The sequence below is a fragment of the Barbus barbus genome (assembly GCF_936440315.1).
Source record: "Barbus barbus genome assembly, chromosome: 45".
Taxonomy (NCBI): domain Eukaryota; kingdom Metazoa; phylum Chordata; class Actinopteri; order Cypriniformes; family Cyprinidae; genus Barbus; species Barbus barbus.
Window position 1 is genome coordinate 23,843,038 of NC_136723.1, and position 72,089 is coordinate 23,915,126.

A 72,089-nucleotide genomic window follows, 5' to 3' on the forward strand; every position below is an offset into this window, starting at 1 on the left:
TATATTGAATATATTTATTTAATCTAATATATATATTTAATTATTGCAAAATAGTAATTGTTTTCTAACAGGTTTCCTAAATGTTCCCCCGTGTTTCATGTTTTATTGGGTATTTTAATGTATTTAATCTTTAATATTAATAGTATTAATTAGTTGTTTTTTTTTAATAAAGCAGTGTAAAAAATATCATGTCTCTGTTTTTTTTTTTTTGTCTATACAATCAGGGATATTATTGTTATTATTGCAAAAATAATAATTGTTTTCAAACAGGTTTCCTAAACATTCCCCTTTTTCTTATTGGAAGGTATTTTATTTTAAGTTTATTAATATTAATATTATTTAGTATCATTTTTAAATAAATGAGTGTGATTTCTGCCATAATGTTTATCATGTCTTGCTTTTTAGATTTTTATTTTTTTTTGGTCCATATAACCAGGTTTATAATATTGTTGACTAAAACTAAAAAAATTTGTTAATATAAATAAAGCTGAGATAAAATAAAATATAAACATTAGATAAAAAAATATATAAAATTATTTCAGTTAGTTGCCAAGGCAAGGCATTTCTAATTTTCATTTAGTTTAAGTTGAAACACTAAAATTACTAACTGCAAATAAATTAAGTTAACAAAAAAATCTAAAAAGTAATATTTAAAATAAACAAATAAAAATGACAAAAATTACATAATTGCAAAAAATGTTATAAAATTAAAATTGAAAGTATAAAATAAAAGCTAATTCAAAATATTAATCAAAACTATAATAGAAGTCTGTGCACTGAAAAATAATTTACAATTTTCTTTAAGGTAAGTGGTTGCAATCAATTTATTTAGCTACATTTAAATAAATTTAGTTGACTAACTTTCAACATTTTTATTTTTTTAATTGAAATAAATTGTTTGCAGCCACTTACCTTAAAACAAGTTTAATATAATTTTTTTTCAGTGTATGAATAAATGAATAATGAAAATAATGTCTTGTTTTGTGTTCCACAGAAAAAAAGAGAAGAAAATCATAAGGTTTGGAACAGTATGAGGTGAGTAAATGTCTAGGGGAACTATTCCTTTAATACACAATTATTTTACTGATAACTCAATTTTCACTGCTATTAGTACTGTTTTAGCCAAAATGTTGCTATCAAGACAAACACTCCTGTGGATGGCAGATTGAGAAATGTTCTGGACAGACTTTGTCACTGTTAGATTGCATCAGTCACACAGTTGGAAAATTCTGTCACCGTTCCCTTCGATGTGTGAGTCGTTTTCATGTGCTCGACTGTCACATGACGCTCATGATGGAGATAAATAAGGGAAAATGCAAACTGTAATCTAAGAATCTGTGAGAAAACCACAGTGCATTTGTCATAACCATCTAGATTGTGACCTGTCTGGAGCGCAGACGTCTAAATATGAAAGTAGGGCCGATTGTGATGCGGCGGGGGCCTCTCTGAGTGCTCTGTGGTGGGAGTCGTTCATTAGAGAGGCTCGGCTGCTGCAAATATCCACGTCGATGACTGTAGCTGTGTGGTTTCTTAGTTTCGGATGATTCCAGTCTCAGGTGACACAGATCAGACGCTATTAAAGGATTCTTCCGACCACAGTTTGCTTTGGCGGAGGCCCTGACGTGAAGCATGAGGCTGGACATGCGTCTTTTCCACACCGTGGCACGGCTCCATTCATTTGTGCGCTGCTTCTTTGGATTGCGGTGGAAAAAAATCCTTCCTCTTTTGAAACTGAGACTTATACACATGAGCGAAACAAACCATATGTACATTATGTGATGCGTTCCAGTATGATGTCGGTGAAATGTGGTTTTGTTTGTTCTCTACAGCAAATAAATCAACAGATGTTGTGGAGACGTTCCAAAGATGTAGTTTACTTGTGAAGCTTAAATATTCAGATCATTTGGGACAGGATTTGCAGCATTATTATTTTTAAAATGCAATTGTGGATGCATGCTGTATCAAAAATAAAGGTTCCAGAAGGAGATGCATAGAAGAACCATTTTTGGTTCCACAAGGAACCTTTTAGTGATAAATTCTTAAAAGAACAATTTTTTCCCTTAAACTTTTAAAAATAAAGGCTCCAAAAGGGAGTTTTTGCAAAAACACTCTTAAAGATAAAGGTTCCAAAAGGGGCTTTTCTGGTGATGCTATAGATAGAAGAATCATTTTGGGTTCTCCACAGAACCTTTCAGCAAACAGATCCATTTTGTTTTTCATATTGTGACATTTTAATAATCTGCAGAATGCTTTTCCATTATAAAGAACCTTTTGTGCAAAGAAGAACTTCCACAGACAATAAAGGTTTAATGGAACCATAGATGCCACTAAAGAACCTTTATTTTTAAAAGTGAACACCATAGAAGAACCACTTTGGGTTCAGCAAAGAACCTCTAGTGTGAAGAACATCTAAAGAACTTTATTCTACTGTAAAGAACCTTTCGGCCAATGGATAGCTTCCATGGATGTTGAAGGTTCTTCATGGAACCATCAATGCAAATAAAGTGTGTATATGTTTGTTAGAGGTTGGATGTTGTCTGGGAAATGCTGGCGAGCTGTGTTGAAGTCTCCAGGGCATCTTAGCGCAGCAGGTGAAGCCCCCCCTCACAGCAGATAAGGAATCTCAGAAACATGCGACGGACTCCAGGCATGCGCGGCAGCTCCACAGCAGGAGATTACTTTACACTCCATCATGGCTTTCACAGTAACTCAATCCACTGAACAGCAAAGACAAGCTCCTAAGTGCAGAGATATTAGTGCCTGCCAGTTCTCATCATGCACCGTTATCACAGATTCTGAACAGAGGCTGCTTGATGAAAATTAGCACTCGCTGTAATTGTCGTAGAGGAAGACTGAAAACAGGTTTTGATCAATTATAAAACTGCACGGTTTACACTTTAAAAACACTGTAAAAAGCAAAATACGGTGGTCCATCTCATGTTGGCAGTCATGTTTATCACCAAATATTATATGACAAATATGACTGTAATTATCATAATTATAACAATAAAAATAGTATTGTAATGTCAAAAACCTGTTAATTGGTTAAAAGTATCCTTACTCTAAAAACTGTAATAGATCTAATGGGACACTTTGTGTAATTTTACGATAAAATACTGTTTATTATAAAGTAAAAAAAAAAAAAAAGATTTTAGTAATTTGATGTAGCATTATTTCAGTTAATAAAATAATATCCTTTAATTTACTGTAAATTTCCTACCGTATTTTTTGTTAAACATCTGGCAACCACAGCTGCTGTGTTATTACCATAAAGTTGACTTTTACTTTTTATTTTATTTAATTAATACATTTTTACAGTGTTGGGTATTTCTACAGTGTGTCTTTTGTATTGGGTCCTTCTCATTTATTTGTTAATATATGTTCAGTAATTGTCCAAATATTTTCTGATTGAATAATTTAACTCATCTTCGTGATTACATTCCTCTTATGCATCAGATTTTTGAAGTAAACGTAAGAAGATTTATATTTTAAAGATGGTTTATAATGAAACACAAAATTAACTGTAACTGTATTTTTTCAGCGGAGCATCAATCCTGGCTGCTCGTATATGAACTTTTAGGATAATTTCATGTTATTTTAGAGGTAATTTATTTTTATAAGTCAGAATATTCATCAAAAATTCATGTTTTATGTTCCACTGTAGAATTAAATTCACACAGCTTTGGAAATGGTGACAGACTTTTCATTTTCCTTGGGGACTATTCCTTTTTTCTCTTTTGTCTGAGGCTCGTTTCTTCCCGTCAGATAATTGAACCATTAATCGGGGGCTGAAGATAAGGACTCTAATCAGAACCACATTAGCTAGTACTTCCTGCTGTCATGTGGCCTCATGGATGGAGTCCTGCCCATCATCCAAGGGTCATCAGGGGCCGCGACCCCTAGCTGTGATCCCTCAGGCCCTAATGGCTCCACTGCAGGATGGCCAGACGATTCATCCATGCAACGCCAGTGAAAAAAGGTGACTTGTGTGCTAATTAAGACTGATGGAAATCCATTTTCCCTGCAGTGTGTCTTAAAAACAATGTTTGAATTTGATTGAGGCTGATGCAAATTCTCCTTCATTTTAAGATTTTCCGAATGAAATGCACTGACATCCACGAGCCGGAAAAGATAAGGCACTGTTTGTTAACGAAAACATGTTCTATTTGTTTTGATTACCTGGTGGGATCTCAGCGGACTTACTTTAGGCCACAGTTTACTGAGCGCCGAAGAAAGAATTGTGTGTGTTTCATATGATGAACACTGTCCAGATGTTTAGGATCCTGTCAAAACCACTTGGAGGAAAAGTGACGGGAACGAGCGAATGTTTACTTTGCACTTTCTGGAGGATGCCATTAGAAAAATTTAATTCGAATCACATTACGATCTGGCATGTATATTCTTTCAGTACGGCTGTATTTAGCATATTAGTAGAGAGCCGCTTTTATAAATGACACATTAAATGTACCGTGAAAAGCCCGTGAAATCCAGGACATGTGATGCAATCGGAATACTCACAAAGTACCTGAGGAACGCACACATCCTGTTAGTGGCGCTTCCATAATTTGGGGCTGTGCAAACATGTAGAAAGGAAAGAAAAGCACAAGTTGTCTGGGCTCTGAAAATGATGGGCCGAACTGACAGTGCATCATTTTATGCCATGAATATGAGTATTCAGCTGATGTCTCCAATTGAACTGTGAACAAAAAGCTATTGAGAACCAGGAACGAGGCTCTTCTAGGTAATGGTAGACACTCAATGTTTGTGCATTTTATTTGTTGTAGTTTATTTGTTGACCACATGGGTTGCATGACAGCAACAAGAAATAGGTCATTCTATGAATCAGCTTTCTTGTCTAGAGTGATAGGAGCTTTTAAACATTGTTTCCGGTAAATAATGTGTCGAGTTGTTAAGTCTAAGGCTAAATTAAATTAGATGAAAGATATGAATACCTTTTTCAGCAAAGAGCACTGCTACAAAAAATAAAAATAAATAAATTTTCACAAAATTATAGGATGCAACACTAATAATAATTAATTTCTGAGTAGCAAATCAGCATATGTGACCCTGCAGCACAAAAGCAGTCTTAAGTCGCTGGGGTATATTTGTAGCAATAGCCAAAAATACATTGAATGGGGCAAAATTATTCATTTTTCTTTCATGCCAAAAATCATTACGATATTAAGTAGAGATCATGTTCCATGAAGATATTTGTAAATTTCCTACTGTAAATATATCAAAACTTAATTTTTGATTAGTAATATGCATTGTTAAGAACTTCATTTGGACAACTTTAAAGGTGATTTTCTCAATATTTTGATTTTTTTGTACCCTCAGATTCCAGATTTTCAAATAGTAGTATCTCGGCCAAATATTGTCCTTTCATAACAAACCATACACCAATGGAAAGATTATTTATTCAGCTTTCAGATGATGTAATCTATTCAAATTTCAGAAAATTGACCCTTGTGACTGGTTTTGTGGTCCAGGGTCACATACTAGAATGATTTCTGAAGGATCATGTGACACTGACTGATGATGAAAATTCAGCTTTGCATCACGGGAATGAATTATATTTTAAAACCTATTAAAATAGAAAACAGTTATTTAAAATTGTAATAATATTTTAGAATATTACTCTATTTTTCAAACAAATAAATGCAGCCTTAAAAATATATTAAAAATAATATAGAATTTTTGAATGGAAGTGTACATAAGTGGACAAAATATTTAATCCATTTAGTCTATTTTATGTATATACTTTTTATTATTGATTGATTGGGTACCTGTTTTATAGAACGACCCAAATGTCAAAACCAAGGGGTAGGCCGTTAATGCGAACTCTCTAGAGGCTAATATTTATGTTGAATCTGCAATGTAGTTTCTGCATTAATGTCTCATTGATCTGCCCTCAGATATCATCACTTCATCCTGCGGAGGAAAGAGCTGAGAGGCCCATCCTCAGAACACTTCCCAAGAGCCTGACTTGACTAAGTGGCGGGAACATTAGCATTTTCAGCCGGGCTGCTGGGATATGCTTGGAAGAGCCCCATAGGAGAGGTACAGGGCGAAGAAAAATAAGCTACAGCACTACCAATAAGTCGCCCTTGAAAAGAACCAGATGTGTGCGCAAGGATCTTTCGAAAATATTATCTTTGGAGGTCGCACTTCTCAGAACGCTGTTCTTCTCCCAACCCCCGCAAACCGACACTTGCTCGCCGTGCGCTTCTGCGTGCTTTTCGTTTCACAGTACACAGTATCTCCAATAGCATTTCACCTATTTTTCAGAGGTCAAAAATGTAAATATGGCCCACGGTGCTCATTGTTTCTCCATCGCTCCACTGCTTTTAAAACACACAGTGAGACTTTGTGTGGTGGCTCAAGGCCCTGACAGGCTGAAGTCAGCTCACACCACGGCGTGTCGGGGAAACGGCACGGTTGTTCTCCTACACAGAGGCACCTCTATGGAAAGCCAAAAGACCAAAAAAACCCACAAACCTCAAGGCTTTTTTGAATAAAACTAGCTGGAGTCTTTTATGCAGCCGTTTTTCTGTGGCGACTAGAGCAGAAACACACATGCAAATCTGTCAGCTAACTCGTTAGGATAATAACTCGAACATGCGTTTTTTTTTCACCATCCATCCTGCCGTAACAAAACACAAAGCCTTTGAGCGATAAGTCGGCGGATAGAAGTACAGGGGTGAAATATGGACGCTCGATTGCGCCGCCAACAACAAAAACAACAAAAGGTTTGTGTTGGGATCTGCTTCCCTATAAATGTGTCACCATGTTGGAGCCCCTCCTGGGTGTGCCGGACATGGTGTTCCCACAAGATCTCTCTGGCTCGGGTGCTCTGTCATTAGGCCTTGCCACCGGTGCCACACGCCACTCCTAGTGCTGAGCGCGAGGCCAACGAGACGCAGGTTTTGTTGCCAGAGCGCTTGAGCCTCCCCCATAACCGCTTCAGACGCGTTTTACTGGAACTTCTGCTGTGGAGACAGATAATTGAGTTTCTCTATATTCCATGCGAGTTTGTTTAAATTGTCTGTCTGTATACACAGGTTGTGACCAGTCCAAATCCAGTCCGTACAGCGTTGGGTGACTGCATGCCATTTGGTGTTTTCAGATCAGGACCGTTCCAGTACATCTCAGGTGAATTTGTTTTACCTGTCATTTCCCAAAAGCCCCACAACAAGGTTATAGGTTTTCACCCATCCATGTTAAGACGGCCTCTGCGTGGGCAAATGTTTGTTATCTTTGGTTTCAGCTGGAGGTTCGGTGTCTCTCTGGGACTGGTCGACATGCATACCAGGACAGACCAGCAGGGCCCTCCCATTACCACATGGTGACCGGGAGTATATTCCATAGGAGTCATGTGACCGCTAGTGTCCTCTTTCCAAGTGTATCCCATTGCGAAAGATGCATGTGAATGCAAACTTTAAATTCATGGTAATTATGACAGTATATGTTCAAAGCAATGCTACTCAAAAGAAAAAAATGCATGCTATTTTTAATCAGTCTACACAGTACTGAATGAGTCATGTTTGGATGAATCTCTGGAAACCTGTCATAATCCAGTCAAATTTCATCCCAAAATCAAAAGACAGTAAAATAAAATAAAAATTAGATTTTATTTTGTATTATATTTTTGTAAATGTAAAATCTTTTAACAACAGTACTCTGTTTTTATTGTGACATTATTTTTTATATTTTTGTCCCTCGATTTGCATTTATATATTGCAAAAAAAAAAAAAATCATTACTGTAATGCAAAAAATATTATTTAAAATACTTATAAAGTATTTAAATTGTTTATACATCATGATATCATTTGTTGTACTCTTTCATTTTGAATAATTTATATATTTTTAATAATTTGAGTAAATTATACAAATTAAAATTTACTGTGTTACAGTAATGAGAATTTAATCGATCATGACTGAGAATAATGGAAATTAGAATTCAAATATTAAAAGTATAATGTCAAGATACATTTCGATAATGAGAATTTGTCCTGAAAATAATGTCACAATTGAAAAAATATATATACCTAATTTTCTTTATGTAAAATATTAATAATTTTTACCTTCTTTTAAATTTGTGGATTAAATTTAACCTGAGCATGTTTCTGTGAGACAGAGTTATTAAATAAAATAAACATTAACTGAAATAAATACATTTTTAATATATATATATATACATAATTAATGTATAATAAATAAATAATTTATATTTAAATAATTTATTTCAGCTAGTTGCCAACATTTCTAATTTTCAAATGCTAAAATAACTAAAACTATAAAATTTTTAATTCATTAAACCAAAACTAAAATTTAAATAAATTTTTTTTAATAAAATTTAATTCAAAAACTAAAACACTGAGTATGTCAACGATACTAAAATAATCGTAAGATGCATAGAGATTTACCTATTTGGCTGCAGAGATGTCGCTTCCCCAAGAACAGTATGCTCTTGTCCTGTCAAATACAAAGTGAATTTCATCTAAATTAAATTAATCAGCATGAAAAGCTGCAATATCTTTCTGTAAGGGGCAATAATCCTGGGCACTTGCGCCAAGGCCAACAGAGGCCTGCATGTCAGTGATACTTTCATCTAAATATACACGAGACTGACGGCAGCAGGTGAGAGGGGCCCTGCCAGACGCTCGCCCTGAACATCACGCATACGCTGCAGGTCGTACCCAAGTGTCTATGTGCTCATGTGTGTGAGTGTGTATGTCCTTGTTGGGTGCGGTTGGGGCTGGGATGCCATTTCCCCTTCACTGTGGATCTAGATCTGCACTAAACGCAACCCAATTTTGGGTTTCTCTTCAAAGCCAGCTGGTCTGGCTTGATTTTCTGTAGCCTTTTTTGACATATTAACAAACTTTTTTTCTTTTTTACAAAGACTGGCCCACAGCAGGACCTGGAGGGTTGACCTTCCTGGAGAAGAAAGTTATCGGACTGGTAAGTGACCAAAAACGTCCAAATTAAACGATTGCTTGACATTGGCGAAAAAACGACGTGTCTGTGGTCGAACATAGGCTAAGTGTGTGTGCTAGCGTGACACGGTGTTTCAACACGTCTCGTTTGGGGAATGCAGACCTGAGAATAGAAATAGAAAGATACAAATTTAGAGAGGTGGGCTTTTTTTCGGGACATGGTTTGCCTTCGTAAATAGATATGTTTGTCTAGGAAATGAATGCGGAGTTGACTAATATTGTGTCAAGCTTGTTTACGGCTCCTTTTATGACAAAAAAAGCTTTGACGTGAATGTTGCGTTCTTTGTTGGATCGTTTGAGGATTTTATCAAGCCGCTATTTGTGGAGGATTTTCTTTTTCCCAAAAATGCTTCTTTTTTTTTTTTTTTACGTTTTTTTGTTACCTTGTTACACTCGTGCCGTTCCCTGTCAAAAATGACTGGCCTACCAAAAATTGCTTTTAAATCTTTCATTATGCTACCAAATATTGCTTTCATTTTTTTTGTCAACTTGTTTTCTTTCAATTAGCACAGGTTTTGTATTTCTTTTTTTGAACTGATTGATTGTCTGTGCTTATGCATCTAAATTTTTTAGTGAGTTTTTTAGTCATTGCCAAAATTTTCCACAAATAATGTTCCGAATAAAATGCAAACCCTGTGATAATTGTTAGAAAACAAGCATTCTATATATTATTGCCAAATCTTGGATTCTTGGATCTATTTGTCACCTTCTTTATTAAAACGTTTACAAGAAATTTTTAAAAGGTCAGTCATTTTTGACCAGGAGCACCAAATTAGGCAAAGCATTTTTAAGCTCAGCACAAAGGTTAAATGTACACTCTAAAAAATGCTGGGTTAAATACAACCCAGCGCAGGTTAAAATATGGACAAACCCAGCGATTGGGTTGTTTTCAACCAACAGTTGGGTTAAATGTTTAATCCAACCTTCTGGGCAGTAACCCAACCGCTGGGTTTGTCCATATTTTAACCTGCGCTGGGTTGTATTTAACCCAGCATTTTAGAGTGTAATTTCTAGTTCCTGTATTTGAAAAAATTTGAAAAACCATTTTCACACAGAAATTCCTAGTAAAGAAATGGCATGTAACATTATATTAAGCATAACATTTTAAAACTGAAATAGTATTTTCCTGTAAAATATACTAAAAAAATCTTACAATTTTTGAAGAGTACTTTATATGTAAAAGGGACTTCCAGTGAATTTGGTACAAGTCTATATAATATTGAAACAAAAAGATAACTATGTTTTAGAATTAAGATTAAATAAGTGTGCAGACTGTGCACTTCTCCCCAAGCAAATGTTCTTTACTGGTGCGAGATCCCCTGGTTTCTTTCTCTATAAAGGCCACAGCTGTAGGGCATCCATCAAGAGTGTTTGAGATAATGAAAGGCACATCAAGGGCATTTGAGGTGCCCACAAAACCACCGATTCCTGCCCACAACCACTGCAGCCTTCTCCTCTTACAGCCTCGGTTTCAAAACAAGACGCTGTGATAATGCTATCCTTATGTACTGAGTGTGAGTGTTTGCACCAGTGTTTATACAGTTTAGACTCTCTGGCTGTCCCGATGGTTGATGCTCTAAAAAAGCTGAATGTGTTTGAGGAGGAAGCGCAAACCGACCCACTTTGGATGCAGCAAGATTTGCATGTTCAGCTGCACCGAGCTCAGTTTTTACCGCATGAGTTTGTTTTTTGACTCTGTGTATTCAGCCTGGTTGTTATAATAGAATATTGTATTCTAATTACTTTACTTTACTTTCACTTTTGTCATTTAGCAGACGCTTTTGTCCAAAGCGACTTACAAATAAGAAAAAGTAACTAAAACTAAAAGTTACAACTCTATAAATACTATCTACCCACATATTTAAGAAAATAAAGAAATTAAATAAAATTGACTCATGCATATAACAACATTTCAATAATAAATATATAAATGAATAAACTCAAATAAAAAGCGATACTTCTATCCCTTGCCGGTGTCCCTGCCCGGTGGACATTACATTGCTATATTTGTAAAAAAAAAAAACTTTGGATAAAAGAGTCTGTTCATTTAATTTAATAAAGTAAAAAGGCTATATTCACTGCAACTGAGATATTAATTGCTTAAATTAAACACTTTTTTTTAACACAAAATTAACTAAAATATTTGAAAACAGTGTATTTTAATTTTGCCTATGTCATTATATACATATATGTGTGTGTGTGCATAAAATTTAAAAATATACATAATATACAAAATATATTAATTGTGTGTCTGTGTGTGTATGTATGTAAAATATATATAATATATAAATATGTAAAAACATGGATTTTCACACACACACACACATATATATATATATAATCTCGTCATATGTAGTAGGGTATATATAGGCTATATATACACTATGCACACACACACACACACATATATATGTGTGTGTGCGTATGTATACACATACACAAAATACATATTTATAATGATATTATTATACTACTATACTACTAACAAATGCATACATATATATAATTATAATTATATATGTATTTATAAATTATGTATAATTTATAAATACATAAATACTTTTCTGATTAATGTTATGAACACCAAAAATGTTCTCTTATAGTTAATATATAGATTATTTTGTTTTCTTGTTTAAATTTTTTTTTTATTATTTTGCTTTATTTTTATTCATATATTTTTTTGAGAAGGTGTATTGTCAATTTGCAATTTAATGATTAATTTTTATTTTTGTTTGATGCTGTATTTGTGCTTTTGCACATAGGTTTTATGCAACATAATAAATATAATGTAACATTTTGGGCATAATGTAGTGTAATATGAGATATATATTTTTAAAAGGCATACCTGTAAGCATAGATATCAGGTTATGTAACATACTCGGGGTTGATGTGCCTTTAGGGCAGGTTTAGAGACATCGATGCCTGAGAACTCGTCATGTGAGCAGTATAATGCAGCATGATTTGAAGTGAGTTTTGCACGCTAGGACTCCCTCAGTGAAACCAGAGTGTGAACTACAACAATAGAAAGCATGTTTTCTGTAAGTGTTGTGGTCTACAGGTGTCTAGCCATGAGCCGTGGCCTCAGCGACACATGCAAACAGCTAGCTATAATGTTTGAATGGCTTAGACATGAAAAGCCTGAGATTCCTACAAACAAGTCCTCTGGGATTGCATTAAATTTAGCAGCACACTTACAACAAAATAGGCTAGATTGAGAAAAATGACTGGTATTTAACAGGAAACTTGGTATTAAATAAATAATTGTAGTAAAAATAAAAATGTGGTCAATATTTACTCCCCCTCATGTTGTTCCGAACCTGCATGAGTTCTTCCTTCATTCTGCTATTCAATTAACACAGAAATATTCACTTTGTCCAAAAGGAGTTAAAGTTCAAATATTTGTCTTTCCAATGCAAACCTGTTATTTGCTATAAGATAGAACCTGCAGTGTGCTTCAAGACAGGCTGTTTATTTGATCTTTTGACTGGGTGTCTGTCTTTCTCTCTGTGATGCGTTTTTGATGACAGCAGGTAAAATGTGTGCTGCATCTCTGCTGAGTTACTCATTTTCATCTTGATATGAATTCTATCAAGCATTCATGGAAATGCGTGAACCTTAGGCTACATGCACAGTGTAGAGTTTCAGGAGTGACACCGCATTTAATACGGGAGCGAATCCCCTCAATTACAGTTTCTTGTGTGTACAGAACAGAACTCGATCTCAAAATTGCCATGACTGACATTGTGGTGGTAATAACAGCAACTTTTTGCGACTCACGCTTTTGGTAGCCGCTATTTTTTACTAAAGTAATGCATTATGTTAGGCGATTTTAAGTTAGCTAAATCCCTGTCGATATAGCCGTCTTATTTTATTTATATTTGGAAGGTTTGCAGAGGTCGCTCTTTAAGTGTTGCCATGTCCACTTATTATAAGTGACGCTTATTACTGGGCTCCATGTCTTTGAGCTTGTAGAATATGCGGTTGTCTCTGATTACTGAATTTAGCTGTAGTGTGGCCTTAGTAAACACAAACAATTGCAAAATCCTAATAATTAACCCCCAGAGCTTCACAGACACTTAAGATTACGCTCAAAGTATTGCAAAACTTCACATGGAGGTTTTACCCTTACCCGCACTTGGCAGCTCTAGGGGAAATTGTTCAATGAAAAACATGCCCCTCTCAGAGTGCCCATGCTCCTTTGTGAGTGTCAGCATTAGAGGCCTGCCAGGAAAAGTGTTGGAAAGGTAAAGGGGTTGTCAGTGTTCTGTGTCTATTAAAACACACACATAGCTTTTCTTGGACAAGAGTGGTTAAACTGTGTCCGCTCTCTCCCTAATGCGCAGTTATCGAGATAAACTTTAAAAAACGTTAACAGACCCGGTCTCAGCTGAATGAACAAATACATAAGCCCTCTGATCGAGCTGTTATGGTTATTGAAAGGATGTGTGGCAGGCCAAGTCTGGATCGAGGTGTAATACTCCAACCTGCCGCTAGTCAGCGCTGATGAGTCACAGAGACGCCCGTCACTAAACTTCACTGATGCCTTTTAATGTGTATTTCTACTCTCAGTGATTATTCCCCAGACTAATTACTAATTCATATAATTTGATGAATATTTCATTTTCTAGGTGCCAAACGAAGGACCTGAAAGCCTAAAAACCCATTTGATGGAGACACAAAAGCAGTGAGGATTCAGAGGGAGAAGACAGTGAAGTTGAAAGGTTTTGAGCAAGTGATTGGTAAGATTTTTTTTTTTTTTTAACAAATTAATAAATTAAATGTTCTTGTTTATTTTTATGCAATTTATTTTAAATATGTAAAATATGTTTATATATTTCAATTGTATACATAACAATCGTAATAATTAGACATTATATAAGGTTACCATTTATTTTTATTATTCAGTTTAATAATTATACCGTAAAATTAACCAATAAAGGAAATTATAATATAAATATTTTAATATAACAATTGGAATATTGATTGCAACAATATGATGATATAATATTTTATAATTTAACGAGTATTTATTTAACTGTAAATAGAGTCGGGTGAAGAAAAAATAAATATAAAAGACAGTCAAAGAAATTAGTAATTAAGTGCATTAAGTTTCCCTAAAAATAACTAGATATGAACTCTTGAGTGCAATTATTGAAGACGCGACGCGACTGACGCTTTAGTGATTAGTAGGACGCGTCGCGTCACGCGCGTGCGGGTGTGAGTTACAGTACGCGTTAGCCCCGCCCCCTTTACAAAGAGAGAGCGAGACAGAATGAGTCTCTCTCCCGTGTGATGAACAGACGCTCGTGAGGATCGTGTCAGTAAACTAGAGGAGATCTCAAACACTGCTGATCCACTCAGGATAACTCTGGACGTCTTCAGCTTTCGCTTCCATCGCTGCATGTGTCAAACCAATGAGAGACGCGGAGTTCAGCGATCATTCTCACATTGACGCGCACATGAAGCGCTTTGACGCGGGTCTGGATTTGGAGAGAGTGTGAGGAGTTCTGGACCAAGTGCGTGTCTGACCATTAACACCAGCGCATGCATGCTTTCTGGACCTGACACACTCATGCATTACAAAGTAAGTGGAACTGTCACAACTATTAGCTTTTTACTTAATAGAATAATAGCGTGATTAGTTAGTATCGAATACCATAGTTTAACAAGCATTAGAATACTATATACTGAAGTAAAATAGAACATTGTTAGTATACAAGAACAGTATAAGTAATATACACTAGAACAGTACACTTTAAGATGAAGTAGTATACACTAGTATAGAAAAGAATGGTTTTACAGGTAATATAGTATAGTTTAAGTAATTTAATATTATATACTAAAAGTAGTAGAAAACATAAATAGAATCATTTACAAGTAATATTAGTCAAGTATAATATAGTTTGTCAGAAAAAAGCTGTAGAATATAGAATAATACTGTATACTACTGTAGTATGGACTAGTGTAACAAGTAACTGTAATTTTAGAAATCCAGATATCTTATGCTTATGCATTGCTGTACTATTTAGTAATTTTTTATTATGTATTCTTATTTTTTTATAATTTAAATGTTGTCTGGGGTGCTTTAGGTAACACTAAACAAACTACTTTTCCAAAATGGTGTAATTATATGAGTAGCATCTCTATTTATACCCCGCTGTGGTAATTGGAGAACTGTAAACAAGTTATTTTATATGGCAGCTCTTACCGAAACGAATGGCTTTACTGTTAACCTGGAATATCCAGGATGGGTTTCCCAGCCGTTTAGATGAGAGAAGTGCTCTGCGCTGGTGCTTGTACAATAATAATGACCAAAGGGCAAAATGTGATCCAGGAAAGCCTAGTGCTCCTCCCTATACTTAATAGCATTCATTGTGGCCTTTTTGTGTGTTTTAAATGCACATTAGTATTGAAAGAGTGGCAAGAATGAACAAATCCGCATGATTTTTGATGCAGAGAAGCTTTCGATGAGTTGAATGCTTGTACACAAACAGGAAACGTGTGCCATGCGCTGAGACTCTGCAGTTTGCCTCTCAAAGTATGGCACACTTCGACTGTTTATTGCCATCAGGAAACTATAAACCTGACGTGTGATTGCATTAGTTAGCAGTGAATAATGACAACATAACAGCAATAAATTATGACTACAACAGCCACTGTTTTCATTCACACCAGCTGTGCACGGAGTCACTTGATGGTGAGACGTTAATGAATAAATGTTGTAAATAAAGCTAATGTTGATGTATTTGATCATTTGGAAAAGCTAATCATCAAAAAACCTCTCGATTTAGATGTTGTGAGAGGCCTTTCGAAGCTATTTTCAGGAGCTTCGTGGCTTTGCTGTCGTGTTAAGGAAAAACCATGAGTTTCATAAAGAGCTTGACGGGATGAAGTTGTAATTGTGGTGTTAACAGCTAGTAGAAGCATATAGGCTGTAGAGACGAGTGCAGTCAGTATATGAGTTGTGTAGGTTATCCTGCTGGGTGGTCTGAGTGCTGGTCAGACCTCCATGGCACTTTCCTTGGTTTTCTTCATTAGCCGCTGAGTGAAATGCAGCGAAACCTCAAAAGTATGTCACCATCATCGTTCTTAAAAAAACAGCTGTGCTGATTATCCTGAATGAAGACATTTGAAAAAAAACAAAAATCTGATGCAAATGTACAAATTTTATAATGACAAATTATACACTTATATATGTATTTATGCAACAATTATAAGCATTATGTGTTAGTTTTATGGATACATGTGTTAGTTTTATATATAGATTCCATAACATATTATTTATATATGTAAAATAAATGAAAACTATATAATACACTTTTTTTTGTTCAAAACAAAAGTAAAGTAAAATGAATTAATGCTATTAAAATGTAAAATATATATTTAACAAAAAATTATATGTTATACACATATTACTGCGTAAGATTTTTAAAAATATATATTTAAAATTATATATTATATAACACTAAAATGAGTTTTGAATCCAAAAGATTTAAATGTACTTATAAAATATAATATATTTATATAAATACACATTTTTTACATATCTAAAATTTTTTTTTTATAAAATATGGATTCTTATGGATTCATTGTAAATGAAGAATACCAGTGCGTGTGTTCTTTAATTTTGCACTCTGCATATTCAGCCTGGTTTTTAACCCTAGAAAAGCTAATAATGAAACCTAAGCTCTCCTGGTCTGTGGCTTTGCTGATCTTGCTCTCAAAGCAGTTTTTCGGCACAGCTTGATTTTGCCACAAAAAAAAAAAAAACCTTCATATTTTTTCCCTGTCATGTAATCTATCTTTGTCACTGGTGTAAAATGCTCAATTCACTGCGTTACATCCTCCAGAGAGGAGGTTTTGCACAGAGAACTCTTTGTACGGTGGGCCGTATATAGCGTTAATCAGCGAACACTAGCCCCCCTTGCTCGACGCGTGTGTCTGGGGATATTTTTAGTGGATCATGTGTTCATAGTTTAGTGTGAGGTTAGTTAAAGTATTTAAGATGTGACTTGTCGGCTCTGAGGTAACAGATACTGCGTCCACTGTAACACGGCGCTGGAAATCCTGTCCAGTTTTTCCCATTAACGGGATATTCTGCCGTTTCATTGGGCTCCTGGTTATGTCTGTCCATCTTTTGGACTGGGTTGTTATGACATCTGCACACTGACAGGTTTCAAACGGTGCAAGAATCCCAAGCCAGGTGTCTCTCAGAGGACAAATGCAAATTCTTGACCTCCTGAGGTCTTACAGAAGTCCAGCTGATGAAGGACGGTTAGCGACAAAGCTTGATGGCAGGAGTCGAAGCCATTCTTTGTGTGTCTATAAATTTGATAGTTTTGTTTCTGGATGCTAATTGGTTAATACAGCATTCTAGACAATACGTGTTTAACAGCTACTACAACATGCAATTTTTAACATTAGTTTACCTATCAGGGATTAGATCTTCTAAGGGAAGAGTTAATATATTACTATATTGGCTTAATAAAACAATATTTAAATTACAATTTGTAGTATCTCCTGAAAAGCAAGGGAAAGTTTACCCCAAATTAAAAATGTTCATCATTTATTCACTCTCATGTTGGTCCAAACCTTCCGTGGAACACAGCATTCAATGAAAGTCAATGGGGTCCAATGTTGTCCTTCAAAATATCTTCTTTTGGGTAAATAAGTAAATAATGAGTAAATAATGACTCTTATTTTTTGGTGAACTATCCCTTTAAGACTCTCCAGGCTGTGCTATATGGTGAATATCTCCTGCCACATTGCTTAAATATAGCCAAAAACCTCAACTTTTTTCCATCCTCAAAATTACAGAGGTGCAATCCACATTTGGTTGAAGCAAACTTGCATGTTTGTGGTCTTTTTTAGGCCTGACCATGTTGCTTGAATCATGTAAGTTTGTTCTTTGATTATGTGTCAGAATTTTTCTGCCAATTCCCACAATGAGGTTTACTTTCAAAATGAGTGTCTAGAGAAGACTAGCATCTCTATTCTGCATTTGAAGGCACAGAAAGCATTGAGAGCTGTAAATTAAATAAAGTATGTTGGTTTTTGAAGACGCATATCCCAAAACACCTCTGATTTGACGCTTGTGAACAATGTTTGTCTCAGTTTTGATGAGCCATCAATTTCAGCCACTGCTTCTGTTGTTCAGGGTAAAAAGTTCATCATTTTATTTTTGGATCTGCTACGTTTACACACGCAGTATATTTGGTAGAGGAAGTCTGTGAGGGGGAGTTTGAGGGGGCCGTCAAGCCAAGTACCTGCCGTCATCCTGGTTTGGTTTACAATGCTCCCGAGTTTCCACGTCACTTCCTCCCCATGAGATCGTTCCCATGCTGCTGTAAACACCCACACCCAGACCTCCAGACCGCCAGTGCCAGATCAAATCCAGTTCCTATGATGCAGATACTGGGTGAGATAAACAGCACATTTAGCCAGTAAAACTTCAGGGGCTGGATTCACAAAAATCTTAAGAAAAACGTTAAGATGTCTCTTAAGACAAATCCTAAAGAATGTGGAATTCTTGACAAATACTTAAAGGGATAGTTCACCAAAAAAATGAAAGTTACCCCATGATTTATTCATCCTCAAGTCATTGTGTATATGACTTTCTTCTTTCAGACGAATACAATCGGAGCTCTATTAAAAAACGTCCTGGCTCTTTCAAGCTTAATAATGGCAGTGAATAGTGGTCAAGATTTGGAAGCCCAAAAAAGTGCATCCATCATCAAAAGTACTCCACACAGCTCCAGGGGGTTAATAGGCCTTTCGCACCGCAGGAACCTTTTCATAGTACCCGAACTAATTGTGGAACTACCCACTTTTTGGTGTGTTTGCACCGCGGGAACTAGGAACGGTTTTAGTTCCGTTTGGAGGAACTAAATTAGCTCCTACTGGGTCTAAAACAGTTCTAGGAACTATCCGTGATGTAAGTGTACGCTGATTGGCTAAACGCGTACAAAAACGCCCTCACCCGCCATGATTTAAAACACTGTGTAAACATTGTATCATACTGAGAGCATTTATAAACGACTTCGTCCACGGCGTTTTGTGCTTCTATCAGCCTCAATGAAATGCAACACTGCAAATTGTCGTTGGAGATTCTTAGTCCTCCTTTCTGTTCTTTCAATCGCTTGACGTATACGTCGAAATTCCATGTCCATTACTGTGAAACCCGCGAGACACAACAAAAACAGCATCCTCAATCCTCCTGTTGTTAACGTCGTTATTCTTAGTTTACGTTGTTGAACACCGCGTACAAATGACGTCGCTGTCAACCGGCTTACGTCACTTCTTAGTACCCACTGTCGGTGCGAATGCAACCCTTTAAATGGTTCTGGGAAATAGTTCTCGCAAAATCGTCCCAGTACTTTAGTACTGTACTTATAGTTCTGGAAGTAAAGCAGTGCGAAAGGCCCTAATGAAGGCCTTCTGAAGTGATGCATTTGTGTAAAAATAATAACTTTAAGAGGTTATCTCTCAGCATTAAATTTTATTCTGAAATTTTTGTGATTATAAAATTAAAAACAAGGTCCCTATTAGAGTCGATTTTTGAATTTCAACTTGTTTCTGAATTTTGCAAAAAAGTCACTTAAAATAATAACAATCACTGTTTACATTACCATCCCTTGTAGTAGTAATATATATTGAGTTGTGCTATAATGCTAAATTTAAACAAAGCAATGAATTCCTTAAACGTCTTACATTTTGGAATTTAAGACAAGTTGTAGGTTATCTGAACTTTAAGAGGTTATTTACTGTGTGATGATTTCTAAGAACATGCTTTTCAGGAATTCTAATTATTCTGAAGTTTTAACTTTAGAACATTCTTAAATGTTTTTGGAAATACAAAGGTAAAAAAAATAATAGCAGTTACGAAGATTTTATTTTATTTTTTTAAATGCTGTTGTATGGTGTTAATGTACAAGATTAGACATAAAATCAAGAGACGTGATGTATAAATTCCAATGTTTATTTAACAAATGGTCAAAGTGGCAACTTTAAAGCATATACCAGATGTGTAGAGGTTAATTAGTCAGTCACATTCACTAAGTGTTGCACAGAAACATCAAATAGTTAATAAAACACATAAAATCAACAAATTTACCTAGACATGATCAAATATGCAATAAGATACTTGTCAACAGTTGTTCCTCGTTGTCCCATCAGCGAGCAGGTATGGCTGTGTGGTCTCTTCTAAGCAATCAAGGTGTTCTTCTTGTTAATGCCTGCACATTAAAGACAAAAATAGCACTCAAGGTCAGCTCTCCAATTGATTTTATGTATATTAGTCTTTCATATACAACCCACCTAGCAATATTTTGAAGCAGACAATGGGTAGTGACAGAAATGTCCAAATGTGCCTTTTTGAAGATGTTTTTCAGCTTGATTGGAGGACATTTCCCTTACAGCCTTGTAGTGATGGTGGAATCAAATGAAGTAGTCCCATTCTAAATAACAGATATGACAACTTCAGCAAAAAATGCATGAACACAGAATATAGATAATGCATGAACATACATAATCTTATTCTGAAATATAGTCTAACCTTAAACATTGGTTTCATCCTCCTTTACAGCTGATTCCGAGGTCAATCGGGTCCTTGAAGGTCTTGGGAGAAGCCAGGAACGTGGTGGCTTCTTGAAAAAAAAAAAAATAATAATAATAATAATTCATGACAACAATATCTCTCTGAGGAACCATTCTGCTAAGTTGATTGTGTGGCTCTGTTCACACCTGGCATTAGCATGCATCTTGGGTGATGCTCAAGTGAACCGACACTAGACGCATATGGCCACATTCTTTTATTACAGGGTTAGTTCAAAAATTACAATTTAATTGTTTACTCAGCCAAGACTTTTGTTATCTTTGATGTGGTTTAGTCCAAATTTTCTGTTTATGTTCTCTGATCAATGTTTAAATGTGAAAATCAGTAAATCAGCCTGTTCTTTGTATAAAGCGATCGATTCTCTTCAGAAAATTTGGACTAAACCGCTTGTTTCGTTTGGATTAGTTTTATGATCTCTTTATGAACTTCTTGAAGCATCAAAGTGGTAGTTGTGCAGACTGTCGATGGAAGGACAGACATCGCTCAGGTTTCGTTTAAAATATCTTCATTTGTGTTTTGAAAATGAATGAAAGTCTTGCAGGTTTGGAATGAAAGAGAGTGAGAAATGACAATCTTTCATTTTTGGGTCAACTAACCATTTATCTTAAATTAATAATTAGTAAATTCCAGGCGTGAACATAAGCAGATATTGTGTGGCTGCCCAGTTAAACTTTAATATTTAACATTCATTTGTGTGTTTTAAATTTGTACGGCACATAGAATAACATATAAATGACACAGACTCACAATTCTGGCTTCATCTTCAGCATTCTGCTCCTTTCACTCACACTCAGTGTCATCAGACTCCCAGTTTGCAATCTTATGAGAGGAGCTTCCTTCACTTGACACTGCAGAAGTCTGGGCCAGTTCTATTGAAAAAAGGATTTAAAAAAACACACACTTGTTTCAGTAATTTAGTTTACATTAGGACTGTAAATATGGTAAAATAATGTGATTACCTCTAATTTTGAGTATGCTGAGAGCTGTCTATAATACTGGTGTCAAATCGTAAAATTATTTACATACTTCATTCTAGGGTCAATTAAATGATAATAAACACAAAACCTGAAACATTAATCTGATTATTAAACACATTTATATAATTTTAATGACTAACATGAGTAATAAGGCATCTTAAAATGAACAGTGTACTACATTAGAATAAATGAACACATTTATAATTTACCTGACTATTCATTTATAATGTGAAAAGAAAATATTCATCGATTCAGACATATCTTACTCCATTAAAACTTAACTTTGTGTATCTGGAGATATTTAGGACATTATTTAACCCAAAATAGCATGCCATATGAATTGAAAAAGACTTGTTTGAAGCTAAATAGAAAAGCACGACACTTATGCGTCACAAAAACCAGACCGTTAGCGCGTTAATGTTCAACAGCGTAACAGCATGGAGAACAGCGTAATGCCACACTCAGTGCTTTCGAAAAACAAATATAAATTTATATTTGATGAATTCTCTCATCTGAGTAGTGGCTGCTTCAGACTCGTCGTAAAACCAGGCCTCGGCGGGAATGGAGGCGAGAGGATCTGTCAACGAACCAAAATGAAAGAAGCTGAAAGTATAACGTAATATAACATAAATTGTAAGCGCATTACAAAAACTTATTTTAAAAGTAAATCACCTTTTCTCAGGAAATCGAACCGGCATGAGAAACTTTCACACTCTTCTGTAGGCTAAAGTTACATCGCTACACCTCACGAACTTAACACCGTAAACCTGACAAAAACACTCGCAGTTAGTCATTTCTAAATGTATTCACCACCAATTATATCTTGAGTAAAATTGTCAACAAAAATTGTTTTTCCCGTGTAATTTTATAAAGAGAAAAGCAATCCAACTTGGTCTCGGTCGCATGAAGAAAAAATGGCGTCGTTGCTGAGGCAGCAGTCACTGAGGGCCGGAGTCTAGACTATTCGGCGGGTTTTTATTCCGTACTTTCAGTGTAAAAGTGAAATTACACCATATAACAACACTGAACATGAGTACTGTTTAACACTGTAGATTGTTAATTCAACTCTTTGGGAATTAATAACTTTTAACACTGCAAATATTACACTGCAAAATAAGGTGAATATGCTATTACTGGTGACTTTACTTAAGGTTAAGGATGTAAACAAACCACCAAAATGAAATATTAAACTTTAGGGTGTAATTCAAAGGATCAGAGGTAGAAACGGCCACCTCTTTCTTCAGGTCACTTACCTGCTGCGTGAGAGCGTGGTCCTATACACGCTGCCAGCGGCTCTGAGTGCCAAGAGCGGAGAGATCAGCCTACACCGTGAGACTCGCTCTGATGTCAGAGCCAACCAGCTGGCGAGATCTGTTCTCCACGTCGGGCAGTCTGACAAAAACACTTAAAGATATCGATCACAGGTCTGTGTCTAAGCCGTGAACTGCTAACTGCAGGGCAAGTATGCATTTACTCTTGGCAAATAATATACAGTCGGCTTTGATGAAAAAAATCACATTATACTTCATGTCATGGCCAAAAATATCGGCACCCTTGGTAAAGCTGTGAAAATTAATCTCCATTGTTTTCACAAAAATCTAACCTTTCATTGGAAAATAAGAATTTAAAATGGGGGGAAATATCATTATGAAATAAAGTTTTTTTTCTTAAATGCACTAGAATTTCTTATGAGTAAAATATTCCCATTCATATTCACAATTTTGAGCACTCCAGGGTGATTATGAACATGAAATTATCCAGCCATGGCTTCCTGTTTCACAGAAATATAAATAGGAGGGAAAACGAAGCCCAAATTCCCTTAATCATTCATCACAATGAGAAAAACCAAAGCACGGTGAGAAGAAGAGTTTGAGTGGCTAAAGACTCTCCAAGGACCACAGCTGGAGAATTGCAGAAAATTCTCAGTCTCGCGGTCAGAAAACCTTAAAAAAACATTTCAAACGGTTATCAGACACGACTGGAACTTCAAATGGGACTGGCTTCTATGGTCAGATGAAACTAAAAATGAGCTTTTTAGCAGCAAACACTCAAGATGGGTTTGGTGAACACAGGGATAAAAAGTACCCCATGTGCACAATGAAACATAATGCTGTATTTTTGATGTTGTGGGCCTATATTTCTGCTGGAGGTCCTGCACATCTTGTTCAGACACATGGCATCATGGATTCTATCAAATACCAACAGATAAAAAATCAATAAGTGACTCTATGTTAGAAATCTTATAATGGGCCATGTTTGGATCTTCCAACCGGACAATAATCCAAACACAAACCTCAAAAACAACACAAAAATGGGTAACTGGGCACAAAACCAAGCTTCTGCTGGCCATTCCAGTCCTCTGACCTGAACCCTGAAGAAAATGAGTGAGGTGAACTGAAGAGAGGAAGCACCGTCATGGAGCTGTGAATCTAAAGGATCTGGAGTGATTCTGGATGAAGGAATGGTCTCTGATCTCTTGTCAGGTGTTCTCTAACCTCATCAGGCATTATGGGAGAAAACGGGGTAAACTGGCAAATGGAGGTTTCAAAAAGTATTGAATAAAAGGGTGCCATTAATTGTGGGCAATGTGTATTAGAGAAAAACATTTATTTCATAATGATATTTCCCCCAATTTTAAATTCTTATTATACAATGAAAGGTTCGATTTTTGTGATTTTTTTAAATAAAAGATCAAAAGGATTAACAATGCAGATTAATTTTCACAGTCTTCTTTGATCATATTTACCAAGGGTGCCGATATTTTTGGCCATGACTGTATTGTATACACATATATATATATATATATATATATATATATATATATATAGATATATTTAGTTGCTAATAGATTTTGCTGCATATTAACAAATAAAACAAACTTTACATTATTATTAGTGCTTATAAAAAGTGCAGATTTAAATGATCACATACTGAGCAGCACAGTATTAATGTCATGAATGCACTGCTTTTAAAATAATGTAACAGAAAACAGAAGTGATATCTTAGCATGTGGCTATGAATGGCCACAGAGTTTCAGTTGGCAGCGTGTATCGGTTAGCGGTGAAGCGCAAACGCGACGCACACACACTGAGAGAACAGCTGTGTGACACACATCTCCACAGCAAAAGGAAGCCATGCAAATGAGCAACCAACTATGAGCAATGCGCCAAAATGCCTTGTGCTCTCGCTGTCATAGTTTTGAGAGTTATTCGCCAGAATATTAACCGAATTGTTGCTAATAGCTCGATCGTAGCTGACAGTGATTGCAAGCTTAGCTTTTGTAATTAGGTCACTGAAAGGCCTGCAAAAAACTAGGACATAATTTGAGATTTTCCATTGATTTGGGCAAATAAGGAAGTGTAGCATACCAGGCTAGGCTAAACTTGTCTTCAGGAAAAATGTCTTGAATTAGTTTATTTTTCTTTATTTTACCCCATTAGTAAGTTTATGATATAAAAGGTTTTATATGTGCCAGTAAGCATAATTAAAAGTGAATTTTATTTTAGTTTCATGGATATACTGTTACAGTTTTTGCCATTATTTTGAATTTTTCTTTTTACTTTAATTTTATTTATTTTATTAAAAATATTTTTTTATTTAATTTATTAATTGTATTTATTTTATTAAAATGTAATTTTATTTATTAAATGTCATTGTAACTTTTTTTATGATGTCTATATAGCTTTTATTAATTTTTTATTTATTAGTTTTAGTTTATTGCATTTTATTTGTTTTAGAACTCCAAGTTAAACTAAACTAAATTGAGAAATGTTGCATTGGCAATTAGCTGAAATAAAAAAAAAGTAAAAATACCAAAAAAAAAAATAAAAAAAAGTTTTTTTTTTAAATAGCATTTTTAATAATAACTGATTCACTTTAAGTTAAGTCTATCTAATATTAAGGGTGTGTGTGTGTGTTTCTTTTTACTACTGAATAAGATTAACAGAATATTTTTTTGGAGTGTGAGCCAAAGTCAGATCTCTCTAATCTCGTGCTAAGCGGACAGCATCAACCTGGACTCACATGGCCCACGGCTGTTCACGTACAGCGCTCCACCAGGAGCCGCGGGTTCAGGATATGGGAATGTAGCGAGGCGTCTGGGAGCTGGTCTCGTTCCGTGGTACGACTAACCTCCACAGCTCGTGTGCACTCATTGAGAAAGACAGACGCCGTCTCCTCTTTGTCCTTGGGAAGTTTTGAGGCGAGCCGTAAGGGTGGGGCGGAGAGTGACTCGTCCCCATTCCGGCACTGATTGATACAGTCTCTTGGCGGCCGCTGCTCTGAGCCGTAGCACGCTCCCTTGATAGACAGAAAAGAGATGTAGGAGTCCTCTCCATGAGATACAGCTGAGGGAAAGCTGGCAGAACGTATGTTCTTGAACATTTCCAGTATGTATATGAAGGCCGCTGGGTCGTTGAGGTTGATTAGCAGCGTTTGCTTAGGTTCTATTAATGCTGCTTATATCTGGATAAACCCCTAAACTCTGCTATTAAACACCATTCTGTGCTGCATTCATGAATGAAACCACGAGTGTACAATACGTTTCTAAGTTGTTAGGCAGTAAATATACTAAAAACAGCTTAGCAATATCATAGAAATGTTCTAGCAACCACAGAATACAACATAGCAATGTACTAAAGCATTCAGAACACTTTAGCAACTGCATAGAAATGCTATAGCAACAAAACTACTCAAAATACCTCAGCAGCTACATAATGTTGCGCTGTGATTTAAATCGCTCAAAACACCATAGCAACCTCATAACAACACCCTAGCAACAAAACCACTCAGAACACCTTAGCAACCACATACTGTTGCGCTGTACTTTAAATCACTCAAAACACCTTCGCAACCACATACTGTATCATTTTGCTTAAAACCACTCAGAACACCTTAGCAACCGCATGACAACACCCTAGCAACAAAACCACTCAGAATACCTTAGCAACTACTTACTGTTGTGATGTGCTTAAAATCACTCAAAACACCATAGCAACCTCATCACACACCCTAACAACCGCATACTGTAGTATTGTGATTAAACCCACCCAGAACACCTTAGCAACCGCTTAACATCACCCTAGCAACAAAACCACGTAGAATACCTTAGCAACTACTTACTGTTGTGATGTGCTTAAAATAACTCAAAACACCATAGCAACCTCATCACATAACCTAACAACCGCATACTGTAGCATTGTTCTTAAACCCACCCAGAACACCTTAGCAACCACATAACAACACCCTAGCAACAAAACCACTCAGAACACCTTAGCAACAACATACTGTTGTGCTATGCTTAAAATAATTTAAAACACCTTAGCAACCTCATCACAACACCCTAACAACCGCATACTGTAGTATTGTGATTAAACCCACCCAGAACACCTTAGCAACCGCTTAACAACACCCTAGCAACAAAACCACTCAGAATACCTTAGCAACCACATACTGTTGCGCTGTGTTTTAAATCACTCAAAACACCTTAGCAACCTCATAGCATCACCTTAGCAACCACATATTTGTAGCACTGTGCTTAAAACCACTCAGAACACCCTGGCAACCGGCTTGCTATCAGACCCTCACAGTGATGGTATAACTTGTGTTTTATCTCAGCAAAGCTCATCAGGTCCTTCAGAACAATGAGGTTTGCCGGTACTTTCCATTTTCTGTGTTGTGAAGCGGTTTATGGGAAGAGGCATCTTTTATTGTTTCTACTCAGTGATGTCACTTCCTTATGAGGCCATCTGCGAAGATTTCCTGTTATTATGTCCATTTGTGTGAGCTGATGGGTGTTGTTTGCAGAGAGAGTCAGAGTCAGCTGTCTGAGGATCTGCTCCGACGTGCTCCGACAAGTTCCTCCTCTGCCTGGCACGTCTTCAGCGTTTCAGATGCCCTGAAAGATGGTGATAATGAAGTTGTACAGGCTCCAATCTCAACTGTGTTAACTGACGTTAGCCAAGTTATGCCAGAGGCTGTCTTGAAATGCTTTTAGATTGCTTTCTTTTGTTTATTTCTGCCTTTTTGAGATCTTTATTACCGCTTTGAGATCCCCTAACCTTAAAGGAGCAGATCCTCAGAGCTCTCAGAGACCCCGGAGGTGTCAGACAGCTGATATTATTTTATTGTTGATATTATAACAATATTTTTAAAAAGCTAATATTGGCTAATGTTTTTTCCAATAGTAGCTTTTTAAAAATATTGTTTAATTATTGGCATTGGTCTGATATTTTTTATTTATTTAATTAATTAATGTATTTATTTTTGAGATCCCCTAACCTTAAAGGGATAGTTCACCCCAAAACGAGTTTGTTTCCTCTCTTAAGCTTTAAAGAAGACATTTTGAAGAATTTTGGTAACCAATCAGTTAATAGTAGCCATTGACTTCCATAGTATTTTTGTTCATACCATGGAAGTCAATGGGTACCGTTGCCAACATTTATATTTATCATTACCGACATTCTTTAAAATATCTTATTTTGTGATCCAGATTTTTGCCTGACAAGTCATAACTCTTGTGGTAGGATTATTAGAGAATGTTTAACAAGAAAATACTATTTTAGTCTTTCTATTTCCTATTTCCGCGGGACATGGTTGATCTGAAACAAATGTAAATTGGGTTTGAATTTACGCTGACTGCGAGGTATGTTGTGTTTAGCATTTGCGCTAACTGCTAATCTACTACTCTGAGGCGTTTTTTTTAAATACATATTCATTGACTGCACAGTCAGACCCAGGATTTGTTCAGAATTTACTTATGTGGGCATGAACGACACATTCCCCTTCAGGTTGCCCTTTTTCTACAGCTAATTTGCAAAGCATTAGCTGCTAGCTAGGAGGTCTTTCTGCCCTTCTCTGGAAGTTGTCCTGGGTCTAATGGCCCCTCAGGAGACTGTCTCAGTCATATCTAGGCGTTATCTCAGCGCTGTTTTATTTCGGTGGCACCATGCCGCTCTTCACAGAACGAGGAGATATCTGTCCTCTCCTGCTGCCCTCGGGAGAAGCAGAGAGGCAGATTAACAAAGTGACTTAATGTTGCACATTACTCTCTGGAGATCCCTGCTCCTGGTTTCTTGGCACCGGGCCGCCCTCCCTCCTACTCAAGTAACACAGCGGCTCCTCCCACGCTTGTCTCTCTCCGTCTTTATGTTTCCGTCACATGGGTAAACACACTGGCATCTCTTAACCTCTAAGACATTTTGCCTCGGCATGTCCAGTTCCTGTGGGGTTTTTGCCGAAAGCTTGTTCACAATTTCAGTAAATTTACCTGGCACTTCCCTCTTTTTTCCAGTGGCTTTGGTCCGATGTTGGCAGCAGGATGTTAGGATTGATTTGTTTTGTTTTGTAGATAAAGTAGACTAAGTCAGGGCATTTTATTTTATTTTGGAGTTAGATTATATCAGGACTATTTATTTTTATTTTGTTTTATTTTATTTTATTTAAAAAAAATATTTCAGTAAAAATATATTTTATTGCCATAATTACATTAAATAAATTATAATTATATAATTAAAATAATAATATAATATAATTCATAATTATATAATTCATTTATATTAAAGTATTATTCAATGTGATAAAATTGTTAATTTGATTTTATTTAAAAAAGCATTGTTTTTTATATTCCTAAATGGTTACCATCTTGTCAACTGCACATTTATACTATTTTGTAGAACGTTTCTTGTAGTTTACAAATCTGGTTATTGGCTATAACATAAAAATATTTTGGATACTTAATTGTGACTGATTCTGTTCTCCAAAATAGCTGCTAAACTGCATAAATGACTGTCATTAAATAAGACAACAATGTGCCCCACAGCATGTACAAGATGTCCTTGAATAACTTCTGCTTGAACGACTAATCCTGAACTGAAACCGCTACACATAACCAGACTGATCAGTTAGTTGGAGATGAGTGAACTGGACATCATCGGCCGAGTGGCTAAAGGGAACTCTTTGAGTCCGGGTTTAATGGATTACATGTCCTGAACAGCTTAAAGTTACACGAGGTGCACCGTCCATCAGGCTGTAAGCTAAGTTCGATGAGGTAGATGTAGAATCTTGAGTACATATAATGGGATCCATAAAAGTCAGTAAGACATAGTGTTTGAATGCAGATTTTACGCGTTCCAAAAGACACTCAGCATTTGATCTCCACTGTCTTGAATTTACTGTAAGTTTCCATTTTTATTGGCATACTCTCTTATCCGAGCGGAGCTTGCCGAGGCTTTTATCATTTGGTATGCTTTTCAAATTCAAATGAAAAGCTGTCACAACATTCCTGTAACTTCCTCTTCTGATGTATCATCTGTTTTTTCCATCCCTCCTTCATAAATCCTTCACATCTCTCTGGCTTTTATCAGTCGACTTGAAGCATAATCAGAAGGTCACATGCATTGCCAAGTTGTTGACCATGTCTAAGTGAAGAGAAGCATCTGTGAAGATCTGTGCTGCTGGTTTTCGGTTTCTGTACAGGCCACGTGTTTCCCTGTCTCTTGTTGTGAGTGTGAGCATTTCACCTCTGCTCTCCAAAGCTCTGTGCTTTCTCTCATTTGCATTGTGGGTTGCCCTTGAGTTTTATTTCCTCTTGTTGCTGGCTGCTCTGGTCTTCTCTGAGGGCCGCTCGCAACCACAGCCATCTGTGTGAACTTGTAGGGTTAACGCAAACCCTGTATCACTGATGAAAACCTATTTATAATATACATGTATAAGTGTAATGCTTCCTAAAATATTACTATTGACTTAGACTTTTTTGATCCCCAAGGGAAAATTAAGGAAATTAAAATGTAAAAATATAATTCAGACATTTAATTTACATTTAAGCATAAACATCACACAAATTATGATAATTGTGTAAAAACAAAACATAGTTCAAGATATATTATCTGAAACACATTATTTATTTTTTTAAGTACATTTCTGGTTCAAATGTTATAAATAATAAAATTTATATAGTTTTTTTTTTAATATCTCACATTATTTACATTTGGCAGCAAATTTTTTTCCAAAAAACTCTGTCTATATATATATATATATATATATAAAATCTGTCCATCTATCTGTCTATAGATATATATATGATATATATACAACTGATTTATAAAACATGTTTAACAGGAAAAAAAAAACTTCCTCTAAAATATTATTATTATAAAATATTATATATTATAATTTATAATATTTTTAAAAAATGTACTTTGATTGATGAACACTTTGATTTCAGAGAATACTGATTTTATTATTTTTATTTTTACATTTTATTATTTAAATATGGATATGGCAGCAAGCAATCAAGTATATATACTTGATAATAATAATATTTAAGAGGAAGTTTTTTTTTTTTCCTGTTAAACATGTTTTATAAATCAGTTGTGTTTTCCAAAAAGTCTTGATTTTGTATGCTGTTAACCAAGACGCTCCTTGTTTTTCCCACATTCAAGCATATGAGTGATATCACACATCTGTCTGATAAAATCTGTCTCTTTCTCTGTCTTGTCTGTTCAGGAACGAATGCTGGAGTCTTTGAAATAAGAGGAACGAACAAAGAGAATAGACTGCGTTGAGGATCGGAGCGAGAGCGAGAGAGGAAGGAAGACAAGTGTGTACTGTACTTTTGGAATAGGAAGGAATACAAGACCGAAATAATGGGGAGGAAAAAGATTCAGATTGCGCGGATAATGGACGAACGCAACAGACAGGTAAAAGAGATGTTATCTAAACGGAAAGAATGGAGATGTGGCGCTCACTTCATAGAAATGCAATAAATCTTAAGCACATACTCTCTCTCACACACACACATGTGTATGCATCACTTAAGGAAGTGCCAGCAGTTTCTGACGACAGCGTCACAAGACACTCACAAGCTGGATTCTCACTTTGGACTGGCTGCTTTCGTTTTTGCACATGTGTGTTGCGTGTTTGTGTGTGAATGTGAAATATGATTGTCCTAAATCATCATAATTGCTGTTTTTAATACTTCTTTAATTGCGATATTAAATGCATCGCCTTAGAGGATATGATGTGGAGAGTCTGAATAATTGAGGTTTGTAACGGAGCAGAGGAAACCGTGTCTCTACCAGTGGGTGTGTCATTCACCACAAACTATTACTCACCCGGGCTATTAGAGGGGCAGCGTCTGAAGCCACATCTGACAACACTTACGAAGCACATCAACCTCTTACCTTCCTCATCCAACCAGCTTTTCCCTGTCATGCCTGATGTTGCATGGGTTTACATGATTTATTTCATTCAGAACTTCGTAAATTAGGTTTCTGCAGCTTTTTTTTCTATTTCTATTTACCATTTATAAATCTGGGCATGTGTTGTGCAGGAGCTCTAGCGCAGGGCCAAACATGAAATCATGATTTGGAGCGGGAACTGTTCAATTTCATGGCTAACGCTGATAGCTGCAGGTCATACCACCAGAGTGCTGGCTCTTAATGAGCTAATAACCGTTAAGTATCCATGAGAATTGAACTCACCGTCTTCAGGTTTCAGCCGGGATGAACTCAGTTAAACTCGTGTTGGAATTTGAGCTGGAGTGACGGGAAGGTGAATTTACTGACTTGCAGTTTAAAGAAATTTAGCACGTGATGAATTCTGGGAAATAAGGTTTTTTGTTTTCGATCTATAAACTTTTAATAAAATTACAAGTATATACATTTCCTTGAATTTCAGTTTTAATTCTACTGTCATTCAAATTTTAATTCTGCCAAGAAACATCTCTTATTATCAGTGTTGAAAATTGTGGAATATTTTTGTGGAAATGCAAACCATTTGTTTTGATGAATAGAAAATTCCAAAGAGCAGCATTTATTCAAAATATAAACCTTTTAACATTATACGTAAATGTCTTTATTGTCACATATGATCAGTTGAATGCTAAATAAAAGTATTAATTCTTTAAAAAAAAAAACTATTTTGATTGGTAGTTTGTAAATCAGATCTTTAAAAAGATCATCTGAAGGGCCTATAATGTAACATCAAGATCTTTAGTCAACTCAAGAACTATATAGCTATAAAAAAGTAAACATAAAGAGCCTCCATTTAAGAACCTTTTAAATTATTGTACATTTTTCTCAGAGGTTTTGCGCTTGCAAGAAAGGTTAAGTGTTCAGACTGTTGCTTTACGTGTTGTTCTTTGCTTCTGAACAATGCATCAGTGGACAGCAGCTCAGGGTGCAGGATAAATGGTTGCCTGTCATCTATGCCCCCCCCCACCTGTCTCCACCCCCCCTTCAATGACCAGTATAGGGCCGGAAGCCGAGGCAAAGCTATTGTGGAGGGGAAGCCATTGGACCCTTCCTGTTATGACAGGAAATGCGCTCAAATGTGCTTCCTGACCCCCAGTGCAGTGGCACGATTAACCCCCTCTCAGCACCCACCCTTTCTCGTGTTGTGGTGGTGAAGTTCTCCGTGGATGTTCTGTCTGAGACATCTTAACTCAGATAAACTTGCATGCATCTTTACAGGGGAAGCATGGTCGTGTAAAGTTAGCTGCAGCCTCAAAGTGCAGTTTAGCATCAGAAAGCATGTAGGAAAATGTAAAAAAAATAGTCTTTGTGACTCAGACATCTAAGGTAAATCAAGACAGGCTGAACATGGCAGTAAACGCACGCAGCGTGCCAAAGGCAAACGTTTTTTTGCCCGTATGTGCATGTGGGGGCGTCTCAGTGAGCATGTGTAAGACATCTGTCGCTCCCGGTGCATGTGCATGTGTGTGTGAGCATAATCTAAATCATGTGGAGGTGAGAGCATCAGCGTGCTGAGCGGTAGGAGTGAGAAGATCACCCTGCTGGAGTTTGTTTGTGACAGAGAGCATGACGTCTGAACTCACGCACAGGGATCAGCGACACAAACACCACTAACACCATGTAGATTAGATCTTCACGTGCATGTCTATTACGCTTTGACATGCATGCATGAAGTTTACACTCTTGAAGGAGAGAAAAGTCTCTTGAATATGTCTTTTATTTCTCTTAGAAATTAGATTAAATGGAGAACAGTCTGCTTATCAAAACTGTTAAAAAAAGAAGGCAGTAATCTCACAGATGTATCTGGTAGAGATTAACGAAATGATCTGAGCTATGTGATAAATGTTCATTTATTCATTTGTTAATCTGTACTCTTACATGTGTGTCTATTTGGTATTTTATTTTTCCTGAGGAGCTTTAAGAAAAACATTTGAGACAAATAACTCCGGCTCAAACAGTAAAGAGCTTGCGGCTCAAACAGTAACATGCGAAGTGACTTGATGTAAATGAGACTTAATACTTAAATGACACATAATTGAGAATTCCAATAAGTCTGTAAAGTTATGAAAAATAAACATCTGAGCAATGCATTTATGCTCCATGTCAACATCACATTTGCATCCATTATATTTCTTTCACTGCATTTTAAGATAAAAAATTTGCGAAAATTGATACTTCGCTGAGTTACGAAAGAGCAACCTCTGAGCAATACACTTTTACAGTTTTTGGGGATTTGTCTCTTCAGTTGTTTCAGTTGGTTCATTCTTCCTCTGAGAACTCCATTAAGTCTCCGAGGCTAAAAGCCAACTCTTAGCAATAACATTTCCTTTCTATCTCATTTTGATGCCAGAATTTAATAAACCAGAGTTTGAATATTTCAGGCAGATGCCCAAGAGAGTTCTTCGGGTTTTGTGTGGCTGTTTCTCACTGAATTTCATTGCCATCTCATCACAGATGGAGAGTTTGTTCTAGGAGGGTTTAAATGGTGTCTTTGGGAAATTGTCCTTTCCAAATGGAACGTGTGCAATGCTGCCGGCGTGCCTAGGTGATGCTGGGTCATCATTAGCCAAAGCAATCCTATGAACCCTGCCACCCAAGGGCTGTCAATTTGTGAAGCGTGCTGGGCAGAATTTCACCTTGAACTCCCCAGTCTAAATTTAGCGTGGCACGCAGAGCTCTGATAGCTCTCTAACCAGAATACCCTGTCAAACAATTTGGTTTTGGACGGCTGGGGCCATGTACACTCTAGCTATAAGTTTCATTTTAATTTTTCATTTTACTGAAGTCATGCAATTGCCAATGAAAAGAATTGCACATGCACTTGAAAAACAAGTCAATAAAGTTCATATTTTATTGTATTAGTTCACAAGAAAATGTAGCTAAATTGGAGCCATGGAGTTATGGGTAGTATGTATTTATCTTACAAGCCTTTCTTGGACAGAAGTTCCTTTAGCTGAAGCAGAAGAGCATGTCGTTAACAATGGAAAGGTCATGGGTTTGATTCCCTGGGAATGCATGAACCAATAAACTGTATACCGTGCAGTGGAAGTCGCTATGAATAAAAGCAAAATGCTAAAAATTAAATGTAAATAAACTAGTTAAGAAGCCTAGTGAAGACTGAAAATGCTGGTGACCATCTTTGTTGCTCATTTCAACAAGGTTGACCAGCAAAAACCTAATGCTATCGTTGTCCAGCAAGTAATACATTTTGTCATTAAATGAGAGGTATCAAATATATCCCAATTTAACCCTCCCTTTGTTCTTTTGTTTATCAGGTTACGTTTACAAAGAGGAAGTTTGGACTAATGAAGAAGGCCTACGAGCTGAGTGTTCTGTGCGACTGTGAGATCGCCCTCATCATCTTCAACAGCACTAATAAACTGTTCCAGTACGCCAGCACCGACATGGACAAAGTTCTGCTTAAATACACTGAGTACAATGAGCCCCATGAGAGTCGGACTAATTCGGACATCGTGGAGGTGAGTTCCCCTTGACAATAAGTACAATGTTTTTGACAAATAAATTCAGGGAATTTGAATCAGATGCCTCACCGAGAGATCAGGTAGGGTTCATTTTGGTAGAGTAGTAGGATTTGACACCTGGCCCGTGTCTGGTGGTGATTTGTTAGGGAACGTGCTGTAATAGTCCTTGCAAAAGACGTCTGGCACATGCCGTTGTGCTCTATAAGAACGGATCAGGCTAAAGGACAGGGACGAGGACTTTACTGTATCTCTTCAGGACCACGTTACGCAACCAGTTTAAGAGGACACGGCAGGTGCCACGGTCCAAGCCAGATGGTCAGCACAGAGACTTAAGATTATGCTTGCTCATCACCGCCACCTTTTGTGACGTGAGCTCCTGAAAAGGTCACGGGGCAAGCGTGGGTAGCTTTAGGTAAGGGTTTCCTCATCCGCTAATCTAAGACTTCAGCGTCTTCTGCTGAAATCGCCTCCGAACGACCAAAGAGCAACTGCGAAACTGCTCTCAGCTCTTCCAAACCACCTGTCAAGACTGACTTTGGGAAGAGAGAACTTGAAGGTTCCCACCCCACATGCATGAAAGGCCATGGCGCTCCCATTGGGAGCAGTGGGAAAAATATTTCCCCTGGAAAAGTCCCTTTTCCAGTAAAAACACCCGATTGATTTGCATAGAGGCCTGGTAGTGCCACACAAACAAACTCTCTCCTCTTACTAACTAAGTAAGGGATAAAGAAAAACATGCCATAAGGATGAGGAATAACAGTGTGGATGCTGAAAGGGGCGTTTTAGGAGCTCAGTTATGGCGAGGGATCTCTTTATCTTTGTGCGTTCGAGCATGAGCCGGTTATTGTTTCGCAACTCACTTCACTCGCACATAACAAGCTGCGAATTCAAACTCTATTATTATACTTTGACTGTTCAGTCTAGTGTAACATCGTTCGACAGGCCATTTGCAGCGTTGACACATGCATTACAAGCAAAGCCCTGGGGTCAGACTTAGTTGGGTTTTTTATGAGGCTGAGAGGGAAAACGGCATGGCTTGCCTCATGAGAGGAGAAACATCAAGTCTCCACGAGGCAAATCTCACGGACACCCTGCCAAACCAGTAAGGAGCCGGGATAATCCCATTTCCTCGATTAGTGTAATCTGAAAATGCTCCTTTTAATCCTAAAAATTGACAGCGTGCACTATAACCCCATGTCGTCACCCTGAAACGCACGCTTTCAAGACCCCACACCTCTACTGAGAATTGTCAACAAGACCGTTGGCGCAAAGGAAGGAAAATGTTAATTATTTCCAAAGGTCGCGTTGTTAATGACTACATGGCCGGCTAATGAGATTGAGCAAAGCTCTGTGCGTATGGTAGTTGACCTCTTGTGTTTGGTCTTGTGCTGGAAGGCATTAGAGGTGGCAACCTTCCCCTCCTCCAATTTCACCCACACAAACCTCTGAGAAAACATGCCTCCAGCGCTTGGCACATCAATCTGATTTCAAATGTAATGAAGAAAACATCGTCAACCTACTTTTATAAACTGGCTCCATTTCAGGCACATTTGCCGCAAACGTTTTTCTACTCTGCTAATTTAGATAATTTGTCTTCATGTAGTTGCATGCCAATGCATTCTTACTTCATTTTGTTCCCCATTCCCAGTTCACTCACAGTTCTCCATGTGAGAAGTCATTGCTTCACATTCCACTGTGCGGTTTGTTACATCTTTGGCTAAATTTATGTTTAGAAGTGTTTTGATGGGATTGTTTGCTGCGGCAACGGTTCCCTTGTGTATTCGGAGGTGCTGGTTGCATGCACGCATGATGGCTCTTGATCTTCCGTTGAACCTTGATCACGATTGACAGATTCAATCGGTGAATCAGATTTGCTGGGCTTATACTGCTCTCTGTTAACACTGTCACATTGCAGTCACAGCATCAAGAGGATGCCAGGAACTAGACCTTTTTGCCGTTACAGACAGGTTTTGATCTGAATTTGATATATATGTTTATATAAGAAGTTAGAAATAAACTAATTTGAGTATTTTGTCCCCAAAAGAAATCAGTGCCACTCTCATCCCTTCAGGAATTTCACCAAAAGAGAGACGTCTTTGTTTTGCATTGCCTCACCCTGCCTTTTTTTCACAAACGGGTTAACATGTGTTTACTGCTTCACTTGGTAACGGCCTGTTGTATTTTGCGCTTTTGGCTTGAGACTCGTGGTTATTTATAAGATGGAGGTCTTTCAAATTCTTTACCCCTCTGCCTCTTTTCCGTCCTCTGTCCTGGGCAGAGAGCAGCTGAAGTTCTCATAGTGTTGAAAATAAGGAGCAGACGCCCAACTTGTGTGCCAGACCTCCTCCCCGTTCCAACCCTTTGTGTTTTTATGTGGTCCTTCCCCATTAAATGCCTGAAAACCGGTAGTTTTCTAAAAATAGAAAGCAGCACAGCTAAAAATAGCTCCGGCCCGGCAGTCGTGCCAAGGAAAATGGAGAAGAATAGGCGTGGAGTGCTGGAGAGAGAGAGAGAGGACGGCCTCGCTTGCTTTTTTTCCCCCCACTCCATTTTCCCTCTGAGAATAACTGACCACAGACGGCGGCGTACTTCAATAAAGCTTAAATCAGACTTGTTAGGATGCCGTTTTCACACTTTTATGAGAGGAAAGGAAGAGTTGTTTTGATTACGTGACTTCTCGTGGCATGCTCCTCTGCACTTCGCAGGCTGTTTCTGTCGGCTCATATCTGCCATCTGTTCAGCTATGTAAACTTGAAAACATGGTGTGAAATTCGAGCGTGTACTGACCTCAGCCCACATTTGGGTCATTGTTCTGATCCGCTCATGCTTAGAGTTTGAAACGCAGTATTTACTGGCCTGTTTTCTTCATCCTCGATTGAACGACATCAGAGGGCGGTTTTACATTCCACGATTAATCTGAACCTTGTTGCGTGAGTCAGGTTTTCCAAGACCCAACGGCGAGCCAGCGCTGCACAAAATGCTTCGCTTTTACCAAGACTCTATTCTTTCTGAGAGTACTAATTGTTAGCTGGTCACAATAACGTTTTTGAAGCCCATTTCCAGATAGGCTACCATTGATAAGGAGTTCCAGAGACAAAAGCTGTTAATTGACGGCGAGGGAGGAATGCTTTATTTCTCACTGGTGTTGCAACTGATCGTAGATCGTAAGGTCGGCCGTTACTGTGGCATGCAACGTGTCAAAAACAGTTCAGTCTGGTGACTGTGAATGATTGAGGCCCACAAGAGCCCATTATTGGTACAGTGAGGGGCTTTGTGTCCAAAAGGACTTGATCAGTAATAATTTAAAATGAATAAGCATACTGTCCTCTATAGATGATGCAATGGAAAAACAAGGCTTCTGAGAGGTCACATGACAACAAATGTAAAGAGATGACATTCTTGTGTGTGATAATGTGCGATTATTTGTAGAAAGGCCCCAGAGGGGACCTGCTTGACCCCGGGAATGATTCTGGTGAGGAATTCTTGCCTCACGTCAGCTGCAAAGACGTTGGGAGGTGTAGTTTTCTGAGAGCTGACAATCAAACCACCCAAGAACACCAGGGAGCACAGAACGTTCGCTTTTTTCGAGCCCAACTTGGTTTCGGGACACTCTTCCGCTTCCTCGCGGTCGGATTGGATATCCACCGGGCCGGTTACTGTCGTAATTATGCTCTCAAGTGCGTTTAATACCAAACACGCGGTGCTCTACTCGTGGCAGTAAAAGAGAGGGCCTTTGATTCGTTATTATAGGGTACTGAGAGCATCAAAGGAGGTAAATTACCCAGAGGTCCCCAGTGTGGCATTTTCCAAACGTTGCCCAGCTGCTGTGGTCTGAGCAGCTGGTGGAAAGAGCCCTGGAGGAGGGCCAGACAGTGCCACGCATTGGCCATGCGACCTGCCGCAGGAACGGGGGCGTCCCCGCTGGCTCACCCGTACGGCTCTAATAGGATTCCGCCTTTTTTGACGGTCGGAATCAGTGCGGCTTTCGTTTTTCCACCCAGATCCATCTGCTTTTGATAAACCGCGCTTGATACACCAGTGTTTAGGCAGCACAAATCGAGTCTTATTTGGGCTTTTTCTGTGAACTGATAAGGTGCCTTTTCCTTTCGCTTCAATATGCATTTCTTTTTCGATAGCTGCTGCACTTGTTTGTGCACGGTGTCGTGCTGCCAGTTTTTGTGACTCACTGCGTAAATCAACAACTTTCCACGCAGGCAAACATGACACATGCACACATGCACGTCTGAAGAGGTGGAAGAAGTTCTTAGTCGAAAATCCCTACTGACACGCGAGACAATAAGGCGACATTTCCTTCAACCGAGCTGCCTTTTTGTGGTCACATGCTCTCAGTTTCCTTGCTTTTTTGGGTGTCTTGGATGTGGTCCGTGTTGCTGTTGACAGGCAAAATGCATTGCCACCTTGGCTTGTGTGCATGTTCCTTAAAGGAAAGACATCTTTAATGTTTCGATTGTTAGAGTGCGGTGGAGCTGCATCTCATATTGTTGAGCTTTATGCTCTTACTGTGTTTTAACATTTTTATGTTCCTCAAGAAAAACTGATATTTAAATGAAACATGAGAGTTATGAAAGAACACCTCTTGAGCAATTTTTACACTTTTACTGCATGTCAAGAATTTGTCAAGAAAGGAAATCTGAATGAGGACTCCATGAAGTCTCCCGAGCGATGATTGAGCAACCTGTGAGTAATATAATTTTCCTCTGGGTTGGTGTGGTGTGTGTGCCGTTTGAATGCAGTTTCTCAGACTTTGCCCTTGTTTAAAGTGTCTCCTGACACAGTGGACTGTAATGAGCCTGGTTTGAGGTGAGGCGAGACCACCCATGTGGTCCGCAGAGGAGGGTACAAGGTGACGTGACGCCCTCAGTCAGTCCGTCAGCTGCTGGCCAGCAAACGGCATCAGTCTCCACACGTTACCACCTGCTATGGCACGTACAACATAATTTATCCGCTGAAGGTTACCGGCTAGCACGCTATATAGGACGCCATGTCTACATGCGGACAGACTGGGGCTGTCTTTGTCATGTGGGAGAGCGATGCAGCGCTGGTTTAATTAGGAGCAAGTCTCCATAGAGTTGACAAGACTTGGAGCAGAAGGAGGCGCTGATGGCCGTGTCTCCCCTCTCCTTTCTTCTCCTCTCCTCTCTCCTCTCCACCCTCACGACAGCTCACTTCAGCTTTAGTCATAGCTGAATGCATTTTTTTTAACTTGTTGCAAAGCAATGCAAGAAACTTTTATATAGGTGGCCAATGGATTGTAAATAGTGCTCAGAGGTTACTCTCTCCAGAAACATTTGCATTCGCATATTCACATTTTTGGTCTAATAATCAATCAGCTCTCACTCTGACTTTTTGTGACACAACAAACCTTTTGGTTCATATACTCATGTAGACTGTTTTGGATTAACTTTGTTAGGGATGCTTCTCCTAAAGTCATTTTTAGTTAAAATATGCATACATGAGTCAAGAGTTGGCATACAGTAAGAATATTGAGCTATAAAATTAATCTCGATAGCATATGCCAGAAAATTTGGTCTTGGGAGAAATAGTTGAGAAATGTTTGAGTTCATACTGAGATCTCAGATTTATTTTTTTGATATATATTTTGAGACATTGTGTGGAGATCTCTTTGAAAAGACGCTGAAATACAATACAGTACAATAAAATAGAAATGCATATAAAATGTAATAAAAACCAAAATGAAAATTAGAAATGATTTGAAAATAACTTAAATAATTTTGGAAATAAGTTGAAGAAAACAAATCTAACTGGAAACCCGGGGAGCAGTTGGGGGTTCGGTGCCTTGCTCAAGGGCACCTCAGTCCCTCAATAACACGACTGAGGTGCCCTTGAGCAAGGCACCGAACCCCCAACTGCTCCCCGGGCACTGCAGCATGGCTGCCCACTGCTCCGGGTGTGTGTTCACGGTGTGTGCGTGTGTGTGTGTGTGTGCATTTGTTCACTACTCACTGCTGTGTGTGTGCACTTGGATGGGTTAAACGCAGAGCACCAATTTCGAGTATGGGTCACCATACTTGACAATACGTCACGACTTTTACTTTACTTTACTAAATCAATAAAAACTAAAATTGAACTAAACTGAAATAATTACTAAAAAATTAAACAGTGTAAAAATATTAATAAACAATCTGAAAATATTAATTAAAACATAATAGTATATAAATATATTCTTTTGTGACATGAATGATCTCAAAAGTGCAAAATTATTTATACACTAATCTAAAAAAGTATTTAAAAATATGAATAAAAACAATAACAGTATATAAATAATACTAAAACAAGTTACATGCAATGAAAGTCAGTGGTGATCAGTATTTTGTGATTCTTAAAATATATATTCTTTTGTGACATGAATGATGTCAAAAGCCCATGACAAAATTACTAAAAATTAAACAATCTAAAACTTAATTGAAAATATTAATACAAATCATGATAGTGTATAACTATTACTAAAACAATGCTGTTCCATAGAATGAAAGCCAATGGTGACCAATATTTTTTGGTTCTTAAAAAGTCTTCTTTTGTGAAACGAAAGGCGATTAAATGACAGAATATGATTTTCTGGGTGAACTATCATTTATAAGCAAAGGTCTTCACGTTTCAGTTCTCAATTTAATCTCACTGTCATCTAGGTGAAATAATCGAGATCTTAAAGTTGCGTCTCGCTCTCGTCGTTGTCCTGTCTTTGGTGTGTGATGAACTGAACAGGAATGCTCGGCTGAGCACGACCCTCCCCCTGTTGGTCTGGAGCGGTCCGTGCCGGTCTGAATGTTTAGTCTGCTGATGTCAGGCTTTGGGATCCAGCCGTGTTGCTAAAAGCACCGAGCCGGGTCGGACTGTGAGCTGGAGGTGTCAGCGACCCGCAAGCAGCGTGATTGGGGGGATGGCTGCTGGTGTAGGGTTGCTGGGACGCTGCTGGGTGGCACTGGGGCAAAAAATAGCCTTCTACGGCCATCCCTGGGGTTCGAGGTCATGATTGGCTGTGGCCCGGGCTCCGCCCCTTCCCCTTGAGCCGAGGAGATTTGTTGGACAGGTGCAAGGGCCTTGACAGGTGGAGATGTCTTGAATGAGTGGAATTGCTGTGGTCCAGCGATGTGGCTGCTTGCCGATGAGCGAAGCACTGAGACCAGGCAGAAGAAAAGACAAGCTGCATTGCTGTATTCCACTTTAGATCAGCTTTTACCTTGAATCTAACTCACAAAAACATGGACAATACACAAAAAGATGTATTGATCTGAAATGGCCATTCAAAACGTAAGATTTAGCTTTTCGTATGAATGAGAGTAATAGTGTTGTTTTGCATAGTAGCTCCGCTAATGACAGCAGAGTGATTAATGTACATTTTTATTCCGGTTTAAGTCAACATTTGCTCAAACTAGACTCTCAAAAGCTTCAGATGAAAGGATTAGGCTCTTCTGAGGAATCAAAGGCTCACGTTTCACAAGCAGGAAAAGCTTTATTTGTTTTCAAATATAGCCCTCGTGTGGTCAAACAGGAAATTGCTCCAGTCCTAAAGGGATATTTGTGGTTGAATACAAGATGAGCTCATTTAACAGCATCTGTGGCATGTTGTCAGTTACTACGGAAAATTATTTGATGTTTTTAATCCTTTATTTTTTTATGTTTAATTCTTTATTTATTTTGTTTAGATTTATTTTTATTGCATTTTTGTATTATTATATTTCATTTAAACTCAGAAAATGCCTTTTCCTTTTTCATCTGTCATTTATCAACATCTGTGGAATGTTTTTGATTATACAGAAAATAATTTAGAAAAAAATTACTACAGAAAATTATTTAGAAAAAATTACTATAGAAAATTATTTAGAAAAAATTACTACAGAAAATTATTTAGACTTGTCTATCAGTTTGTAGAAAACATATATTATATATTTTTATATTAAGCAACAGTTCATTCATGAATTTAATTTATTTATTTATTTATACATTTTTATTGCATTTTTGTACTATTATATTTCATTTAAACCCCAAAAATGCCTTTTCCTTTTTCATCTGTGAACAAGTTCTAAATCTGTCTTGGGTGTAATCTATAGAAATATATATTTTTAAGTATTTAAATATTTTTGTGTATTTGTTTCAGACTCTGAGGAAGAAGGGTCTAAACGGCTGTGACAGTCCTGATATTGATGCTGAAGATTCAGGCCACAGTCCAGAATCGGAGGACAAATATCGTAAAATCAACGAGGACATTGACCTGATGATCAGCAGGCAGAGACTGTGTGTAAGTGTGCTCAACTTTTCAGATGTCAGAACTGGTGGTTGAACCAAGTTGGAATCTAAAAATAGTCAATTATTAGCAGATTGATTGACCTGGCTGATAATACACTACATCCAAGATTTTTCTTTTCCATTTACATACTATACTATATGTATTTCTCAGTCATTTGTTTTTCATGAATTCATCTTTGTGAATGATGATTGATTTCAATGCATTTTGTTTTATAGGCCATCCCCCAGTCTAATTATGACATGCCCGTCTCAATCCCTGTGAGCCACCCCAACAGCCTGATCTACAGCCACCCGGGAGCGTCCCTGGGCAACCCCAACATGCTGCCGCTGGCCCACCCCTCCCTCCAGAGGAACAGCATGTCCCCTGGAGTGACCCACCGGCCCCCGAGTGCAGGCAACACAGGTACTGACCCGCACCGGGCTCTCCACTTTGCCAGGGACTCCTGGTATGGTTTCAAATAATGTTAATTTCCACGCTTTATTGACATCATTAGAGAGGACCACCAACAGCTCCACTGAGGCTATGAAAACACGTCTTGCATGTATTCAAACACCGCACACAGATCATTACATGCGCTCAAATATTCAGCTGTGCCGGGCCGGGCCTGTAATATAAACACTGTGTACTCAGCAGAACTCCTGAGGCTGTCCCAGAGCTGAAAAAAAGCCTCTGTCTCGATGGGAGATTTTGGCTGCTTGTAAAGGAACTCCCGGTTTTCAGCGGGCAAATAAAGATGACCATATTTTCCTTTTAACTCCCGTTCTGACTTTTGAAAGGTCTGTGGTCTAGGCTTCATCGAGAGGAAATTTGGTCAGCTTAGGATTTATCAAAACACATTATCCGTACTCTGAGCACATGTATATGGGTGTTTCTTCAACTGTCACAAGGATTGATTTTTATAACAGCATACAGATTTTAGACAGATTTTTTTGCTTTCATCAAAATGTTTTGCTTTTGTTCCTCTTATATTTTACCAGAACAACCCTTTCAATCTTAAAATGTGGAAATCCATTCGACAATATTTATACATATATATATATATATATTTTAAAAATATTTTATTTTATTTATGTGGAAATCCATTCAATTCCACATAAAAAAAATAAATAAATAAATATATATATATATATTTATTTATTTATTTTTTTTATGTGGAATTGAATGGATTTCCACATAAATAAAATAAAATATTTTTAAAATAGAAATAAATATATATATATATATATATATATATATATATATATATATATATATATATATATATATATATATATATATATATATATATATATATATATTTATTTATTTATTTATTTCTATTTTAAAAATATTTTATTTTATTTATTTTTTTAACTATTAAAATACTTTTGTAATTTAAATGAAGTGAGATTTTTTTGTTTTTCTTTTTTTAGTATTTTGAATATTTTAAATGTAATTAAAAATGTATTATTACATTTATTCAATTAGTTCAATTTAATTACTTTTATTTAACTACAGCTGTCTAAACAAAAAGTGAAAACATTATGTTAAAATTATTTGTACTGGTTTTTATACAAATTGTGTCATTTGATCATCACAAACAACCATTTTTCTTTTTATCAAACATTTGTGTACTTAGAACTACCAAAGAAACCGAAGCATTTGTCTGTCAGTTTGTAAAAACAAGCAACAAAAAAAGTGTTGACAATTACACAATCATGCGATATATATATACTGAAGTATAAATAATATGATTTAAATTAAATATACAAAAAAAAAGACATTTGGAAATGGCATTTGATTCAGGGATAAAAATAAAATAAAATAAAATGAATAATACAGTATTCTCTTGTGATGCATGTATAGGAACACACCTTTGGATCTTGTAGACAAGTGTGACAGTGTGAAAAGTCTTAGCAGTGTTTCATTTCAAGAAGTCCACAGCGCCAAAAGAAACATCCAGATATGTGTGTTTAGAATGGATATAGAAAGCGAAAGAGGAAGCAATGGGCAGAAAAATGAAGAAAGTGGTAGAAAAAGACAGTCTGTGGTGACATACGTGTGGGAAGCGTAATCCTTCTGTGGGCTTGTTATTATTGTCTAAAAGATCTATTTTGTGCTCTGGTCAGAGTCCTTCTGACCGCAGCGTCTGTCCTGTCATTATCCTTGGCCCTCCTGGAACAATTTGCTTCGTATTACAGGAGCAAAACTAAATATGAGTCTTGGCAGGGACGGCGACGTCTGAAACCGCGCAGACTTTTCAAAGGTTTTTCTTGGACGGTGGCATCTTCTCCATAGGGCCGAACAGGGGTTTGTGGGTTCGGATAGACTTACAGATGGTTTTTTTCACACTGGCTCTCGTACATATATCTGGAGCGGCCCGTCTGGCCACAGGAAGGAGGCGTCAGTCAGGCGTGGCGTGCGTGTTTTGAGTGTCAGTCTTGTTTAATGTCTTCTCTGTCCTATCCTCAGGTGGCCTTATGGGTCCAGACCTCAGCAGCGGAGTGGGCACCAGCGCTGGTAAGAGTCCTGTGTATTTACCATACGTGTGTGTTTGCTCTCAATAGACAGACGGAGCCACTCGGTTTGATTCAAAGCTTCCTTTTCTCGGCTAGTTCCTCCCTGGATATTTACCCAGCGCGCCGCTGTAGGATGTCGCGGTGAAGGGACTTAAATAGTATATTTCAAGAAGCATTTCATAAAAAACATCCTACGCTGAATTCTAATACGATGAAGCCGTCAACACCTTAATGAGGAAACATAACGCAACGTATTCATAGAACGTCCAGATTCCAGGCTCTGATTTCACCACAAAAAGGTCCCAAAGCGTCTCAGGGATGCACCGTTTGTTAGTGAACACAGTTCATTGATGAAAAAGATTAAAAGCCGCTAACGAAAGAGATTTAGCGAAGCTGGCAGAAAATGGACTTTGCACATTGTCACAACTCACTGGCTGTCAACACCAGCACTGGTTTGGTGCAGAAGACTCAAACGGACCATAATGAAAAGCAAATGTTGAAAACTAGAAGTCTAAATTGTCTTTACAACTTTTTTTTCTCGCAAAATATCAAAACATCTAAAAGTGATTCTTTGTTAACTGTTGTAAAATGCTGTTGTACGTTTGCCATTTTTTCTTCCATAATGTTCACTTTTTCCCCAATCGTTACCCGTAAGACAGTTCTGTGCTGTTACTGTGACAGATGGCAACGATTTAGTGACAGCGTCTTGAAAAAGACCACAGAGCTAATATCGTAGCGGACTTCTTAGAAAGCATGTGGAAACATAACTTATGAAAAGATAAAATATCTTGAAAACAACCACAGATACAATAACATGTGACATAATTTCTTTATGTTTTAGACAGATTTATCAAACACTGTGACAGCGGTCAGATCCACCAAGGCATTTTAAGGTTCAAGGGACACATTTTTATGACCTCTTCAAAGAAGTTGTAGTTCAAAAGCTCTTTCTGATTATTTTTAAAGATGTGCTTCATAACACCACAGAAGTGGAATCTTCTAAAGTTCAATTTGAATCAAAATATATATTTTTTTTATAAAATAACATTTACAATAATTTTTTATCTTTATTATTATACAGAAATTTTTTATCTATTCTTCTTCTAATTATTATTATTATTATCCAGAAATGCAGAAAAGCAGTACTAATAATAATAGTCATTATTATTAGTATTATTTTGTTATAAATAACAACGTTTATTTGGAATAGAAATCTTTTGCATTATAAATGTCTTTACTGTCACTTTTTATGCTTCCTTGCAAATTAAAATGAAAGGGGACGCTTTAGTATAGGGACCAATTCTCATTATTTACTATTTGCTTATTAGCATGCATATTATTAACATATTGGCTTTATTAGCACTTATAAAGCACATATTCTGTGTGACCATATATATTCTACATCCATAATCCTACCTGATACCTAAATTTAACAACTATCTTACTAATTATTAATAAGCAGCAAATTAGGAGTTTGAGGCTAAAGATGTTGTAAATGGTTTGTTAATAGCAAGAATTTGGCCTTAAAATATAGTGACAAATTCATTTCTTTAAAAAATTATTTTATATATTATGCATATTTATTTGTTTATTTTATTGCAAAAAAAAAAAAGTGTTAATCTGTGTTTGTAATATGTTACTTCCACCAAAAATATTGTGTGAAGATTACATTTATGTGGTCAAATTGTCATTTATGCAAATGTGGGGACATGATTTGTTGATGTCTAAAGCTTTATATGTTTATTTGTTTTTATTTTCTCTACTTCATAATTTATGAAAAAGAAAATCAAAAACAAATCTCCATTAATGTTTTGATATCAATTATACTGAATATTGTATTTATGAAATGTGAAATTGCTCTGACGTGGTTTGCAGTGCTTACTGTAGAAAGACCCTCTATAGTACCATAAATGTGTTCTGTATGGTCACTAGTGTTAGATTGACGCGTCCCCTCCGACTGTCCCACAGGAAACGGGTATGGAAACCACCGCAACTCCCCTGGTCTGCTGGTCTCTCCGGGGAGCATGAGCAAGAACATGCAGGGCAAATCTTCTCCACCCATGACCATGACCATGAGCAACCGCAAGCCCGACCTGCGCGTCCTCATCCCTCCCGGCTCAAAGAACACCATGCCCTCCATCGTGAGTTCACACAACCATTACCACTACCATTGCTGGATGGCAAGTTCAGCTGCAGTTAGCTTGAACCCAGATGACCAGCATCGCCCTTATAAAACAATACAGACCATCAGATATATGCCATAAAGTGCAATTAGAACTAATTAGAATTGTATTCTTTTTAACTGCTCACCAGTCGGAGGATGTTGACATGTTGCTGGTAAGTAGTATCAAAATCGCAGTGAAACACCATCATTCCTCTGTTGCCAAGGGGACTGCTTTAGCGGTTCCCATAGCAACAGTGGAACTCTGGCTGGATGTTGGATGATTGCGGGGTGGAGGGTAATTACCCGTTGTTGGTCACGTGATCTATTAAGCAGTTAGATGGGGCAGATGTGACACCTCCTGCACATTTACTGAGGCGGATTGAATTGTTGTTGCTGCTGTTTTAAAAATCGCATTTCTTTCCCACAGAACCAGAGAATAAACAACTCCCAGTCGGCCCAGTCTCTGAGCACACCGGTGGTGTCTGTAGCCACGCCCACTCTGCCAGGACAGGGAATGGGCGGCTACCCATCAGCCATCTCTACCTCATACGGTACAGGTGAGAACAATTCAGATACAACACAACTATATTAAAAACAGATAACTTCACAAATGTCACATAGTTTTGGAGTGAATCAGAATATATACTTTTATAAAAAGCAGCTTACTATAGAGTGACATAAGCATCATATTATGTTATTTTATATTCAAATATTTTATTTCATATCTATATATCTCAGTAGTTTGGATGCATTTGTTAATAGCGTAAAAACAGTAATATTGTGAAATATCATTGCGATTTAATACTAGTTTCTTTTTTAATTTATTTACAAATGTAATTTATTCCCGTGATGCAAAGCTGAATTTTCAGCATAATTTCTCCAGTCTTCAGTGTCACATGATCCTTCAGAAATCATAATAATACACTGATTTACTGCTCAAGAAACATTTATTATTATCAGTGTTAAAACAGTTGTGCTGCTTGTTGTTAGATACTCATTTATGACATAGATGTATTTTTTAACATTAGAAATGTCACTTTTGAAGAAAACAAATTGTACTACCCCCAAAGATTTGAATCGTAGTGTGTATTTTTATTTTATTGTATATTTTATTATGTACAGTTTGTTTACTTTTTTAACTACTGTCAATTTTTTGGACATTAACAGTTTATATATTGCTCAGTAAATCTGAACTATTTGAAGAGTCTTGAATACACCACCAGGTGGCGTCATTGGCTTAATATTCTTTGAGCATCTTCCTGTTGCAGTAACCTTGAAGATTGAAAGCAGTCTATAAGCATTGAGTTGAACAGATCTTTCTCTCCCCTTCTAGAATATTCTCTCAGCAGTGGAGACCTGTCCTCTCTGACCGGTTTTAACTCGGCTTCTCTTCATCTGGGTTCGATGACCGGCTGGCCACAAAACATGCAGCATTCTGGTCTTGGACATCTAGGGTGAGCAGAATCACCCTGACCCATGCACCCAAAACACACTGGATATCAGCTGTAACGCTCACTATAACCACTGAACAAAATCACTATGGGCATGTGCAGTGCATATCATAATCTGATTTATTCAAATTCATCATTTATTATTCATTTATTATAATAATTGATTAAAATTCAATATTTTAAATCAAAAAAGTCAAACTAATACAATATAAAATAATAATAATCTCAAATTCATGTTAATATTTTCACTTAAATTGTTTTGCTGGGAATTTGAGAATATATTTTTATTGGAAAGCAAAAATTGTAATAATGCCAAACTAATATAGCAAAACATTATACATTCTCAAATTCAAGTTAATTTTGTTAGCTTAATTTTCATGTTAATTTAACTTTTCACTTAAATTTTGTTGCAGAAAACTTGGGTTTTATGTGAATTACATTGCAAAATCTTTAAATAAAATGTGAAACGAATATATAATATACCATAATATAATGTCAAATACATGTTTATTTGTTTCAGTTCAACTTTACACTTTATTTTGCGGGGAATCTGGGTTTTTATTTTTAATTCAATTCCAAAATTTCTAAATAAAATGTCATACTAATAAATAATATAATATAATGTCAAATAGATGTTAATTTTTTCAGTTCAAATTTTCCACTTAATTTTGCCGGGAATCTGGGGTTTTATTTTTAATTAGATGGCAAAATTTAAAAATAAAATGTCAAACTAATATATAATATACATTCTCAAATCCATGTTAATTTTTCATTTTAATTACAATGCAACATTTTGAATTAAAAATGTGAAACTGATATAATATATCTCAAATTCACAATTTCAGTTTATTATTTCAAAATGTTAAAAGTTAAACTTTTGACTTCAATCATTTTGCGGATAATACAGTTTCTCATAAAAATATTTGTAGTAAATATAAAAAATATAGCTCACTGGATTTTACCGTTTGAAAAGTGTGGAAGATGCATTAAAACATTTTGGATTAATCTCTAAAAAAATAGTGGGAGATTCACCAGTCTTTGCAGTTGCATTATTTTCCTCGGCCTCTAAGTGTGTCTTTCCTCTTCGGGCCGCAGGAACTGCACCAGCATGCCGTTATGTCAGAGCTCCACCCTCTCGCTGCCGTCCAATCAGAGCCTGCACATCAAGTCTGAACCGGTGTCTCCTCCTCGAGACCGGGCCGGAGGCACCCCGGGTGGCTACGCCCAGCCTCCGCCCCAGCAGCAGCAGCAGCAGCCGGCGTCTCAGCAGGGTCAGCTGCGGCAGGACGCGGGCCGCTCTCCGGTCGACAGCCTGAGCAGCTGTGGCAGCTCGTACGAGGGCAGCGACCGTGAGGAGCACCGCCTCGACTTCCACTCGCCCATGGGACTGCTGAGACCCTCTCCGGACGAGCGGCAGAGCCCGTCTGTCAAGCGCATGCGTCTGTCCGAGGGCTGGGCCTCATGATCGTGGACGGCTTTTCTATGCAAAGATTTCACTTTAGTATTATTATATTTGTTTCTGCAGAGTGCGAGTGCTACATCAAGTATTAAAATTGATATATATATATGATAAACGGGGGGGGTGGGCGTGTTTGTGATTTGGGGTCAGGGGCATGGGACATGCATGGCTTGTGCCACGTGTGGGGAAAACTACAAAAGACAAAAAAAATGATACATGCAGTTTATGCAGTGTATACAAGCATACAGAATTGAAAAGAGAAGTCTGGTACTCTTGTTTGGTAAAGCTACTTTTTAGTTTCAGTAATATATTATGCATAATTAAACTATTAATAGAGGCATTGACGTGTCTCAGGGCTCGTACAAGTAATATTCCCGTACAGACCGGGGCCTTTAATGCTCACTTGCAAATGTATGTTATCACAGACGTTGTTGTGTTGCAGGTTCAACGTATTTATGTAAATAGAGAACAATGAGGCTTTTGGGTAAATGAGCCTGCCAGGATTTGCAGGTTTCTTTACGATTAGCGGAGTGAGAGAGAAAGCCATCACGCACCATTTGAAGACTAGCACGGGCCCGGGGCTGAGGAATGTACACCGTTTAGAGTTCCAAATGGAATCGGGAAGGCTTCCAAATACACAAATTCTCTTGTAAATGTTGTTGATATTTCAGAGCCGTATTAACAACGTTAAAGTTCACCTGGCCATGTATTGCCTATCCCCGGTGGAAGAGATGTACAATACATTTTGCTTATATTTTCATAAAAATGCAGAGCATTTGTTGCTACCTGTTGACCACATGAGTCAGAATGTGATTTCAAGCTTTGCCCATGTTGAACAGAAAGGTAAAGCAGTGTGAGCTCCAAAAATAAAGCCATATAAACAATTTCACATCAGGGTTTCTACCCTTTTTTTTTTTTGATTGCTTGTTTCTTTATTTCATCAGATTATGGACGTATGCCTCTTATTCTCACCAAGGCTGCATCTATTTGATCACAAATTCAGTAAAAACAGTAATATTGTTAAATATTTTTACAAGTTAAAATAACCGGTTTCTATTTAAATGTATTGTAAAATGAAATTTATTCCTGTGATGCAAAGCTGAATTTTCAGTGTCGCACGATCCTTCAGAAATCATTCTAATGTACTTATTTGCTGCTTAAGAAATTATCATGGATGTTGAAAACAATTGTGCAGAATTTAGTTTTGTCTTTAATTCATCAGACTTTACATGTAGACTGCTGGATTTCGATTAGTATTTACTGTAAATCATTTGTTTATTCACAGATGTTGTGAAACAGGTTAACAAAAATGTTCAATTTTGCTAATGTTCCCATGAAGTTATGAAAATATTTCTGAATGCTAAAAATGTACAGTTTTTTAAACGTTTTAAAAGAGAACATTCCATTTTTGTCATTTTTTGCAAACATTATGGGAATGTTGCATTTGGATTTTCCCCACTATATTAATGTTCCTTTAAGAGAACATTGTTAGAATGTTGGTCAAATTCTGAGAACGTTTCCTGTTAGCTGGGTTGGTGCAAAATACTACCACCCTCAATTTGTAGTCTTTGTAAGTTGAGTTTTAAAAACCCTTCAGAATACTGTGGTAAAACATTTGCAGCTTCAGCGTCAAACCTAAGAGGCATAAATCCTGATTTACACCATCATGATACATTCAGCTTTGAGTTCACTCTCATTTCACAGCCTAAACTGAGATCTTCAACTTCATATTTAAAACATAAGATTACAGTAAACTGCTTATGAAATATTTACAGAAGAACACAGGCTCATAGCTGAAATTGGTGGTAGGTTCTTCTGGCTAGCTGTGATTGTATTTGGTTTGATGGAGTAATTCTTACCTTTATTTTTGCTAAATATGCAGTTACATCAAATGCTCTTAAAATAATTTTGCGAGGACAAACACATTTTCGAAAGCATTTATGGTTCTGTTACACATCTTTATTGCTGGAAGACTGAAAATGACATTCAACACCTTTAATGGGTTAATGTGACATGATAATTACACAATTATTCATCATAATAGGCTGCATGAAGGCAGGCAAATAATTTCTGCTTCTGTCTTAAAATTAAGATTGGTTCGAAATATAACCATTTATACGAATAGAATATGTTTGTAAACGCGCGGGTTTAAAAAAAAAAAATATCAATTTTTTTTTTTTTTTACACAATAAAACAAATATCATTCGGGTTTGGAAATATATCGACATCTCAGTTTATAAAACATTCACTAATCCAAATCTCCCGTGAAATTAAAATCGAAATTAGTGATCACACACACTGTACCTGAGCTGAAATTAAACAAGAAACCCTTCTCCAATCGACAGCACGACGAAATATTAATTAGGTAAATGCACGTTAATGCGTTTTAATATAGCATGATGTAGATCTTTGTAATACATTTGCCATCAAAAACGACAAGCCAAATAACAATAATTCCTTGCCTATCGTAATAAAATATATTTCGGTTCATGCCCAACAGCCAGTAATTGCTTCTATGATCATCTTTATTTTTGAGAATAGTCAAATACACATAAAGTACGCACACATCAATTATGTTTAAAGCATTGCATAAATATGATAGGCTATAATCTCTGATAGATAGATAGATAGATAGATAGATAGATAGATAGATAGATAGATAGATAGATAGATAGATAGATAGATAGATAGATAGATAGATAATCCCTTGTTCAGCTGGTGAAAAATCTATTTATTAATTTTAAGTGCAGCTCAAAATATCCTATCAAACTGCTCTTTATTCTGTTGTGAAAATGAAGAATTTGTCTGTCTGAAAACTGTGACAAATGAAAGAGGTGTGTTACAGAATATCAACGATCATATAAATCGATTTTTTTTGTACATTGCTGATGGAAACGCGCCTGTTTGACTGAAGCTGCCGCCAGGTGTCGCTGTAACGCAATCTGTGCGCCGCCTCACACACACACACACACACTCACACACATTCATGGATTCCTGTCAGAATGAACAACTGTCGAAATATAAAGCTCAAGTAATGCATAACATGTTCTAAAATACATGAACTAATTAAGCAATGCATTTTAAATAAAATAATAAATAAAATAAGAATGAAGGCTAAACACAGATTTCGCATCCACAATTCAGAGATTATGAGATTGATATTTATTTTTAGGAGGGCTTTATCAATGTCTACAAAGGTCTTTAACTCTGAAAATAGCGGATATTTGACATTCTACGTTTTAAAGAAGACTGTAATTTTAATTTGTATTTGAACCTGAACAAAACCATCATGTCTGTGAGTGTGTGTGTGTGTGTGTGTGTGTGAGAGAGAGTGTCGTTGTTCTGCTATTTGTCCTTCTCTTTTATGTTCATGAACGTACTGAAAATATAAATAGCCTAAGAAAACAAAATCACCCAATCTATATGGTCGTATAGTTTTGCATATTAAATACAGATTTTTATATTTGATCTTAAAGACATTCCTGAAAACATTATTTGCTTTCAGACACAAAAGAATCTGTTTATTTTGATCAGTGTTATCATCAGTAATTACCATTTTTCATTATGAGAAGCATAAAAGATGTTTGCGATTTGCTAATAATGCGCGTGAGAAGATCTCTGGCAATCAGCATGAACTCATCTCATCTGACTGAAATCAAACACATCTGACTCCTGGAGATGCCGAGACAATGCCTCTTCACATCAAATGTAAGTTTGTGAATATTGTTCGTTTATTTAGAAAACAACATATATAGCCTGTATTATAAACCATTTTATTCCCTTTAGTCTTAATTCATCTCAAATTATCTGGATGCAATGAAAATTGTCTGAGGTTGCAGCATAACATGCACAATGTGTTTTAATAAAACTCGACCGATCTCCTAAAAACTAAACTGTTAAATCAAGACAACATTCCTTTTGATTTCCGTGAGAAATAAACTACAATTAAAAGTAGAAATATTCCAATCTCTAGGCAAATCCAAATCCTCACCTGCTGAAGAGAGAGAGAAAAAACTAACTTTGAAATGCTTTGAAATTCTCCAAGAATACAGATGAGCTGCTGAAGCCTCTGTTCTGCCTGGAGACAAACACAAAGACACATGAAGCAGATGATTATTACAGGCGTTCATTTCTCACATGCTCTGATTTCCTTCTTCCAGCTGCATTAACATCCAGAATATGTTTGTTTGAGAAATCAACTCGTAGACCAACATCCTTCCAATGACGGGTTTTGCACGAGACATTGTTTCGTCTGAATGTTGTAGTCATTATGGCTTGATTTGCATATTGAGCATCATTAATTTCCTCGGTGTATCTAAATATGGCTGCACGTCACAAACAAGACGACGTCATTGAACCTGACCCCCCCCCCCCCCCCCCCCCCCCCCCCGGTCCTGCATCAAACCAGTCTCAAAGCCAGATCAATTAATAGAAGAAAATAATTCAAATAATTAGAAGAAAAACGCTATCCTTCGTAAATGGGAAATGTAGAATTGTTCCCGAATTGTAGAAAATGTCAGTACGCGTGAAAGACAACACTCTCATCCTGCTCAGGTAAGTCACACCTGGTCACATCATTTGGACATTTAGAACACAACAACTCCTAAAGCGAAGTCTGAGCAAGTTCAGTCAAATATTCATTTCATCGCACGTGTAATGCATAGGTAGAAGGGGTGGATCATAAATCGCCCCCCACCCTCTCAAACCCCCCCAAACTCGCAGGGCTCGCGCAGCACTTTCTATTCGCTCTCGCGCTCAGGCAGCCATGTGATGAAGTTCTGCTCTTCCCTCACATCTTCATCCTGTGGATGGAATAAGATGCTTTCAGACGACGATGCCTCGTGCATCTCCAGCAAACTAGTCTTGGAGGGATTTCTAATCGAGGATGTTTCACGTCCAGATGAGCGTCCAGGGAGAATGTAAGTAGCCTAGCTCATGCTTCTAATTTGGCAAAAAATAGGCCACGTGAAATCTGTAGCTTTAATATCGCGCGCTTTCATGAAAGGAAAAACAATCATTTTTAAAACATTTGGCCTGTGTGTGTGTTTTTTTTTCCCCTCGGGTGTCCTTGTCAGAAAAAAAGAAAATTGCTGATAAATCAACCAATTTAAAATGTTTTATTATTTTACATCATAATGTTTTGCTTATTAAATAATAGGCTTATTTTGTATTTTTTTTTTAAATGTGATGTTTTTAAAACACTCATGGCTAACTGTAAATCTTTATACTTTATTAACACACATGCTTCATTCAGATAAATAGGAGTTAATTGTCCTCTGTGTGACGTCACGCCGAACACACTAAGTGGTTAATTGCTTCAGGGTGGTTAAATTAAGAGCTGCTGAAAGATAACAGATAAAATGCTTTAAAATGATGCTGCTAAGTATTTTATTTGTTTTAAGAACGTGCATCCGAGTCCTTCTGAAGCCTGTCAAATCAAGCTAAACCTTTGTTCTACTGTAATTTGCATCCATGTGAGTAGAAGTGATGCTTCATTTTTTCTCGTTTAGATATCTAGGGATTTCTTTCTTATAGGCGTATATATTTTCTAATAGAGTATGAACAACATTTATATATATATATGTGTCGATTATATGTGGACTAAGATTAAATATGTACAAAGGGAAAATGTATTTAGATGCATTTACATCCAGACATTGCTTTAATTAGTCGTGAAATAATGGTTAGGTAATTTTGTGCATCCTTCTAGTGATAATATTTTATTTAGCGTTATTTTTGATGCTTGTATTACTATTGACGAGTGAACTGGAATCAGCTGCTGAAACGAATCTAACAAAGCAAACAAAAGAAGAAAAATGCTTATAATATTCAGCAATATTGAAACGATTACAGGCCTGTCTACATCAGAGAAGTATTTCTGAAATCTAAGAGACGCGTCATGATTCATTATAATTCATAATTACAAAAGCGATGCCGTGAAAACGTAGTTGTACAAACAAGCTAGAAGTTTCACTCTTGTGCCTAAAACTAAACAACTGGAACGGAAAAGATGAGGTCTATAACTATCACAAATTACTGAGCAATATCATGGCTTTTTTTTTTTACCTTTATGCGTACAAGTTTCTTTATTACTAAAACGAGTAGTTTAGAATATCCTATAAAATATATAAAATGTTCAAAAAGCAGAACAGTTTACATTTTTAAATATGTGGGGTCATTTCATGTAGGCTAGCATTTTTTTTTTTATTACCCCAAGCCCTGGTTCATTTGTGATAATGGTCTATATTCATAATTGCACACTGCAGAAAAGGGGCAAGCCGGTGCGCGTCGCGCGTGCGTCTCTGAATAGACATTTAAATCCGGCTCGACCTCGAGACCTCTGACCTCACGAGGTTTGTGCGCATTTTGGGCACTAGAGATGGAGCCCATTGAGTGCGTCAGTCCTGTCATCCTTGAGCACGTCATCCATGTGCCATAAGGACGTCATGATGTTACCCCAAGCAAGAGGAGCGAAAGTGCCTCCGGATCAAACCTGCGCGCATTTTACGCATGATGCGAGAGTGATATTTGGAGCCTAAACCCAAGCACGCATGTGTTTACTCTCCAGCTCTCGCTCTATGCCCGATGCTGTCTTTATGCCTTGCGTTTTTTGCTGCGCGCCCGTTTATTCTCTTGCCTGGATACGCAGGATTTCATGCGTACCGCACTGTAAATCCAGCCAAGCCGAGCTCCGACTGGAATAAAAGCATCCTCGCTGCTATGGATGGATGTAGCAGGCTCGCGTCTTGTAGGGTTGCCTTAATCGTTCGAGCCAATAATTAAGAAGTTCAACAATTACGCGTGGGAGCCAAGTTGGACGGGATCGACCTCATTTGGATGAACTTTCTGTTTTTTGCGTGCAAGTAATTACTCGCATCTGCTGACTTGGAGTAATTGGGGCAAATGGGCCTTTTGCACTTCTTGTGGCGTGACACATCACGTTGGAGGCGTGTTGTTATCTTTGGTTATCTAGCTGTATGAGTGTGCTGGTCGTCATAAAGCTAGATAACCGAAAGTAAGAACCGCTTCTATCAGCATCTCAACGTGGAGCATTAAATATATCGGTATAATATAGGCGTTAGATGTACTGTTGCACATGCAAACGCTTCAGGATGATTATATTATTAAAGCTTTTGGAAGAAAGGATGAATGGAAAGCATGTAGGAGACAAAGGCGTAAGTTTGTTGTAGTTGTCAGCTCATTGGAACCCACGTGCGTCCGAGTATCGTTGACTCTGGACTTATTCAAGCTCCTCAAATGAAATAATTGGGACATAATGGGATGGAGGAAGGAATTGGCATAGAAACTCATCCTTAATTGATGCGGTCGAGCGCACGTGGGGGAGATGATGTGAACGCCCGTGGACCCCCATTCCCACGCTCGAGGGCAAGTGGGCAATGTCTTGTCTGGGGTAGAATATGACAGACAGCCCTGGGAGGGGGGGCCCAAGTGCGCCCTGCTCATCTGCATCTCTGTGGAGGGTGGAACAGCGGAGATTGAGTGAATGGAGGGTACTGGAGAGCCTGTGTGTGACGGGAATGTGTGACGGGATGCTGTACTTACACATCCACACACGACTCGTAAACTATCCACGACTAGGCCGACATAGAGGCCCCAAGAGCTGACAACTGATTTAGAGGCTCTCTCTCGCACATCATTAAGCAGCTGGCTGTACATGAGGAATATCGCTGACAAAAAGTTGTTACCATGTTTTTCTTTCACATTCAGTTGACTCTTTTTTTTTTTTTTTTTTTTTTCTCTTTTTCTTTTTATTTAAAGATATTTTCTGCTATGAAAATGTATACATAATCCCTGCTTTTATATCCATTTAATATATTTAATTTAATATATTATCCTTATTGGCATTTAATTCCCTTAAAAATGTTAGCAATTTTAATTGAAAAATTTCATAAATTGAATATATATATATAAATTAGGTTTCACACCATCATCTTAGCATATATAGTGAAAAAAAATATATATTTTAAAAGACAATGTATGGTCTTTTTCCCCCTTTTACAGAAATAAAGAATATATTTTGGAATATATTAAATTTAACAAATTTTGTCTTTTTTTGTAAGTAGTAAGCACGAATTACCTTATAGTTTTTGAAGAAACGGTGTATGAAATTTATTTTTAAATTGTTTTGTAATTAAAAAGAACGAATCGCTTCATAAATCATTATTAATGCAGAAAAGGGAATTCCCAGAATTTCCAGCGCAAACCATTACATTTAATTTGTAGTTTATTTAAAAAGTTATTTTTTATTTGTGTTATCTTAGTGTTTTGTGCTAAATTTTTTGAATTTCAATAAAATATTTATTAGAAAAATTCCTTATGTGCCAGTGCAACCCTTCTGATAGAACATGTAGTCATTAATGTTTCTGGGTGCATGCAGTTCAATGATATTGATATTGTCATATTTGTTGACGTGTTGTGTATTTTGGCATATGGAATCGGTTTTGATGATCAGCTTGAACTTGAATTTGACCATGAAACACACGCTAAACTCTGACCTTTGATTCCTTTGGGACAGAGGACATCAGAGGTCAGACGGGTCACCACTTGAGGTCACAGAAGGACTCGAGCCAAAAAAGAAAAAAACATTCAAATGTATTCATGATCAGGGATGAGAAAACCGAAATGGACCACTTTGGTTAATCAGAAGATTTACCTGAACAAAATATAAAATTTCAAAGAAGTGATCTGAAATATATCATTCATTAGATCACTCAGATTGCATTTAGTTTTTATTAATTCATTGTTTTGGGGTGGGGAGGACATTAAATGACTTTAGCTAAATAATATTCCAATTAAAAAAAGTTCACTGAAATTTATATCACTTCCTACTTCAACACTTGAGCTTAATAAAGAAACTGTAAATGATTAGTAGTGAAAGAGAGAGCACAAGAATATCTGCTAATCAATCTGCAGTTATGATGTGCCCGCCCACTTTTGGCAAATCTGTCATGTGTGATGAGCTCTTGAGCTGATTGGGGTTTCCATGGAGATGATGAGGCGAGCTGACTCTATATGAGCCCGAGGTGCCAGTGTGTCTATAGATGCAATAAGTGTAATGAGAATCACCTCGTTACTGCGCTTTAGTCACAGAGATATTACTATCTTAGATCTTCTGAGAGCAATTTATAATGAGAACATAATCTGTCATCAACACTGAAGGATATTAATACCGTATCAGCTGTTAATAAAGATCAGCTGCATTTCACAGCTAAAACAAGCTGATTTTCTTGAATGAATGGGCTACAAATATACGGAGACCACATCCTGATATCCTGTAATTGTGTTTCCATCTCTGATGTAGAACAAATCTTCTAATATTTTCGACAATAGCTGATAGCGCAATTTGCAAATGACTTTGTACTTCATAAACGTTGAGCCGGCTCATTAATACAACGAGACTGCAAATCTGCTGAGATACTCTGGGATTTTGATGGAGAGACACGAGGAGCTGCTTTTCCTTTAGTTGAGGGCAAACACACAGATGTACAGATGGCAAGACCGAATACAACAGAATTAACCGTGGAATTATTGCTAGCGTGACATTTTGACTGTAAATTGAATGTAATAAAAAAAAATATATATATAGTAAAAATCAAGATATATTTCTGTATTCTGACAAAACCAAGATTCAGTTGAGAATCAAATATTAAAAGCACTGATTTGTGTGATGTTGAAAAGACGTAATCTTAAAATGATATTGTGTACAGTACGAGCCTTTTAATTAACCGTCAGCGGTTCATGGGCATCTCCAAACACGTCATTGTCCACCGATGCCTCCTGTTTGCCACCATCTTATGGCTTTGGCAGTGGAGACTGAGAGGGCAATCCCAAAATGTCTGCTGGCACACACACACACACACATTGCACGCTTTACATATGTCACAGCACAATAGCTGCCCGTTACCATGAATACCAATTTTCTAATTGGCACCGTTTTCATTGGTTTAGCACCCTGAGCTCCGGCGTATGATTGGTGGTAATCACACTGTCTGGAGATTCTCAGGAGAGCTGCTTTTGATGAACATTTGGCATCTTGTGTTTTGATTCAGCGGCGCATGTACAGTATAAAGAGCATATAGAAGAAAACATTGTAGTTCTGCGTTTCTACAGCAAAAACAAATACGTGTTTTATGACTTCTTTAGCTTACATGTTACTTAACAGTGCACGCATTTTAAATACGCTCAACGTTTCACACTGATACGAAAGAGAGGAATCTTGATTACTTTTGGAGTCACGTCAGTGGCATGCATGAAATATGAACAGAAGAAGATGGCAGACATGAGAAACTCTGTTAATAATTAATTCAGATTTAAGATATTCATGCAGTAATAGGTGTCGTTGATAGCTATGCACTTGTGAAACAAATCTTAAGCGTCACCAAATTTAGCTTGTGGCCTTTATTATTTCCTTTAGACTATAATCAAGTTATTGCATAAGTTTCCATAAAAATTCCTTGCATGGTATAAATAAAAGGTAGCTCAACCAGTAGGTCATGGGTTCAATTCCCCAGGAATCCAATGTATTGTTTGCATCCAATTGTTTGAATGTATGGTGAATGTAAATTTAGACATTACATGTAAATTAGATATTATATGTACCTCTGAATATGAGATATTGAGCTCACCATTATATACAGTCTTGTTGCATGGATAAACCACTTAAACCACATGGATGAAGACATAGTTTTTGCTTTTCTACAATGAAAACAAATGTCTTATTGCTTAAACACTAGCTTCATATTTCAATCTAAATGCATTTTAAATGCATATATCACAACAGTGGACACATTTCAAACATGCTCAACATTTCATAGTTTGGTGATACCAAAGAGAGGACTTTTGCTCACTTTTAGAGTCACATCAGTGGCATGCATGAAATATGAACAAAACTAGTACAGATAGATGGCAGAGACGAGAAACGCTGTTAATAATTTACACATTAAGATGTTCATGTAATAGGTGCCACTGATACTAATGCACTATAAAAACAATATACAGTACAGTGAAACCAGAGAGGAATGTTGATCATTTTAGAGGCACATCAGTGGCTTGAGCATGAATAGATTTTGCTAGTGGCCTTTATTCTTTCTTTCTAACTACAATCAAATAATGCCCGTTAAAAGTTATTGCATAAAAAAGCATTAAAAGTTGCCTGGTATGGTATAAATAAAATGTAGCTCAACCAGTATGACATTGGTTTGATTCCCCCCCAAAAATTTGTATAGTAATGTATGTCAAATATAAATAAATATATGTATGAGACATTGAGCTCACCATTATAAAGAGTCTATGTATAAACCACTTTAAAAGACCATATGGATGAAGACTTAGTTCTGCTTTTCCACAGTGAAAACAAGTATGTTTAAACTTTAGGGTGAAATATAAAACTAATGTGCATAAAAATCAGAAGAGTGCGCAAATATTCTGTTCACACATTTCAAACATACTCAACATTTCATAGCACAGTGATCCCAGAGAGGAATTTTATCAGTGGCTTAAGCATGAATAATTTTATTTCTTTCTGACCACAATTAGCCATTAAAAGTGATTGCATTAATTGGCATTAAAAATTGTCTGTATGGCGTAAATAAAATGTAGCCCCAACAGTAGGTCATGGGTTCGATTCTCCAGAAATGCATGAACTGATCAAATGTTTTCTTTGAATCCCAAGTTGCTTTGGATAAACATGTATAGCAAATGTAATTCTAGATATTATATATATCTCTAAACATACTGAGCTCACCATTATGTTGGAAAGCTAACCGTATGTGCCTTTATTGTGGGTGTAATGTGAAATCTCTGTGTTTCTCTGTGTGTTAGAGGCAGCTGGAGCTCAGAGTCGCCCGCAGGAGGAAGTGGAGGCAGCGCTGCCTCATGAGGCTGATGCAACATGAGGTGAGTGGAGAGCCAGAGGCCAGAAAAAGGGATGTGAACATCCTCTGTGGACCATTCATAGACGCATGCACATGTGCGTGTTCGCTCAAAATGCTCATCTGAGATTTGTTTTCCCACTGCATCCAAAAGCACAAAGATATGCATGCAAATTACAAAGAGCAAAAAGTGGAAAAATAAACATAACAAAACAATATTGGTGGAAAGAGTGGTTGTATAGGGGTTGAAGGTGGAAAACTCAAGCTCACAGGCTTATATTATTATAATGCTATGTTGCAGTGTTAATGCCAATGACGTGTTCGAAAAAAGACTTTGTTGCACTACAAGAATTACTTTGGTCAGAGGAAATGTTTAGCGAGCCAGAAGACTCAACAATCACAATGTATGTGTGTGTGTCTGAATCAGGGTGGTTTAGAAAACCAGGCCAAAGGCAACATTAAACCCCTGACCTATTTCTTCAAATCAAGTCGGTCGAATTGGACTGTTACATTAGACTCCCAATAAAGTTCTCTGTGACAGCAGATGCTAATGACGTGATATTTAGATTACAATTACGAAACGGTGGGTCTGCATGAAGCTGAAAGCATTTCGTGTGTGTGTGTGTTTGCACAGAAATAGGAGAAATAATAGAATGAAACAGCATGCAAATATCAATAAGCAACAAAACAATCCACAAATAAATATTCATATTTTTTCGGGCAGCTAATTTGTTGATTGTTGCTAAACATGCGTGCTGTGTAAATATTAGCAACCCAGTTTTCATTCAAATCTTCCTATCCAACCGCAAGTGTGTATTTCTGTGCATGGATTTGCAAGGGCTCCATTTTTTTTTTTTTTTTTTTTCATGGTTCCCACCCAGGGAACAAAAGGCATGTGCATAATAAAATCATGCAAATGCATGCAAATTGCAAAGCCAAAATAGGGGTATGGACTTGGTGCTTTCCTTTGTGATGCAATCATCCCCCTCACTGTGTACTTAAAGTGCTGGGTTAAGCAGGAGACTAAATGCTTTGAATGGACCAGAAAGGAGAACAAAAAAGAAAAACAGGTGTCTTTTCCTGTGTGCTAATGTTTTTACATAAAAAAAAAAAAAAAGAAAAACGAAGAAACATTAAATTATCCACCTTTGTGGGAAAAAGATTTAGCTAATTCAAAGAAAAAATTGCGCACACACACACACACACGCGCGCTGTATAAGAAAATGTATATATTTATATCAGGGTTGTTAATTATTATAACACTGATGCAAATATATTTTGTTGTACAGCTTGTGTATGTACCATTAGTTTCTTTAAATTAGCATATATTTATAAAAAAAATTTCATGTAAAGTTCATTTATTATAGTTAACTAAAACTGAAACTAAAATGAAAAATCATGAAAAAAAACATTTTCTTGAAATAAAATAATCATTAACCAAAATAAAATAATGTATAAAGAACTTTATTTCAGTTAGTACATTTCTTCAAAGTTCAACTTTATGTACTAAAATAACTAGAACTAAAAGTGTATAAAAACGATATAGACAAAAACACACAACAAAGTTACTTAAACTTTAACTGAAATATAATATCATATAACAAACTTTTGATTTCAGCTCATTTTAATTGTTAAAAAAAAACTAAATTTATAAAATATTATTAACTTTAATAGTATATCTTATGAAAAATCACTGATTTATTTGTTTTTCTTTTATTTATATTTTAATACATTTGTATTTGTTAAAAAATAAATATAATTTTTAGACCAGAGTTTTGTTTTAAAATAATAGGCACAAAATGCTTCATATTTAGGCCACGTTCTATACGTTTATCGGCACGTCTGTCCTTTGCCACATTAAAGTGGGTTTTCTTACTCCAGACTAGAGGGGCTTCTTTCTCAGACACAATATGGCGAGATGCGCACAGGCCCAGCGTGCAGACAGACGCCTCACAAGCTTCTTATAATGCGTGTCGACATTAACATTCTTGCATGTCTAATGCCGGGCTCGCAGCAGACACACAGTGTCCGGAGAGCGTGTGAATGAGGCCGTTATAGACCGCACCGTCTTAATGATTTATTAATCTGCGCGGGCCTCATCTGAATATTGGAGCCTGGATGCTGAGCAGCTCTGCTGGGCAGATGGGCCGACTGCAGACGTTCAGCGCAGTGTGTGTGTGTGTGTGTGTGTGTGTGTGTGTGTGCATGTCGCAGTGCTGACGGCCATAGAAACACACACTGCAGAGCTGCACGATATTTCAAAAGGCAACAGACCAGACTCTGAAAATTTAGAAATTCAGTTGATGTAGTGAGTGTTTTCAGTGTTATTTGTTAATCAGTTGACCCATTAATGAATTGCAGTTAGTAGATTGATAAGATAAAATCATGCAATATGCATGAGAAATTAAATTGAAAGGGAAGAGCTTGAATGCAAGAATTCATCTTTAATGACTGTTTTAGAAGATGCATTGAGTTTTACCCCACCAGATCTTGTTAAATGCATTTTGCACAAAGTTTGAGGGCTGTTCCATCCAGTATGTGCCGTGATGGTGTGAAGAGGCGCCAGTGTGTAAAACCGGACTTGAATTTTACAGGCTTTATAATACCAGGATTACTTTAAACCCATTTTACACAGGGATTTACATCTGAAATATGTTGTGTGAAAGTTTGCATCCAAATCATTGATAAAACATGGCTGCATGAATGTACAAATGTAAGCGAACAGAAACCAATTTGTGTATGTTGTGGTTCAGTATAGCTATAACATCACTTGGATTTGATGATATAAACTTCCACAGTAATTTATGTTGCTGTTATTTATGCTATGGGATGCAGTATTCGAATATACTGTTCAAAAGTATTGGGTCAATAATAAAACAAAAATACTTTTGTTCAGCAACGATGCATTAAATTGATCAAAAGGGACAGTAAAGAAATGTATGATACATTTTATTTCAAATAAATGTTGTTATTTTGAGCTGTCTATAGAATTGTGAGAAAAATGTATCACAAAAAAAAGCAGAATAACACTGATTGATAAAAATGCAGGAAATCAGCATATTAAAATGATTTCAGAAGAATCCACACAGGAATAAATTGCATTTAAAAAAAAAAAAAAAAAAAAAAAAAAATATATATATGTAAAATATTTTTATCTTTTGGTTGAATAAATTGCAGTCTTGGTGAGCATAAGAGGTTTCAAAAATAAAATCAGGCTTAAAAAAAATAATCATACTGACCCCAAACGTTTAAACGGTATCATGCATTTTAAATGTTATGTATTTGAATGACTTGTATAGCAATGCAACACATCTTTTTGAATTGGCAAACAGCAGTTTTACAAGATCAGAGAAAAGGTCTGAACTATATCTAATGCAGGAGGACATAGTCAAACTGTGGTTAAATTTATAGCTATGTAATACTTCCTCCGATGCTGCTCATATTAGCAAGACAAATTATGGCTATCAAGCATATTAAAGCATATTTATCATTGCGTTGGTATATATATATATATATGAAATTTGATAAGAAGTAACGCAATGTGTAAACACACATATACACACAAATGAAAATGTGACAGGAGAAGCTATTTTCCGCTTTTAAACACTCATATATTAGATTAAGAAGCATTTTCACTTGATGTTCTCAGAAAACCTTTTATGTGCATAGGACATACCAAAACCATGTTTCGAAACACAAAGGCCTTATTTTAGGGATGTTCAATCATTTTGCATGCTTTTTTCTGAAGTTCAAGTCCATACTTGTCTTTTTCCAGACAGTTTTCATTCCTCTCTTAATGTCTCTCTGCTGAAGTGAGTAGCAATATTTCAGCCCTATGAGAGACGCTGCTCTCTCTCGGGTCCCATGATGGAGTTCTATGTTAAGAGTGGCAATGGAGAGAAAAGTAAAGGAGGGGAGGACAAATTGGAGGGGGCTTACGGTGGCCCAGTCAAAGGGTCCATTGTGCTGGGGCGAGGAGCAGAGTTAATCAGGAGACACAACAGTAATCAACGGTAGAGTTTGGGTCGGACAACTGCTTGGGTAAACATCCATTGTTCTTGGGCTGAGGTACCAAACAATGCCAGCATTGTCCCCGGGTCTCTCATTAGGGTGTGCTGGGGGTTACGAGCTCTCGGCTCGGGCTGTTAAGAGCTTCGGAAGCGGATGGGAACCAGAGGGGTAAAGGCGAGCGGAGGGGGAGAGGAACAGGCCTCTCACAGTCCCTTCGCCACAAAACCTTTTGGCCATGGGCCGCACAAGCCGGAGGAAAGAGAGAAAGGCCAAGCTTGTCATGACATCTTCACGTCAAAATCTCACGGAAGGCTCTCGTTGGAGAGGGGGCGGGGGCGGAGTTCACGACAAGAGAGGATGACATGAAATTCCATTAGAAAGGGAGTTATGGTCATCTATAACCAATATCAATAAAATCCAGATGGTGTCTGCATGAAATATATCCTATTTTCATTCTGTTGCAAGTGAAAATATGCTTTTTAAAGCAATAAACCATTTGGGGCTCTTAATCTATTGTTTTTAACAACAACAAAAAAAAAGTAAAAAAAATGTATACTCAAAAAATAGAATACATCAATAATAAAACCGCAATAAACTGAAATGAACAAATGTCATTAATGTATGAATACACTTGTATTCCCCATGTTTTAGCCTCACCCTGACTCATTATGGTAAACTTACAATAGGCCTATGATATTTTATAAACGTCAGGGCCGAGTAATTACGTACTTTTGTCATTTGTCTGTGCGTGTTTACAACATGTCCGTAAATAAAGAAAAAACTATTTTTTTTGTTAAATATCCGTCCTCCAAACCATGTTGTTGCCTCACTCTGATTTATCATTTTATAGATATCGGGATACATATATAGATTTGCTGGGAAATTGCCTACTTCCGTCATTTGACTGTGCATGTTCACGTCTGACCATAAAGAAAAAAAGGTCTGGTCGTTGTATATAGTTGTATGCACACAAGCAGAAGCACATGCACGTAATTTCTTAAAGGTGCCATAGAATGAAAAACTGTCTTTACCTTGGCATAGTTAAATAATAACATTTCTGGAGATTGTTTTGCCCTTACCTAAGCCACATACCTTCTATGTAGATATCAGAGAACAATTTAAAATACTGTATCAATGCATTCTATGGCACCTTTAAGCAATGTTTCTCTGCAAGTAACTTTCAATTTCGACCACTAGAGGGCTACGTGCATAAAGCGATAGCGGGTAATATAACGTTACATGAATGTGCGTATGAACAAAGACTATAGAATACCCTAGACGTGTCACTAGTATTTGTTTTGAATGGGGAAAAATGCAATGCTCATTATGGCCTCTCTACTGAAGGAAGCCCCGCCTTCGGAGTAAAACAGCCAATCCCTAATCTGTAAAGTCAGCGTGTCAGAAGTTATAAATCCTGGTCGCTATAGAAACAGTCAGCATTCTGAGATGTGCACTATGGACTGTGCATGCACACTGGCTGGTCTAGCCTGAAAAATAAGCTTTTTTAAACGCTATTTGAGCAAAAATAAACAACATTTATGAGACAGTTGTCAGATTTCATTGGTGAAATATGGAATTTAATTGTAAGCTAAACAGTTTTGGATCATTTGATGTTGCTCATTTAAAGAGATTGGAGCTGCACTTGCATGCTGAGAGGCATTTCAAAGATGGCCGCCGAGTGACATGACATGCCTTAATGGGACTTTGGTATTAATATAGCATGTTGTGCCGGCAAAGGCGTAGCCAACATATGGCGGCTGTTTTACATCAATATGAACTTTGTTTTAGTTTCAATTTATTTAAAATGCTTGTGAAGTTGGTACAAAATTAAAACTTGTGTAAGACTACAGGGAAAATACTGTTTTTCAACGTAACTGTAAAAACAATTGATAAACACTGCAGCATTTTGAGAGCAGAAAACAGTTTAACAAGAGTGGTATTACCTCAAGGTTTTACTTTATACTTTTCATGTTTCATATGAATTACGGTAATATGAAACATGAATTAGTAATGCAAAAATTCAATTGAAAGATCCTTATGACAAAATGATGGCTATTAACAACACATTAAAAGCTTAAATTGTGTGGAAATGTCACAGCATACATTTGGCTATCTTTTTTTTCCCTCTTCGGTTCTTTTTTCTTATTTACACATGAGGTTTTTTAATGGTGTTTCGTGTGTGTGTGTGTGTGTGTGTGTGTGTGTGTGTGTGTGTGTGTGTGTGTGTGTGTGTGTGTGTGTGAGTGTGACCTCCTGATTCAGAGAATTATGGATTCATCCAAATCTGGGTTCCAGCCTTGACACACATATGCAGTTGTTCCTATTCTAAGCACTCAACAGAGAGAGAGAGAGAGAGAGGGGTTCATATAACACTCTCCCATGAAGAAAGCATGTTACTGTAATTAGACAGCGGATGAGTTTGGCGCAAGGATAATTTCCCGCCCCCCAAACCCTTTCATCTTCCTGTTCTCTCCCCCACCTAATTTTACATAATAGTAAGACACGGCAGGCATAAAATCTCTCCTTAAGTCATGACATGGCCTCTATATGTGTGTTTAATGAGTATGTATGTGCTGAAAATGGGGGTCTTTTGTTCGTTTTAGAATCTGGGAAATTTCTGAGCGCTGCGAACCATTTATCTACTATTTTGTGTGTGGGAAAATGGATGCTCTTTCGTGCCATTGCTTCCGTTGGTAGTATCTCTGTTATCTCAAAGCACATTGGGTCGAAAACTCATCGTAAAATTCGGCTAGTGTGTGAAATGGGAAAAGAGGAACTATCGTCCGCCACCCCGAGCCATTAAACCAGGACCGGGCTCGGAGAAAGGGAACTCGGCGCTCTGGTTTGTGATTAGCTCCATTGTTGGAGATATTTTGAGGTTCGTTGGTTTCAGATAATGTTCCCTAATGAGTTCACATGAGCTTAGCTGAACTTTGTGTACAGCCAGAGGTTATAGGGGTCTCACCAAATCCTGCTTAATACCATGTAAAAGACTGCATAAGGCCCTGTCAGGGCCGTCATGCCCAAGACATCACATTTGATTGGATTGTGAAAAAAGCCTGTGATATTATTGGTTAATTTGATTTACTGCACCTTGGTTACATCAGCAGGAAAGGTGTTAGGCAGAAAAAAATATAAAATTTTGCTAAAAATTATGAGACCGTTTATTCTTTACAATAACATGCACTGTTGAATCAGTTTTTTAGTTTTGTTTATGAAAACAAACACTTCATGTGCTTATGAATAATTTTCAATAAGACCAAAAACGTTAAAGTTAAAGTAAACAAATTTTACTTTTGATGTCATTCAACATAACTGTCCATATAAAATGAATTTTAAACATTGGTGTTAAAAGAAACAAATAAAACGCTCATATATATATATATATATATCCAACATGTGCACTTATGAATCATTTTTACAACAAGATCAGAAACATAATTTGTGATGTGATTTAAAAATAATGTAAATTAACTGTCCATATAAGTTTGTGTGTGTGTATGTGTATATATATATATATATATATATATATATATATATATATATATATATATATATAGATAGATGTGCTATCCAAAATAAAAGTTTTTTTTTACATAATATATGTATGTGTACTGTGTGTATTTATGTATATATAAATGCATGCACACAAACACATGCATGTATATATTTAAGAAAAATGTGTGGTGTGTGTCATGATCTGTTTTTGTTTAGTTCTGTCTTTGTCATCCTACCTAGTTTGTTCCCATGATTATTAGTTAATTAGCTCCACACCTGTTTCTGTTCTTCCTTGATTGTGTTCAGCCTTTAAAGCCTGTGTTCTCCCCTGTTCCCTTTTTGTTTAGTGATGTGACATACAGCCAAGTATGGTGACCCATACTCAGAATTCGTGCTCTGCATTTAACCCATCTAACGTGCACACACACACACAGCAGTGAACACACACACACAGCAGTGAACACACACACACACAGCAGTGAACACACACACACACACAGCAGTGAACACACACACACACAGCAGTGAACACACACACACACACAGCAGTGAACACACACACACACACAGCAGTGAACACACACACACACAGCAGTGAACACACACACACACAGCAGTGAACACACACACACAGCAGTGAACACACACACACACAGCAGTGAACACACACCCGGAGCAGTGGGCAGCCATTTATGCTGTGGCGCCCGGGGAGCAGTTGGGGGTTCAGTGCCTTGCTCAAGGGCACCTCAGTCGTGGTATTGAGGGTGGAGAGAGCGCTGGACATTCACTCCCCTCACCTACAATCCCTGCCGGCCCGAGACTCGAACCCACAACCTTTGGATTACGAGTCCGACTCTCTAACCATTAGGCCACGACTTCCCATGTCTGCTATTGTATGTGTTATACCATTCTTTGTCGTCGAGAGTAAAGCTTATTATTATTATTATTATTATATATATATATATATATATAATAATGTAGATAATATAATAATATAAATGTATATACATGTAAATATTTTCAAAATATATGCTGTATGTGTGTGTATTTTATATATACATAATAAATATACATAGTAAACATTATGTAAACAAAAACTTTTATTTTGGATGCAATTAATCGCGATTAATCGTTTGACAGCATATATATATATATATATATATATATATATGAACCCCAATTAAAATTAATTAATTTTAATAATTATTTTTTAAATGTATGTGTATAACATTTTAAAAGAATTATTTCTTCTTTTGAATAGTGTGCGCTAATAAATATTTGACAATAAGACCAGAAACACTGTAAATAACTGCATAAATCTGTCCATCAGTTTTCCTAAACTAACATAAAATATATTTTATATAATTATTTTTTTTTAAATATATTTATGTATAATATGTAAATATATACATTTTATATATATTTTTTATATATACAGTATGCATAATCATTAAATTTGTAATGTAAAATATTTTCTGGCATTATTCTCTGATATGAGTTTTAT

General features: G+C 36.9%; 1 protein-coding gene across 3 annotated transcripts; it reads left to right on the forward strand.

Moving 5' to 3' along the window:
- The first annotated feature begins 8,780 nt into the window (after window positions 1-8,780).
- On the forward strand, window positions 8,781-52,574 carry LOC306864520 (myocyte-specific enhancer factor 2C-like). Of its 3 annotated transcripts, none has more exons than XM_079408582.1 (11): window positions 8,781-8,965; window positions 13,629-13,739; window positions 31,096-31,289; window positions 35,120-35,323; window positions 43,464-43,604; window positions 43,829-44,015; window positions 46,065-46,112; window positions 48,080-48,252; window positions 48,703-48,832; window positions 49,609-49,729; window positions 50,822-52,574. In XM_079408582.1, exons 3-11 carry the CDS (start codon window positions 31,236-31,238, stop codon window positions 51,189-51,191), a joined length of 1,428 nt encoding a protein of 475 aa, XP_079264708.1. In that variant the 5' UTR covers window positions 8,781-8,965; window positions 13,629-13,739; window positions 31,096-31,235; the 3' UTR covers window positions 51,192-52,574. The 3 variants fall into 3 exon arrangements, with proteins under 3 accessions (XP_079264708.1, XP_079264707.1, XP_079264706.1); XM_079408580.1 differs by lacking the exons at window positions 8,781-8,965; window positions 13,629-13,739 and adding exons at window positions 14,290-14,584; window positions 48,425-48,448; XM_079408581.1 differs by lacking the exons at window positions 8,781-8,965; window positions 13,629-13,739 and adding an exon at window positions 14,252-14,584.
- Window positions 52,575-72,089: the final 19,515 nt, after the last annotated feature.

Bases quoted from the DNA above. Each gene is read 5' to 3' on its own strand.
- LOC306864520 (XM_079408580.1), top strand. From the start codon at position 31,236: ATGGGGAGGAAAAAGATTCAGATTGCGCGGATAATGGACGAACGCAAC. The intron at 48,449-48,702 runs GTAAGTAGTATC...TCTTTCCCACAG, and splicing joins AGGATGTTGACATGTTGCTG to AACCAGAGAATAAACAACTC. The intron at 48,833-49,608 runs GTGAGAACAATT...CTCCCCTTCTAG, and splicing joins CTCTACCTCATACGGTACAG to AATATTCTCTCAGCAGTGGA.